Source organism: Magnolia sinica, chromosome 12 (assembly GCF_029962835.1).
Source record: "Magnolia sinica isolate HGM2019 chromosome 12, MsV1, whole genome shotgun sequence".
NCBI classification, from domain to species: domain Eukaryota; kingdom Viridiplantae; phylum Streptophyta; class Magnoliopsida; order Magnoliales; family Magnoliaceae; genus Magnolia; species Magnolia sinica.
This window is the reverse complement of record NC_080584.1, coordinates 73311798-73383886: the sequence shown is the minus strand read 5'-3', so window position 1 is coordinate 73383886 and position 72089 is coordinate 73311798. Positions and strand designations below refer to the sequence as shown.

At 38.7% G+C, this 72089-nt stretch overlaps 2 long non-coding RNA genes and 1 other non-coding gene across 4 annotated transcripts; all 3 read left to right on the top strand.

Moving 5' to 3' along the window:
* Positions 1 to 19055: 19055 nt before the first annotated feature.
* LOC131221698 (uncharacterized) lies at positions 19056 to 36986 on the top strand. 2 transcript variants are annotated; one of them, XR_009159534.1, is made up of 2 exons: positions 19056 to 19306; positions 36764 to 36986. It is a non-coding gene; the product is annotated as an uncharacterized LOC131221698 (long non-coding RNA). The 2 variants fall into 2 exon arrangements; XR_009159533.1 differs by lacking the exon at positions 19056 to 19306 and adding an exon at positions 35082 to 35217.
* Positions 36987 to 38301: 1315 nt separating this feature from the next.
* On the top strand, positions 38302 to 54423 carry LOC131221696 (uncharacterized). Its single transcript, XR_009159532.1, has 2 exons — positions 38302 to 38492; positions 54287 to 54423. It is a non-coding gene; the product is annotated as an uncharacterized LOC131221696 (long non-coding RNA).
* On the top strand, positions 49699 to 49805 carry LOC131222242 (small nucleolar RNA R71). Its single transcript, XR_009159949.1, has one exon. It is a non-coding gene; the product is annotated as a small nucleolar RNA R71 (small nucleolar RNA).
* Positions 54424 to 72089: the final 17666 nt, after the last annotated feature.

The following is a 72089-nucleotide window of genomic DNA, read 5'->3' as shown; positions in this document are numbered from 1 at the left end:
CACTAGCCCAACTTTGAGAAACTGCCTCATTAAATCATGACGCACAAGCATGACATGCAATGTGATGTCTGGGGAAAAGCTGAGGCAATTTATGTATCTTGCCGAACGTGTGGAACCTACAATGCAGGAACATTTGATTAGATGGTATGTTGTTGTTGCGGATGTGTACTAGACAAAATAACTTTCAATCATGCTTTACATAAGCCCTGTCTTTGACAGCAGTTTATAGTTGACTGAATAACTCGCAAGCAAAGCATGGCCCAATCTTGAAAATCCGGTCACGTTGTACTAGCTAGGGTACTGCCCAATCCACATCCAGGGTACTTTCCAATCCGCGTCCGATCATGTCGGAACCCAAGTTGTAACATTCAAAAATCTCCTTCTAAAATCATTGACATGGGAACCTTTCTTCTTATAAAGGTTTTTTTTTTTTTTTTTTTTTTTTTAAGTATTAGGAAAAAATATTAGTAAGTGAAAAGTTTTAAAATAGTTATTATAAGCTAATAAATCAATTAAGATTTTTAAAATATATAATTTATATAATGAATTTTTTTAAGGTAATATTCTTTCCTTAATTGTGGAATAATTTCATGATAAAATTGTAAAACCCACCACAATATTTTAAAGCTAAATTGCCATAACATATCAAGCTTTCGATTGAGTGACAAAAGGGGTGAGTCACAACACATGTGCCAACATAGCTTGCTTATGTAATATGTGTAAGAACTCTGTGGTGAGCCTCATTGATCAACAGTCTAGATTATCCTATCAGTTGGACTATAGGATTGAGTATACCAGTGGGCCCCACTTTAGGTGATATGCTGCGCAAATAGGCTGCGCAACAATGCGTATTAGGGCTGAAATGTTATAGCTGTCTAACACAGATAACAATTTGAGTTGAACTAAGATGCACCGATGTGGAGCGTGGGAGAGAGAGTTATGATGGGTTTCAAACTCTCATCTCCACAGACTCTATATAAGAGACTGTTGGGTCCCCGATCCTACACAACGACGGAAGAGGAATTCCCATCTAATATTTTGTATAAGGGTGTGAAGGAAAGGAAGACTACAACATTGGTATTCTGGTATTGTAATATGGCAGCAATGGCGTCTCAGTTAGGTAGGCCATACGAACCCTAGATCTCTATGTCCTATGTACAGCAGATCTCTGGGATTTCCACATCCATAAATTCTTACAATATGTACCACTCATTTGACGGGAATTCGTTGGTTGTACGGTTGGCTTTTCTCTTTTCACCATCATGACCCCTTACCTTTTTTTTTCGCTATCAATCAATGCTGCCCATCATTCAATGGTCCAAACTGTCAATATTCCAAGTGTTATAAAACAAAAATCTTTCATTCATCAGGCGGGTTAGAGAGCGCAAGTCCTCATGTAACAGAACAAAATTCCTCCTAATAATAATACAATCAAACCATTCCTAGTGCCCTATTGATAATAGCATTAGGTTTAATTTCCAAACCTTATACCCTAACAAAGTTATATATGCAACCATACATTATAGGTTTCAATCATAACATCCTAATCCAAGTACTTATGCATGAAATCTCGGGCCAAAAGATCAACCCCATCAAGAGCTTCTTCATCTCTTTTGCTACTATGCCTGAGTCGAGAAGCAGGGCTGCTGCCTCTATCCTTGGCTTCGCTAAAGCGATTGCGCCTTTTACTTACCTGGTGGTGCCCATCTTTCAGGGTAGGCCAAAACATGCTTTCTTTCACCACTTAGTGGAGAAAACTCAATCCAGAATTGCAAACTAGAAGATTAGAATCCTATCTCAAGTAGGGAGGCTCACTCTCATCAACCACATTCTGAACAACATTCCCATTCATGCACTAGCAGCCATGGAGGTCCCGATCAGTATTCTAGCAGAATTAGAGAGAGCCTTTGCAGATTTCTTTTGGGGATGAGAATGGCTGAAGAAAAACGCCACTAGCGGAACTGGCATAGCCTACCTCTACCCAAATCAGAAGATGGTCTAGGGCTGAGGAACCCAAAATCTATCATGCAAGCTTGCATGCTAAAACTTGCATGGACAACCCTATTTAGAGGAAATAGCAGTAGCTGGTGCAGCTTTGTGAGGGCCAAATACTTACTAGAGTTTGCCACTCCCAACACGCTTAGAATCGGCCCTGTAGCCTCTCCAATATGGAAAAAAAAAAAATCAGAGAAACATTCCCTATGCTTCATGATAGGTCCCGATGGCTGATTGGAAGAGACAATATATATCGACTTCTAGGAAGAAGAATGGTCTAGGCTCAGGCCCCTACGGAATTGGAAGTTGCAGCATCAGGATTTTGCACCAGCCAACATCTACGACTGGATTGGTCCGAAGGGCTGGATCGAGAGGGTGAAGGCCCTTCGCGTCCTCCCTTAAATTGTCGATTGAGCATATCACGGATGAAGGCATCTGCACGTTGGCAGCTGAGGACAGACAAATTTGACTGGCTGCGATGAATGGCGAGCTTTCAACGGCCTTGGCTTGGCAGAGCATCAGGCCTTCTGCGCCGAGAAAAAGCTGGGCCAAATAGGTGTGGCACCCCAAAATCCCCTCGAAACTCTCCCTGCTTGCCTGGAGAATTCTCCACAATTCAGTCCTGGTGGATTCAAGAATTAAGAGCAAGGGCGTGAGCATGGCGTGCAGCTGCTGCCTCCCTCCTTCCACTCCAGATTTAGAATCTATTGACCATGTCTTCGCCGCCGACGATTATGCCAGCAAAGTGTGGGAGTTCTTCCGTGGCTGCTGTGTTATTCAAGAGCACTTGCATGTCACTGCAACCGGCCGCGCCATCCAATGGTGGAATGCATCCCAGGCCTCCTCGACCCCGCTTAAAGGCCTGATTCTCATCTTCATTTTCTGGGAATTGTGGAAGGCAGGAATATAAACCGCTTAGATAACAGAGCCCTGAAAACCTCAGAGGTTATTCGTAGCATCTTCTTCTAGATTTGTAGCGTCAAAGCCACCTTACCCTCCCCCAACATCCTAAGAAAATCAGCTACTACTATGTGCAAAGCCTGGCGTATTCCTATCTCTCAACCCAACACTCCAAAAATTTCGATAGTGAAATGGATTAGACCTTCTACGGGCTGGACTAAACTGAACGTGGATGGTTCAGCCAGAGGGAACCCGAGTCTCTCAGGGGGTGGTGGTATAGGGAGAGACGACAACAACAATTTCTTGTTCGGATTTTTGCGTGGCTACAACCTTGGCTCGAATACTAGGGCCGAGATTAAAGTCATCCTAGATGGGTTCATTTTGGCATACCAACTGGGATTTTCTAAAGTACAGGTAGCGAGCGACTCGAACGCGATGGTGAGGAACCTATCCAATCCCTCTAACTCATGTTGGTCCATCTGGTACTGGAAGGCGAGAATTAAACTCATCTCCCGCGACTTAGATGTACGCATTGCAAACACGCCAAGAGAGGCGAACTTGGTTGCCGACGACTTGGCTAGGCTAGGGAGAGAAACCCAGGTTAACTCCATATTCCACTCCTGGGATTCCCTTCCAGCCTCCATTAGAGGGCTTCTGTTCCTCGATAAAGTGGGCCTAGGTAACCTGTGGGTTGACTAATCCGTTCCCGGCTCTAATACTGCTAGCAGCTTTCCATCCATATGATAGGGGGGCCATTCCCTTTTTGCTATTGGCCCACCCGGAATGTAGTCCTATAAGCCGTGCTCGGCTCATTTTCTTGGAATATATAATCTATAATAATAATAAAAAAAAGAGTACTTGTGCATGAAATCAAGGCGTTCCATTGAGGGAGTCGGTGGATGATAAGTTGCCTAAAAAAGTCACATAGATAGTATTATCCAAGGCTAAAAATAAATTAAATTTTGTCAATAAGAAACAGCGAGCATTTGTTAGAATGTATGTTGTATTATTAGTCTAACGAATTTTACCTTTTCGATTATCAATTCTTTGTTATTGTGCATATGGATGCCGTTGTGAGACTTTTCCAAGGTTTCCGTATCCTTGAGTTGGAAAGTTTCACGTGAAATACATTGTGGGGCTTAATATTTTATGATCTTTACAGAATTAAAATATTTTCATGACTAATGGATTAGTTGAGATAAGTTATCCATTGATCACTATCTAATAGATAGGTTTGTTGGGCATATGTTGAGTCTCCATCATGAGATATTGTCGCTATATATGTCTATATATGTGTAGATATGTGTATACAAATATATGTGTAGATATGTGAATGTATACACATTAGCTAGATATCAGAAGTTAAGCATGATTTTGCAGTATGCTATTAGCTTGCATGTCTTACGTTTGTTAAGCTTATCCTTAGACACAGGAAGACTTAGACATGGGAGGACATAACGGCTTAGGTGGACTAGACTATTTACTTTGATTCACTAATACGTGCGCCTTTTAGGTGGATCATAGTGAGTTATGTGCTTAATCTGTTTTTTTATGGGGATTAATATTCTTAACAAGGGATTTACAGCCTTTATATATTTAACCTTATATCAAGAATTATATAAAATGATTGATCAACGTGATCGACTAAACTTGCTCTTTTAAATTGTTTTGATTAAACAACTGATGGCGAAATCATTGTCCACATTATTTTATAAATTAATGATTTTGATTCTCTCTCTCTCTCTCTCTCTCTCTCTCTCTCTCTCTCTCTCTCTCTCTCTCTCTCTCTGGATTGATCAATCAAAACCATGACATAGGGCACATGAAGAATTTTTCAAGTTTAGTTAAATGTCCATAAAAGTTTGATTTAGTCAAACATTTTAAATGGTTGACAAGTATATTATGTGTTAGGATACGATAGGTCGGACAGGGGCTTCGCCCTTGTTTCTCACCCGGGACAGGGGCTTCGCCCTTGTTTCTCACCTGAAATGCCGTGAATTGTATATTTTGAGTTTTAATGAAATGCTTATTTTGAAAAAAAAAAAAAGAAAAAGAAGAAGTATATTATGTGTTAATTGTCGATAAAGTAGCCTACTAAGACTATCCTAAAAATATCCATGTATAACAAAGCAAGCTATAGGCTGGGAATCTGTAAATATAGATGAGTAGTCTAATAAGACCAAGTTCAACATCTTACAAAAGCTTTCTTGGAGTAAAAAGTGCTGCACAGATCATTTTCAAGGTATGATTTTTCGTTTATGATAAATCAAGCATACATAGCACCAATTTCTGGGCTAAAAAAGAAAAGGAAAAATAAAAATCAAGCGTACCTAGAAGTTGATCCTGTGTAATTTTGCTCACTTTCTCCATGCGAAATCTCTTTTAGCAATCACATCTAATGGAACACACAATCACAACCAATTTCATTAGGTTGTGAACCATAGTGCTTTCTTGTTTTCCAAACCCTAAACCCTAAATGCTAAACTGTAAAAAAGCATTGCAACAATACATAGCCAAGTTCTGATCTTATCATTACCTAATTATTTCAGCCTAGATCCAGGCCAGTACCCCTAGGCAAAAGTGCGCACTAAGAGGATAATCCAAATCATTTGAATAGTGGGCTTCCAAATGTATTGTTAATGGTAATAGCGAGTGTCAGCGTCCAAAAAATAAAAGTTCTCTAATCAGCACCATTTTCTTTCCCTGAGGCCAATCTGGATGTCAATGCAAAGGAAGAGATAGGCATTTCTTTCATCAGAAACGTATGTGCACATAGTTGCATTTGGGCTTGTTAGCATTTATGTCATCTATTTGGACCTTCCATTTGGTCAGTCCACTTGCCTTTTGCTGCTTTCCAAAAATCAAAGCAATTGGATTCAACCCATCTTCTACTGGTGATCTTGTCCATCCCTTTTTTTTTTTTTTTCAGAATCAAGAATTTATTGAATTCAATAAGCAGTATCAGACATTCCAGGGCCGGCCATCTAAATGATAACCCAGGGCCACAATAAGGACTATAGTAGACAACACAATTAATCCCAGCAACATGCAGACCGCCCGCTCCATTTTGGATGCAACCTATTAGAGATTTGAATCATCTGATGAGTATTGGCTTTCAGGGTATCCTGGAACAATGAATTGGATCTCACAAGTCTAGATGCAACTGTGCGCATGGGAAGGTTCCAATGAACTTAGCCCACTGTATCATTACTCTTCTAACAAAACTTCCACCTTTAGAAGTTTTCTAATTCCAATATTGCTTGTAGGGTTATGCCTATCCAGGAAGACCGTGTAGGCATAAACTCCGTGGAGCCAACCGCAATGTTGATATTCAATCTGTCCCTCAGTAATTGAGGTAGATCCAAAACTCTAAGTAGGGACGCCATGAAAAACAATGGGGATTGAACGCTCGTAACTGATACTTTGTTGGGGCCATGGGAGTTTTGGATTGTGCTAATATTTGTGTTTTTAGATCATTCAAGTGAAAATAACTTTACGAACATTTTGGATGACAAATAAACATCATGGTGGGCCTTAGGAAGGTTTCAATGAAAGTGCTTTCATCGGCACTGTCTTTTGTGTGGCTGACTAGAGTTTTCGATGTGCCTTATTTTTTTACCCATGCCCTATTTTGAGGGGATAAAATGTCCGTGTCCAAAACTTCCCATATCATGTTGTCCTTTGGATATTTGTGTCAGGTTGATTTTTACATTTTCACACCATGATTAATAGATTTGATAAAAGATACACACCATGATACCCTTGCTGTTGGCATCCCCTGCCCTTCAGTATTGCCCAACCAAGTTTTGGATATGACTGATTTTTGGACTCAAGTCCTAGAATTGATGATAAAACCTGATGGATAGTAGACTTACATATACAGTATGGTGGCCCAACATAGAAACCTATGGTTGACATCCCATCTCCGCTATTCCCTATGGTGTGACCCACCTGCGATCTGGATATTGTTGATTTTTTGCCTTAAGTGCTACGATGAGGGTAGTGAAAAAAAAAAATTAATAATAATCAAAAAAAGAGGGTAGAATGCAATGGACGGGGTGGATTTTATATATTCAACATGGTAGGCCCCACAAGTTAGTTGTTTACAAGAAAACTGACCTTTCCCGGCGGTCAAAACTGCCAGTAAAAGCATAGAAAACCGGTGGTAAAGGATTTGCGGCGGTCAGGTAAGCGCCGGTAAAGATTATGTCAGTAAAGGCTTTACCGGCGGTCAAGGACCTTTATTGGCGGTTGTGATAAATCGTCAGTTTTTTCTGCACTACCAAAAAAATGGTCAAACACTTCGGATAATATCTGTAGTTAAAGATATATGGCTTACGGTTATAGCCATTGATATTGTAGCATAATTTTAAAGATATAGCTACGGATTAAATTCGTAGCTATAGAGCTTATGGCTTCCGAGAATCCGCAGACAGAGAAAAGCTTTCTCATCAAAAAAAAAAAAAATCCTATTTTTTTTTAAAGAAAAGAAAGAAAGAAAGGAAATCTTAGTGATTATACAAGTGAAGCACTCAGCTGCTGCAAGGGAGTGGAAACGAACCCGTTGTTTGGGAGATTCTTCAACGGAAGCACTTAGCTTAACTAGTCAGTTCTAACCTACAAAACAAATCTTAGCCATTAGCCACTGTTCTAAGTTATTCCATAGAAACATATGCTCCAAATATCAATCTTATGGTAAGAGATGATTACGAACTTGTAAAAAAAAGTTCCCCATGAATTTATATCCGAAAGAAAGAAAGACAATTTTTAGTTATCATGAAACACAATGGAACCACATGTTACCACTTCCAGCATTCTGAAAACTTCCACATGATTTCATTAAGAAAATTTTAGATTTAACCAAGACTTGAAAAAAGGAAGGAAAAAAAATAAAAATCAATTTAGTCACAATTTAGCCAATAGACCACATGTCAATAGCAGGGCTGTAATGAGAAACCTCCTAGGTTTCAAACAGCAATTCTAGAAGCCTACGCACAACATGTTAATGTTCTTAGTATGAAAGAAATGAAGATTAACTATGAAGGTGATCAAGGCATAGCAATACCCTATGCCACAAAGAAGTAACCTGAAATTTAGCTTCATTGATGTCATCACTGGGGCGCCAGCATGAAAGGCTAAAATTTGCAAGCTTTAAACGTCCCTCATTATTGATGAGAATGTCATGTGCTGCACAAATACATGCAAAATGGATATCATTAAAGCTGCAAAAAATAAAATCCTGACTAAGAAAAAGATCCAACTAAGTATTTGATGACAAACCTTTGATGTAACGTTGAAGCACTTGACACTACAACAAATAACATCAACAGCGGCACTTTAGGTGCCTCTTGCATCGGCGCTGTGTAAAACAGGGCCCCAGGCCCATGGATGTTTTACGGTATATATATATTAAAAAAAAACCTACAGTACATTTCGCTCCTGGACCCCTCGCTTCTCTCTCCATCTGCCTCTCTCCCTCTCCCGATCTCTTTCTCTCTCTCCATCTGCCTCTCTCCCTCCATCTGCCTCTCTCTCTCTCTCTCCATCTACCTCTCTCCCTCTCCTGATCTCTCTCTCTCTCTCTCTCTCTCTCTCTCTCTCTCTCTCTCTCTCTCTCTCTCTCTCTCCGTCACTTGCATCATCTCCAGATCTCGCACCTCTCCCTCCATCTGTCGATCTCGCACTCTCTCTCCCTCTCCCAATCTCTCTCTCTCTCTCTCTCTCTCTCTCTCTCTCTCTCTCTCTCTCTCTCTCTCTCTCTCTCTCTCCCTCACTTGCATCATCTCCAGATCTCGCACCTCTCCCTCCATCTGTCGATCTCGCTCTCTCTCTCTCTCTCTCTCTCTCTCTCTCTCTCTCACTCACTAGCATCATCTCCAGATCTCGCACCTCTCTCTCCATCTGCATATCTCGCTCTCTCTCTCTCTCTCTCTCTCTCTCTCTCTCTCTCTCTCTCTCTCTCTTCCTCACTTGCATCATCTCTAGATCTGGTGCGGCCAGCAGCCCCTGCCCTTCATCTCATCCCCGGCCAGGTACTCATTTCTCTCAAATAGATATTTAGGTTTTTTATTTTTAGATCTGTAAATCCGCAGATTATCAGAGGATACAATATTGGAATTAGGGATTTCCTAAACTCTGTAATGGGAAAAGGATTAGGGCTTTCCTAAAAAATCACTTTTATGGTTTATTGGTTTGATTTTCTTGTGTACTTCTCATTATCCATATGTCCATGGCTCAAATCGCTAACAGATGATGTTAATCATCTGTTAGTGGTTCAAATTCCGATCAATGGTTTGATTTTCATAAATCTGTTAGGCCCTTGTTATCTACGACAAAGAAACTCCCGACCGATGGCAGAATGTGGCAACCATGGTTGGAGGAAGAAGCATTGACGAGATCAAGAGGCACTATGATATTCTTGTGGAGGATCTCATCTGGATTGAATCTGATAAAGTCTCGCTCCCCAACTATGTAATGTCGGCAGATCGGAGACATGAACCAGTTCAGGATAGCGGCTGGTGGACTGAGAAGGAACAAAGGTAATTTTTTAATTTTATTTACAATTACGAACAATTAGTTCTCTATTTCTACAAGGGGTTCTGCTCTATTTAGTAGATTTGATAATCTGTCATACATATCTACCAACTAATATTGGGAGTTTTTAACTTGGTGTTGGTTTCTTTGGTACTTTGGTTGAATTAGGCATATGATAGATAGGGAGCCATTATACTATCCTCAGATTTTTAGGTTGAATGAGTAGCCCCCATGGTTTGTAAATAAACTTCACAGCTTTTGAAGATAATCCCAAGTAGAGGCCAATCAGCTAGATCAATGCTGCAAAGGGTTCTAGCAAGTCCCATCTTCCCCAACATGGGTTAAATCAACACTAAGGGTTCTGGAAAGTTCAGTTATGATGCTAAATGACCCCCTAACATGGGTTAAACCGATACTGTGAAGGGTTCCAACAAGTTCACTAATAGATGGTAAATGACACTAACCAATACTAAATCGACACTTCAAAGCAAGTGACACCTCCAGGATGATTTAGCCCTAATTTAGAGTGTTTTTGAGCATTTGTTGCAACATCCATAAACAGCACCCGAACACCTTTATAAGCATCCCAAGAAATAGAATGAATAGAGAATATTTGATAGTGAAATTGAGAAAGAAAAATACAGGCTTAGAGAGTTTATGGATTGTTACAAAATGGCAACTCTTTGAGTCTTTGACATATTCAACCAAATGACTGCAGTATTTCCAAATGCTACTAAACTTCGAACTAGTTGCCCAATAAGGGGGCCTCATTTTGCATCTTGCCTTAAGTTGGTACACCATTCTTCCTACTTTTGGTAATACAATACAAAGTTCTACCATCATTTTTTGAAGATCAATGAACATTTTACTAATGGAAAACAAGAAAGGCCGACAGAGGCAAGATCACAAACAAAATATGGTGAAGAAACATCTTTTGGAACAAAGCCAAGCCCACTCCCCAGCTCTTTTCAATTTTTATTTTTTTTGGAAGAATTCTGAAATGTATTCAAAAGGAAAGAACTATAGAAGAGCAATACAAGAAATCATCCAAGAAACAATGGGGAGGACACTCTGCATGGTCCCCTTAATAGATCTCCAGGATTGTCCGTACAACTTTTGATGCTCAGGCCCATTCAATTGCTCATTTTTTGGCTTTGAGGAACTCCACTTCATGCGGGCGTGGATTTTCTAGAGTTCAAACCAAATTGCCCTCAACATGACGAGCAGCGGTAATCTTCGCATTGAAGTCCTCTTCTTTCAACCATTTCCCCGTGTGTTTAAGAATTCCATCATGGAGTGCAGGTGTAGCATAACCTGTTCCACTACAAGAAAGAGGGTTTTTAGCGACGAAACTTTTAGCGATGAAATTTTTTTTCGTCGCTAAAAGTGACTTTTAGCAACGAAATAAATTTTCGTCGCTAAAAGACTACCTTTAGAGACGAGACTTTTAGCGACGAAAGTTTTCGTAGCTAAAAATCGTGGACAAGACTTTTAGCGACGAAAATATTCGTCGCTATAGGCTTAAAACATTTTTTGGACGTTTACTTTTAGCTACGAAACTTTTCGTAGCTAAAAATCGTGTATGGGACTTTTAGCGACGAAACAGTTCGTCGCTAAAAGTAATTTCCCGCTTTTTAAAAAAATTCAGCTAAGAGTTTTACCGACGAATATTTTCGTCGCTAAAAATCAGAAATTTGCTTTTGGCAACGAAAACTTTCGTTGCTAAAAGTATTCTGTATTGCAAGTAAAGTATAGAAGAGTTTTAGCGACGAATATTTTCGTCGCTAAAAATGAAGAGTCTGCTTTTAGCAACGAAAACTTTCGTCGTTAAAAGTGTCCAGAATGAAAATTTTGACCCTGACTTTTAGCAACGAACCAAGACCGTCGCTAATAATTTTCCCACTTTATTAAAAATTTTCCCGCTAAAAGTTTTAGCAACGAATATTTTCGTCGCTAAAAGAGTTGTGTATTCCGGTTTGAAAATGGAGGCCCTGACTTTTAGCAACGAAAAGTTGCGTCGCTAAAAGTAATTTCCCGCTTTTAAAAAAATTTTCCCTTTAAAAGTGTCCAGTTTGAAAATTTTGGCCCTAACTTTTAGCAACGAACCAAGACCGTCGCTAATAATTTTCCTGCTTTATTAAAAATTTTCCCGCTAAAAGTTTTAGCAACGAATATTTTCGTAGCTAAAAGAGTTGTGTATTTCGGTTTGAAAATGTAGGCCCTGACTTGTAGCAACGAAAAGTTGCGTCGCTAAAAGTAATTTCCCGCTTTTAAAAAAATTTTCCCTCTTAAGAGTTTTAGGAGCGAAGAAAAAAAAAAAATACTTTTAGCGACGAAAATTTTCGTCGCTAAAAGTGTTATGTATTTCGGTTAGTTTACTTTTGGCCCTGACTTTTAACGACAAACCAAAACCATTGCTGATAATATTTTTAGCGGTAAAAATGTTCGTCGCTAAAAGTAATGTTGCTTTTGAATAAAAATAGGAAATTTGAAATTTTTGAGAAAAAAATTATGATATGAGAAATTTTTTGAGATTTTTAAAATAAAAATTCTAAATTTGTATTTTAATTTTTTTGAAATATTTTATAATAAAAATGATATTTTATTAAAAGAGTAAAAAAATCTACATTTTGGAAAAAATGTTATTTTTAAATGCAAATTGAAATTTATCTGTAAAAAATAAAATTACTAAATTATTAGGGAGATCCACTAATTGAACCTTTAATCAACTCTTTTTGGACAATTTAATCAGTTTAGATTGTACAGTAAATAACTTCAGATGTTTAAATCAAATTCACCAATTTCTCTCAAATTGGATCACTTGCCCTCAAATTTTGAAATCGAACGTTCAAATCCTTAATTTTGTTGGAAAAACATGAAGAATCAAGCATTTCTCACCTATTGGCACTAATTTGGTACGATTTGAACAAAAAAAAATGGAGCAAAATGCAAAAATATGACAATGTTTGAGAAAAACTTTGACAATGTTTGAGAAAAACTTTTTAAAAAAAATGATGCTTTTGGAAAAAGAAAAAAATCAACATTTTGAAATTTTTGAGGAAAAAATTATAATATGAGAAATTTTTTGAGATTTTTAAAATAAAAATTCTAAATTTGTATTTTAATTTTTTTTGAAATATTTTATAATAAAATTGATATTTTATTAAAAGAGTAAAAAAATATACATTTTGGAAAAAATGTTATTTTTAAATGCAAATTGAAATTTATCTGTGAAAAATAAAATTACTATATTATTAGGGAGATCCACTAATTGAACCTTTAATCAACTCTTTTTGGACAATTTAATCGGTTCAGATTGAAGAGTAACTTCAGATGTTTAAATCAAATTCACCAAATTCTCCCAAATTGAATCACTTGCCCTCAAATTTTGAAATCGAACGTTCAAATCCTTGATTTTGTTAGAAAAACATAAAGAATCAAGCATTTCTCACCTATTGGCACTAATTTGGTACGATTTGAACAAAAAAAAATGGAGCAAAATGCAAAAATATCACAATGTTTGAGAAAAACTTTGACAATGTTTGAGAAAAACTTTAAAAACAAAATGATGCTTTTAGAAAAAAAAAAAATCAACATTTTGAAATTTTTGAGGAAAAAAAATAAAATATGAGAAAATTTTTTAGATTTTGAAAATAAAAATTCAGAATTTGTATTTTTAAATTTTTTTTTTGAAATATATTATAATAAAACATCATGGTGATCCATGGGTTTGCCATATCCCGGGACAAATTCATCAGGTTTGTTTGGCTCGTTTGGCATATCATGGGATTTTACCATCCCATCCCTCCTAATCCCTCTTAATCTGCTTGGCCAAACAGGCCCTGAATGTATTTGGTCTATCCATATCATCCATTCATTTTTCTGTCTAATTTAAGGAGTTGAGCCCAAAAGAACGAGTGGATCATATCACTGGAAACAATGGGGATAATAATTTCCACCGTAAAAACCTTTCTAGGCCCCACAGTGATGTTTATTTGTCATCCAACCTAGTTCATAAGATCATACAGACATAGATGAAGTTAAAACACAAATATAAGCTTAATCCAAAACTTCTAGGGCTCCCAAGAATTTTTCAAATGTAGATGTTCAATTCAATTGTATCCTGTTGTGTGGTCTTTATGAACATTGGATATGCCTCATTTTTAGTCTCAATCTGAAAATTTATCCGTTAAAATTAACGGATGGAGAGGATAAAATACATAAATTATGGTGGACCTCACAGAGTTTACTCGTAGTGAGTTACTCACTATGCAATCCACTTCAATGGTAATAAGCTATATAGGCCCATAGAAGAGTTCAAAAATCAGGTAGATCTAAAATTCAAGTGGGCCACACGTCAGACAAAACAGCCGGGATGGAACATCCACCATTGGAAACTTGGTAGGACATCGGGATGATATTTGTGCCCATGGTTTTATTCGTGTGGTGAAAACCTTATTAACGGTTGAGATGGTGTATAAATATCATAATGGGTTCTAGGAAGTCTCAATGGTGGACGTTTCCATTCTCAGTATTTCACTCGGAGTGGCCTAGCTTAGTTTTGAATCTGCCTGATTTTTAAACCCCGTCCCATTACGAGCTTGAGAAAATCATGAACAAAGTGGTTTTGTTACTGCATTTCTGTGGGCCCACATAGCTTCTGGTCACAAGAACTTCTCATGATGCATTTCGTCATCCATCCCTTGGCATGCATTTTGCAGTGAGGATTTTGACAACTCACGGTGCCCCTTATCAGCATACATTGTTGGGGTGGGTTTTCAATCCGTTTTGCTTCCTAAACTATGATCTCCCTGTTTTTGTTATAATCATGCCATAGATGCTATGGTAACAATGCTTCATTATTGATCCTAACCTATCATGCTTGGATTCGAATACGAGCCATTTGATCTTTAGTTCTCAATGTTCTAAATTTTCTATCCTAGACAATCATTAGTTCAGTGAATGCTTCTTAGTATAGACTAGAATATGAATGGTTTTTTTCATCATCTAAAATGTATTTCAAGTTCTAAACCCATCCTCGATGGCTATGGTATGGTGGGCACCATTCTCTATCAAAACCTTTATAGCGACTGACGCAGGTATGGACGTGATGAGGTCGATCACTATCTTCCTCAAAGTGGATAATTATTCCAATTCCACGGAGCTTTTCTATATTCTTCATAAAGATTCCTCGAATCCACGAGAAAAAATAGAAATAAATTCTAGTAAATTCAAAAATAGCTTAATTGATGATTAAAAAAAATGGAATTATATGCGTTTTTAATTGTCACTTGCACAAATGTGATTCTTTACAATTATAAGCAAACCATGATAATCCTAACAAATGGATGAATCGAAATGTTGATTGGACCTATTTTTGCGTAAATGATCTTGACCGTCCATTTTTAATTCCATTTACCGAATGGTCAAATTTACTAAATCAGTGTGATATTTTCATGGTAGTTCTTGAAATATGGATTAGACCTGATGAACCGTATTGATCAATGGTTTGGACCGTCTAGGTTCTGTATAAAAATGGGAGCACTATAACTAATTGTGTTCGTAGGCACCAGAGCATTTCTAAATAAATAAATAAAAGAGTCCTTGTGGAGCAACAACATTCATGGGAGATGTGCTGGTGTTCCCTCACATAAAATTTTTAAAATTAAAAAAATTAAAAAAATTAGGTGTTGATACCAAAAATGAGAGGGATATAAATCTCAAGTGGACCACACCACATGATAACAATAGTGATTGGATATCCACCATTAAAACCCTCCTAAGGTCCATTGTACTTTTTATTTGACATTAAATCTATTGATTAGGTCATACATGCCCAGATGAATGGAAAAAAAATATCAGATTGATCCAAAATTGTATATGGCCCCCAAAAGTAACTTAATGGTCCACGCTCATTCAACACTGTTTCCTATAATGTGGTCCAGTTGAGATTGGGATATACCTCATTTTTTGTCTCATACCATAAAATGATATGGAAAAAAAGATGGACGGCAGGGATGAAACACATAAAACATCGTGGGGCCCACACAACACCGACCACCAGCCAAGAGCGTTGGTGTCAGCGCGAGTAGAGAGAGGGAGATATACTCTCCTCTCTCGGTCTCTCACTCTCTCTGTCTCCTGTCTGCCGCGCCCTCTCTCGGTCTCTCACTCTCTCTGTCTCCTGTCTCGCGCGCCCTCTCTCTCTCTCTCTCTCTCTCTCTCGCTCGGTCCCTCTCTCAACCGCGCCCTCTCTCTCTCTGTCTCTCTGTCGCTCTCTCTGTCTCTCTCGGTACTCTCTCTCTCGCGCATCCTCTCTCTCTCTCTGTCTCTCTCGGTGGATCGGTGGACCGTGATCAGGTATCTCTCTCTCTCTCTCTCTCTCTCTCTCTCTCTCTCTCTCTCTCTCTCTCTCTCTCTCTCTCTCTGACCGTTCTCACGGTTGACGGAAATCCCTAATTCTAGATTCGGGATTCGAAATCCCTAATTTCTGGATTTGGGATTCGGAATCCCTAATTTGCCTGTATGGGATTCAGATTTGAGGATTCAGAATCGAAAATCCCTGATTTTTTGATTTTTTGGGGATTCATATCTGAAAATCCTTAATTAACAGATTTGGGAATTTTTTGGGGATTCATATCTGATTTTTTGTTGAATGCAATGGGGAATGTTCTGTTATAACTCAGAGTACAAGTAATGTTGTTGTTTTATTTTGATTTAAAATCTGGTTTCAATTTTAGATTTATATGTAATAGTGTATTACATTGTGTTTTTGGATTTTCGGTAATTGGCTTTTTTTTTTTTATACAAGGTTTGCCATCTCGTGCATAATATGAAAGGCGGATGTTGATGCAGCAGCAGTTAAAATAGCCATGGCTGGAGCTGGGTGTGAAAATGGTAGTAAAGTGGAACAGTAAGAAATGGCCTTCATATTGATATATTTAACATTTTTGCTTTGTGGAATAAAACTGCAAATCCTATATAAAAGAGAGGATATGTGGCTATTAGAGTCTTTTTTCCTCACTTTGAAACTGGACTTTATGGAGGATGCGTTTTGTAAGGTTTCATTAGATTGGTCTTGGTCTAATCTTTCAATCATTCTCTAACTGTTAAAAGGAAATAAATTTCCATCTAGAGTTGGTTACGAGTGTAGTTTTCTATGTAACTGTTAAAAGGAAATCAATTTCCCCCTCTCTTTTGGTGACTCAAACAGAAGAAGCCATCTCATAATTGAGGTTTTGTTATAACCTGTGTTGTTTTCTAAGTGCACATGTTTTCATTAGTATATTTATATTTTTACCAATCTATATTTTCTTTTAGGCTTTAATTTCTCGGTATCTTATGCAGGTTGCTTCAGATCATTATGGTTATTCTGTTATTGTATTTGGTGAACTCATGGAATTCCATGAAACTGATTGAATGGAAGGATCTTCTGTTGTTCATACAAGTCATGTTTCTGATTTTTTGGATGAATTGGGTGTGTGAAATTGCATGGAACTGATCAAATGAACATGGAACAATGAATGGCCTAGATGTTTAAACCACATCTCGTTGGGTCCACTGTACAAAAAAAAGAAAGAAAAAAAGGTTTCAATGGATGTGCATCCACCCTTAACCATTGTTTATGTTGTTGCTCACTTAAGTTGTGGATTGGCCTCATTTTCAAGCCCATGGCTCACCATGAAAGGGTATATCTAATTCATGGGATAGGTGTCTTCAAATTTTGAGGATGTGTTGCAAGAAGAAAACCTTTACTTGATTACTGAGGTAAGTTGCTGATTTTTTATTTTTATTTTTCTGTTGATGAAGTATATTAAACAGCATGATTTAGGTCTTCATCAAGTTGCTGATAAAGTTACATTTGTTGCCAGGCTATTATCATTTTGCAAAAATATTTTAGACCAATGAAATTTTAATATGACTGAAATGGACGGACAGCTGAAGGAAGCTGGTTGTCTTCATTTTCATTTTCTAAAATTTTGTTTGTCTTTTGCTTTTTAAACATGCATAGAATCCTACAAGGAATTGGGAAAATACAGACCAATCTTAGACTTCTTATTGACATTCTATTTGGTTGTAAACAGGGGCACCTTCTGTGATTTGAAGCTTCATCTCATCATCAATAATGCCAGGTTTTCTCTTTTAAGTCACTAGATAAAACCCAAGATTTCTGCACCCATATTCACTCTACAACAGTCATTACTGTCTGACTGTTGCACCCTTCATGTATTCCAGATCATATAAATGATGGGCCACATTCAAATATTGCATCAATATAGCCTATCTAATGAGTATATTGTTGTAATTTTCTCCCCAAGTGATCTTTGAAATATGAATCACGTTTTTCACAGCTCATATGTTTAGACTGAGATGATAAATTGTAGGAAAATAAAGATGGTGTATGCAAACATTTCTTGTATATCAGTCCCTCGGGAGGACATGTTGCGAGGGAAGGTGGATTGTCTGTTGACACCCTTGTGAGCTGACTTGGCATGATTTGATTGAGTCGCGTGTTGATGATAGAAATGGAAGAGTGGATTAGATGTGCCTTGGCCTCATCTAAGATGGTGCAACCCTTACCTTGAGGCCCACTTTGATGAATGTATTCATGATGCCCATCTATTTTGCTAGGTCATTTTAGCTCATGAGCTCATAAATGAAAATAAATGTGAGCTGTTGCTATGTTTTCTTTGTAAAACATCTGCTTCTTAGCTACCTATTGAAGGTTTAGGGCTTCTCCAATCTGGGAGATTTCTGGTTCATGACCTGTTAACAGTGAAGGCCATCATATCATTGGATTGAATCACAGTACTGTGGGCTCACATGTACAAACTTAAATCCTAATCAAACATATGACCGGAGCATTGCATAATACCTCTTTTTAGAATTAAAGAAAAAACAACCCCTCTTTGACTAGCCACCATTAAAATTTAAATCCTGCCCATATTTACATAGCTCAATCCATCCAAAGGTATAACAATAAAAAAGATACCATCCCACACATCAATACCAAAGTACACAACATACAATATAAGATACCCATGATTTCAAAAAGTAACCTACATAATTTTCTAGTTGAGGGAATGTGCATTTTCTAGTTGAGGGAATGACCAAAATGCAGAAATTGTGAGTTGAATGGATATACCCCTGATGGCATAAATATATCATTGTTTGTTACTTCTTTTGTTCATGAAGTGTCTGTCTTGCTCATATACTGCAGGGTACTAAGAAATTGCTTGATTTCTGACATAATCCCACAATATATTGGGACAATGACAAATCTGAAATCCTTGTAAGTTACTTTGGACAAATCTTTTATACATGGCCTTTATATATTTCTTTTCCCATGCCATTGAGTGCTGACTAGGCATTGTTAGATGCACAATATTCTTAAGTTTGGATGGTCAACTCTAAATTAAGTGATGAAAACATAAAATGAAAGTTGAAGATTCAGCTCCATGAGTTGACATGCAAATCACGACCACTGTCCAGACAACTGTTTCATGGTTTGAAAGAAGTTAAATTAGGAAGGGAAGTGCAAAACTGAAGTGATTCGACGACAAATTCATGGTGATTTGGCCTTTCACTTTCATTTCTATGTTTATTTTTCTTTGTACTGGCTAATCCATCATGCTACTGGACAAGGAAAATCCTTTTGTGCATTCCATGTTCTTTACAATATACTACAGTCTTCAATCTCATGGCCTGCTATGGATGAGAACACGCATTGAATACATGTAACTTACAAATTCATTTCAGAGAGAATCTTCCCCAGTTTTTTTCTAATGATAATTTTCTCTTGTAGATAACTTACCTTTAGCAATTTGACAGGAGAAATTCCAAGCAGCTTTTCAAGACTCTCAGCGCTAGATTATATGTAAGAAAATAGACATTCATTACCAAAATTTCACTGATTCTCTTGCTTGTAGATTATCTTTGCATTAAGTTGATGAAACTCAATCAGGCCTTGAAAGATTTGAATTTTATTTTGTATTGTGACTTGAATAAAAGATATGATGTCATTGAGAAAACCCAAAAGCCACAACTCAGTTTTTCATTTTTTTTCTTTTTGCAGTGGCTATAAGTACATGCCTTATCAACTTTTGGCTTGCCACGTCATGATGGAGGTGAGTTTCTTGGCTGTTAACTGGTAGCTCTTTGTTGGAAAGTATTCTTCTTCATCATGGTTATCAAACAATTCCTGTTACAACAAAAGTGGCTGATGTGCCAGTCCATGTTGGCATTGAGTTGTAGTTTGACCACCAAGTGTGTCAGGTTTTTGGGTATCACTCTGTGATTAGAGTTCATAGAGAACCCACAGACATGTTATGGAGTCACAAATCATATGCCTGTTTTCAGTGACTAGTAGAAATGATGTCACATGATTTTCAGTTCAATTAGCAGGTGTATTACAGTGCAGAAACACTCAGTGTGCCAGTGGAGATGATAGAAGGGAAGTGTGAAGCCAGAAAGAAGCATGATCTTCCATCTCTGGATGACCCTGCAATCTTTGAGCATATCTTCTTCAGTGAATACATGTATGATCCTTCCAAATGTTGGGTGGTGTAGATAAAAGAGAAAGATGGCGATGATGTTAAGATGCAAGGACAAGGAAACAAGTGTGCATGGCTATGGAACTTGACTAGAAAGTAGGTGGTAAGGAAGTTGTCGAAATAGGAAGAAGACGATGATTTTTTGTATATTTGTTTATCATGTTAAACTTGTATGTATTTATGCGTGAATAAGTGTGATGCGGATAAGATTGTTTGTGTTTGGATGAATGTACTTTTATGTTTGGATGGATTTTCTTGTTTGGGTTTAGATGGATGTGAATGTGAATATGATGAAATATATTATATAACAGGTGTATATCAGGATGAATATGATGAAATATATTGTTAACAGGTGTATATCAGGAATTTTGAGCTAGAATAATTTTTTAAAAAGAGACTTTTAGCGACGAAAATTTTTGTAGCTAAAAGTTTTGTAATTTATTTTTAGCTGCGAAAATTTTTGCTGCTAAAAGTCTTGTACAATTTTTTAGTGACGAAAAGTTTCGTCGCTAAAAGTAGAATAATTTTTTTAGTAGCGAAAATTTTCGCTGCTAAAAGTCTTGTACAGTTTTTTTAGCGACGAAAATTTTCGCCGATAAAAGTGGAACGATTTTTTAGGAGCGAAAAGGTTCGCTGCTAAAAGATTGTATAGTTTTGTCGCGACGAAAATTTTCGTCGCTAGAAAAACTGTACAAGACTTTTAGCAGCGAAAATTTTCGCTGCTAAAAGTCTTATACAGGTTTTTAGCGGCGACAATTTTCGTCGCTAAAAGTTTTGTAATTTATTTTTAGCAGCGAAAATTTTTGTAGTTAAAAGTTTTGTAATTTATTTTTAGCAGCGAAAATTTTCGCTGCTAAAAGTTTTGTACAGCTTTTTTAGCGACGAAAATTTTCGTCGCTAAAAAGCTTGCATTTAGCGACGATTCGAATTCTTCGCTGATAAAACGCTTCGACGTCGGTCTTTTAGCGACGAATTTAGCGACGAAAACTTTCGTCACTAAAACTTTTTAGGTACGAAAATTTGACTTTTAGCGACGAATATTTTCGTCGCTAAAAGTGAGATTTCTTGTAGTGATCCACCTGAAAAAGGTGAAAGAGCTTCCACCAAATCTCTTGTGCAAAGGGGCAGTGAATCGACAAATGATCTCCTGTTTCTGCATCCTGATGGCACATGATGCACCCATTCAAAAATGATCAGCCCCCTTTACCTTAAGTTTGCTCGGTAAAAAGATTTATATAGACAAAATACCTTGTAGGCAGATCTACAACAAAATTCACAAATGTATATTCCACCCTCAACCATTCTCTCAAATTGGAGTGTCACTGAAGATGACTGAGTTTCTTTTGTCTGGATTTTTTTTTCTTTTCTCGGGAAAAAATCTGTGATCTAATTGAAAGATGAAATGTCAGCTTTTTGTTTTCACAGATTTCTAAATAGCTTTTCTACATTATTAACTTGGAACTGGAAAAGTGGAGTTTATTTCTCACTTGGAAAAATTAAAAAGATATAAAAGCATATTTTGAAGACTGAAAATTTCAATTCTTCAAAAAAAAGAAGTAATAATAATAAAAAAATGAAAGAAAGAAAGAAAAATGAAAATAAAAAAATGAACATCTCAATGAGCCTTGATGAAGAAAAAAAGGTTGAGAGAAGAAAAAAGAAACCCTTTGTAGTTTACACAAATATATAAATAATTCCCAATACATGAGCGCTTTCTCAATGGCGACATGGAAATTTAAAACTCTCCACCTTTCTCCATTCACTACCAGAAAAAGGGGCAAAGAATACAGACCGTGTTAATTTTCTGCTACAGATATAATCCTTAGCTATAGTTGCTACGGTTTTAATCCGTAGCTAAAAAGTTGAGACACCATTAATAATTAACGGTGTTGTAAGGGGTTCAATGAGGCCTAAAAAAAACTATATGTTATATCTAAGCCGTCTATATATTTTTAAATATTACGTTAGAGGATTTAAAAAGATCAAGTAGATCGAAGGCTCAAGTGGACCACACGGTAGGAAACATGGATATTAAATTACAGTTGCTTCTTATGGTGTAGTCCACTTGGGCCTTCAATATACCTGAAATTTTGTGTCATAAACTAAAATTATTTATTGGAATGGATTAATCAAATACATCATGGTGGGCCCCATGGAGCCCCTGTCCGGACTGTCGCGTCCATCCGACCCAAATTTGGGCGCGGGCTCAAAACAGAGCCGCGCCCAAAAGAGGGTATTTCACTCTCTCTCTCTCTCTCTCTCTCTCTCTCTCTCTCTCTCTCTCTCTCTCTCTCTCTCTCCCCATTCCCTAATCCCCTCTCTCCCGATATCTACTCCATCTCTCTCGATCTCCCTCCCTCCCTCTCCCTCCCTCTCTCGATCTCCCTGATTTCCCTCCCTCTCTATCGACTTCTCTCTCCCAGCTCATTCTCTTTGAAGCAGTCTTTTCGTTGATCTCTCTCCAAAAGTTGAAGTGAATAGAAGAAATGAGATGAGGAAGTCGAAGGTACTTTCTCTTTCTCTCTCATTTCCTCTTTTGATGGCTAGAAATTGGGCAGTAGCCATGGCAACGGTAGCCATATCCGCCATTGTCCATGGTCGCCTACATGTTTGAAGAAATGCTTCAACAAAGAATCTGGATTGTGTTACTCTTGTAGAATATGGATTAATTCCATAGTTGGAACCACTAGGTAGATCGTGGATGATACTCGTGGACGGATGAGGAGGTCCCTTTGAATATAATATTCCCTTTGAATACAATATTTATGAAATTTATGTTGTTGAAATTTATACGCTTTCTATTTTTCCTACAAGTGTTTTCATTTTCTTATTAGAATTGACTCTTACTGAATCAATGCCTGAGCGGTTAATGGGGATGGATTACAAATTCATTGGCAATATGTCTACATTGCCTCGAATCTAGCTAAGTGCCATTGTTGTGAAGAGAAAACTTTGATACTCAGGAAGAATGTGATGTTTCATACACATGCACGGTCAAGAGGTAACTTGAACTGAACTGTGCAAATCAGGGCCCACTTTACATGGGTCGTGAACAAAAATTTGATGGAACTGATATGTTACCTGGCCAATTGGTTTCTTCTAAATAGAAGGTTAAAATCCAAGTAGTCAACTTTCCAAATTTGGTAAACAAATGTGTATCAATACAAGGATGTAGTCTCTCCTTTTAAGGTCATATTCAACTTTGTCATGGCACTGTGTTTTTATAGTTTTTTCAGTTTTTTGTGTTGTATAGCGGTTCTATATGATGATAAGTGTGGCCTGTTCCTTTTTGAGGAGCCCAATTATACAACATGCTTTTTTTTTTGAATAAAAAAGTAAAAAAGAAGAAGGTGAGACTCATCTGAAAATCAGGGTGGGAGATGTTCTTCCAGTGGTCCGGCATCATCTGAAGGTTAGGCTGCAAGTTTCAGTTGTGTTCCTACAAAGTGTTAGGCAACTAGTTGTTGCCACTTTCAGAACCTGTCTTCTTTCAGCAAATCGGCATGCCCATAACCATGATGTGAATGTTCTTTTGTTCATACTGTCATTCTGTTTTGTACCCTTGTGTAGCAGTATAGATGGTTGCAAATAGGGGTGGGCTGCTGTGGACTGATGCGCTGCTCTGATCTGCTGATGTTCATAGGGATGGCTATGCTATGGTAATTGAATTATATATATATATATATATATATATATATATATATATATATATATATATATATATGTGTGTGTGTGTGTGTGTGTGTGTGTGTGTGTGTGTGTGTGTGCGCCTTTGCTGAATTTTATATATAGATCTATCAACCAATTCTCATCAAGAGAAGATACAATTTGACTTGATGGTGGCTGTAGTTTGAGTCGCCTATAACTTACTCAAGTACTCATGTAAGTTACCAAGGTTTAAAGGGCTTAGATTGTGTCAGTTTTCACGATTCTTGCAGATACCCAATCAATCTCTCTTTCCTTTTTTTTTTTTCTTTTTTTTATTTTATTTGAACCTAGACTAGATTATTGTTGTACTTCTTCAGGTGCTTATATTTTTCAACCACCACTTCTCTAAATTCTCACCTTATGAAATTAATGTGTTTGACTCGGCAGGAAAGACAGGAACTGAAGATTCAATAAGTTCGATATATTCCTTTGTTTAGTTTTTTGTGGAATTTTGGAGAACTTGGTCTTTTTCTAATTCTTTGTTTCTGAGTTGTCTTGCTTGGGAAGATTTGCTAACCAAAATAACTTTTTAATAGATATGAGGATTTCTCCCTAACATTATGTAAAATGTATAGACCATCATCGTTATTCTCATGCATGTCATAAGAGCATTTCTCTTTCAACATTGTCCATGATAATGACATTGTGCTCTGTGTACAGGAACTTGGTGGCTAATCATTTCGTATTCGATAGTTCTAACAATAAAAGGGTGTTAGATGAGATATAACATTGGTTCACATTCAATCAAATTCAAATGTTTTTTGTTAGATGAGAGATTGATGTGAAGACCATTGCATCAATGGTTTCAACTACTAAATTATGAATTGATGACCATTGCATCAATAAGCGGATCAACCCTGTTCAATCCCCAAGTATAGGGTTGTGATGTAGTAATAAACTCGGTGAGACTGAGGTCGAATCCCAAGGGATTGATATATGTACGTCGTTTAAAACTAACTAGAACTAAAATGAGATGAAATCTAAACGAGTGTGATTTGAGGAATAATGATGAAATAATTATTTAAAACTTAACGAATTCAGGAATAAGAAACTAGGGATTCAGAGGATCCACTTATAGAGATCAGGGAGATCTTATGCCTGCTTTATAAATCATGAAAATTAAACTGAACTTCCTCTGATATAATTTTAAAGAGATGAAAGTTATATGAATTAGAATGGATTCCATCACCAAACCATGCCCAGGAGACAAAGTCAACAAAAGAATTAAACTAATTACCAACCAATCAGATGATTATGAAGGTTAGGAAGGGTACCATCATCCGACCATGCCTTAGAGACGATGGTGAACAACAGGGCTTCCTGACGTCATACACATCAAAAGGAAAAAAATAGAAATATTCAAAGCCATTACAGACCCATTGTAATTTCAGTCACAACAAACCATTAAAGACTAAAAGAAAACATTCATTTAATAATCAACCAAAATCAAATTCAGTTCATGAATTTAAATTAAAAGCATAAAATAAAGTCTCCCATCTCGCTATAGGCTTCTCCTCTTTAGCCCTAGCTAAGAGGTTTAGCCGATCACGGGCATGATTAGGCTAAACTCCAAATAAACAAAAGAAGAAGAAGAAAAGAAAAGAAAAACCAGGTCGGCCTCTGCTCACGTCCAGCCCTACGTCCACGTTCCAACCGAGATGCCATTCTCTCATCTCTCTTGTCTCTTTATAGAAGGGGAGTTGGTAGGCTAGAGAACTTGCTGGATTCGGAGAACCGACTCACCTTACGCAGCAACGTGTGCAAGAAACGCAGAAACGCAAGAGGAGTTGCGTTTTGATGCTTGTTCGGCTCATGGATGTTCCTCATATAAGATCTGAGCCATTCAGTCATCTTGACTTTGGCTGGTCCCACCGTGGGAACAATTTTGACCGTTCAGATGGACGGACCGATCAACGGTGGCGGGCTACAGCGTTCCGGAACGTCGGGAACTCGCGGACGCGCAATCCCTGCGTAAAGCAGGTTGCAGTGAATACTGTGGGACCAGATTTCTTTGATGTTTGAGAAATCCACGCCGTTCATAAGATTCTTCACAAAATTTCGGTCGGGAAGGGACGGTTTTGGATCAGATTCAACGTGACCAACAGAAGAGATCAGCTGTAACAGTTATAGGGTAGTCCGTTTGTGACCATTGAAACCAGCACCTGCACATGTATGAGTGCATAAAGACAACATGGGTTTGGCTAAAACGAGCCCCTCTGCATGATGGGCGGTTAAGATCAGACATTTGATCATCGCGAGTGGGCCAGGACGATTCGGAATGTCCGGTTGTTCCGGACTGCGAAACAGAGTAGCGTCATTGACGTTGTGACGATAGTGGGGCCCACTTCACTGTTGTTTTGAGAAATCCAAGATGTCCATTGGATTCAGGACGAAGAACCATTCGGGAAGGGACAGTTTCAGTTTGATTTTGGTGTGGCCCACAAACTGGTTCAGTCCACCGTCCATCTTCCGTTTGAACTACCAGGAACCCATCCGTACTGTTTCTTGGAATTTTATCACCTAGGGCTTGGTAATATGGACCATGGAGTTTGAGTGTATGGTCAGGATTAGCGTTCTGGGGAGCGAGTGGGGCCCACTGCACGAGATCAGCGTCCGCAGAGGAGGACGTTGTTTGCGCCGCAGCGGTCGAGTCAGCGCCTGTTGACCGGATTCTCCGGTCCGGTGCAGCTCGCGAGTGCGTGCACTAAATGCACACACACCCTCATGTGGGGTTCACTGTGATGTTTGTAAGGAATCCGTACCGTCCATACTTTTCCTCAACCAATTTAAGGCGATGACAATGAAATTGAAGCGTATCCCGATTTCAGGCGAACCCCAAATCATGATTTTAGGGGCTGATCTAGCCGTTGGGCCACTTCCACATGGATCCAAGGGTTCACATTTTATGTGTACGGTTAATTTATATTCTTCGGGCCTTATGTGAAGTTTCGAGCTGACCAGATGGTGGGAACTCTGTGATCTTGTATTCTGGCTGATTTTTGGGCTACTTGAGCTTCAGTTTCTCAGTTTTCTTGGATATCTAGCATGTAAATCCATTGATCTTGGTCCCCTGGGGTCCATCCCTTGCCTTGGTGCATTCTGAGCGTTAATTCCATGCTTTCAGCATCCTTTTTTAGCCTAAGCTCCTAAAGTCACCTTGCAACACAAAAACGATTAAAATAGCTTGTTAAATAGTATCATGTTCATAAATGCAGGCAATAACTAGGTCTAATATGCAATATTTGACCTTCAACACAACCCCCAACCGGCATTTTGCTAGTCCCAAGCAAAGCATGCGAAAAATAAGTTGAGAGTTATAGGACAATCTCTAAAAACTTAACTGATTTTTTATTTTTATTTTTATTTATTTTTAATTTTTTTTAACAATCAAGATACTAGAAGTCTAAGATTCATGAATGTTGGGTTTTACATTCCTTATACTCAAGCACTCTGTAGATTTCATAACCAAGATCAAAGAATTAATCCAACAATCAGAAAAATTCTAAACATTGAGTTCCATGGGTGTATCGTGTAATCACGGCTTACCATCATTAAGGGATCCAATTGTCAAATTTCTATGATACATTGATGATCGAATGAGTATTCAAGACAACCAAACCTAAACTAGAAATTGCCGTACAATTCTTTTTTTCTTTTTTCTCTTTTTTTTTTCTTTTTTTCATTCTTCCAGCTTTTGATTTTTCCATCGAGGGGACAGGGCATCGCATCCACACCTATAAGGACCAAACCTATGTTGAAGATCGTACACCCTACCCTTTCCTTATTACAACTGTTTTTTAGCTGGGTATTCTTTTTCCTTCTTTCATTCATTCATTCATTCTTCTTCTTCTTCTTCTTCTTCTTCTTCTTTTTTGTATTGAACAAGATGGACAATTCCCCAGGTTGGTTCCTTCTATGCTTAATGATCACCAATGTTATAATTCAATATCGGACTGAAACCTTAATGTGCAAGCGAGATGTGTCCTGTGAATTCATGACTCAATCAATGTTAACAACTTCTAATAATGGATTAACAATTCAAACTTAGTTGTAAAATCTAACAGATAACTGAATCCAAGGGTCATAAATTACCAATATCATGTATATTGTAATTCCAAGTGTCCCAGATGGCCACAAAATCACTTTGGATTCATACAAAATTTCAGAAAAATTTAAAATTTTCACAATTATTCACTCAAGACTAAGAAAACCTGATTAGGGAACCTAATCTCCCACCCCCAACCTAAAATCCACATTGTCTTCAATGTAAAAGAAGTAAGCATGCTGTGCACATAGGACAGTAAAAATATAAGAGGAGTGATGGAAAGATAGTGCCTGGACGAAAGAATCAAAAGGCTTTCCAAAAATATCTACGTAAGCGCGGGTCAGCACAAGGGAGAAACCAACAGAAGAAAAATAAAAATAACAAAAATAAAATCCTACTTACACCACTTTCGCAGGTGTTCTCGATTGCATTTAACGTATGCAATAAGCCTTTAAACCCCTAGGTTGCCCCTAATGGACGAGTTGTAGTCTCGTGAGGGTTTGCAGCAATGTTACCCACAAACATTGACCTAACTAACTAGAAAAATGGAACAGAATAAAAAGCTGGGTTGACTCCCAGGAGCATAAAGGAAACTATCCTAGTCCTATGAAAACAGGAAACCTGCCTATACCTCCATCAGACTAGGAGATCAATCCTGGTAAACAGGATCAGTCAGAGGTATGGACATGCCCTCTGAATCAAATTTCTCGACAAATGGCTTTAAGCGATGTCCATTTACTTTAAACTCCTTGCCATTGTCAGGATCTCTTATCTCAACGGCCCCATGAGGATACGCAGTGACCACAATGTAAGGGCCAGTCCAACGAGATCGAAGCTTACCTGGAAAGAGATGTAATCGAGAATTATATAAAAGGACTTTCTGACCAGGTATGAATGATTTTCGCAAAATGTGTTGGTTATGAAATACTTTCATCCTGTCCTTGTAAATTCTTGAATTATCGTACGCATCATTCCGGATTTTCTCAAGTTCATTCAATTGAAGTTTGCGTAGCGAGCCAGCGTTGTCCAGATTGAAATTAAGATTTTTGATCGCCCAGTACGCTTTATGTTCCAGCTCTACAGGCAAGTGACAAGCTTTCCCATAGACAAGTCTAAAGGGAGACATTCCAATAGGGGTTTTAAAGGCAGTACGGTATGCCCATAAGGCATCGGTCAATCGGATTGACCAATCCTTACGATCAGAGTTAACTGTTTTCTCCAAAATGTGTTTAATTTTCCTATTAGAAATCTCAGCTTGCCCACTTGTCTGTGGATGGTACGGGGTGCTCACCTTATGAGAGATACCGTATTTCTTCATTAAGCTCTCAAATGGTTTATTACAAAAGTGTGAGCCCCCATCACTAATGATGGCTCGAGGAATTCCGAATCGAGAAAGGATGTTTTCTTTTAGGAATTTAATGACCGTGCGATGGTCATTAGTTCGACACGGAATCGCTTCGACCCATTTAGTGACATAATCCACGGCGAGCAAAATATACAGATTTTCAAACGATTAGGGAAATGGTCCCATGAAATCGATACCCCAGCAATCAAATGCTTCAATGATAAGGATAGGATTCAAAGGCATCATATTACGATGAGACAATGCTCCCAATTTCTGACAACGCTCACAAGCTTTGCAAAACTCATGAGTGTCTCTAAACATAGTGGGCCAGAAAAAGCAACACTGCAGAATCTTGGTCATGGTCTTTTTAGCAGAAAAGTGAACACCACAGGCTTGTGAGTGACAGAAGGAGATAACGCTCTGATGCTCATCGTCTGGTACACATCTCCTTAGAATTTTCTCTGGACAATATTTAAATAAATAAGGATCATCCCAGAAAAAGTTGCGCACCTCGGTGAAGAATTTCTTCTTATCTTGCGCAGTCCACTGTGTCGGTATGGCACTTGTAGCAAGATAATTAGCAATATCAGCGAACCAAGGTGAATGGGAGACTCTGAACAGTTGTTCGTCAGGGAACATGTCGTTGATATGGGTCGTCTCAAGGGAATCAGAGGTATTAAGGCGAGAAATGTGATCGGCCACAACGTTTTCTACTCCCTTTTTATCTTTAATTTCTAAATCAAATTCTTGGAGTAGAAGAATCCATCGTATCAGGCGGGGCTTAGAATCATTCTTAGAAAGAAGATACTTCAGTGCCACATGATCTGTATAGATAATGATCTTGGATCCGATCAGGTAGGACCTAAATTTGTCCAAGGTGAACACTACGGCTAAGAGTTCTTTTTTCGTAGTTGAGTAGTTCACTTGGGCCGGATTTAAAGTCCTACTCACGTAATGGATGACGTAGGGTCTCTTATCTTTTCTCTGGCCTAGAACCGCTCCAAGAGCATAATCAGAAGCGTCGCACATAAGCTCAAAAGGAAGGCTCCAGTCAGGTGGCTGCATGATAGGTGCAGTGGTTAACGTGCCCTTAAGCTTGGAGAAAGCTTCCTGGCATTTCTCAGTCCACTCGTACGGAACATCCTTTTAAAGAAGATTACATAAAGGACGAGAGAGGAGACTAAAGTCCTTTATGAATCGCCTGTAAAATCCTGCGTGTCCTAAGAAGGATCGCACGTCTCTGATGTTCTTGGGTGGAGGTAGGTTAGAAATAAGATCGATTTTTGCCTTATCTACCTCGATTCCCTTGGACGAGATGATATGCCTAAGGACAATTCTCTTCTGAACCATGAAATGACACTTCTCCCAATTAAGTACCAAGTTCTTTTCTTCACATCTTTTCAACACACATTTAAGACTTTCCAAGCACTTGCTAAAAGATGGACCGTAAACAGAGAAATCGTCCATGAAGACCTCTAGATATTGTCCCACAATATCAGAAAAGATACTAAGCATACATCGCTGAAAGGTGGCAGGGGCATTACATAGTCCGAATGGCATCCTTCGGTAGGCAAAGGTGCCGTAGGGACATGTAAATGTGGTCTTTTCCTGGTCTTCAGGGGCTATCTCTATCTGGTTGTAGGCCGAATACCCGTCAAGGAAACTGTAATAGGAATGACTAGCTAACCTTTTCAGGATCTGATCAATGAATGGTAAAGAAAAGTGGTCTTTCCTCGTGACAGTATTCAACTTCCTGTAGTCATTGCACATTCTCCAACCAGTAGTAACTCTAGTTGGCATGAGTTCATTATTAGCATTGGCTACAATAGTGATTCCGAACTTCTTAGGGATCACTTGAGTTGGACTCACCCATTGACTATCAGATATAGGATATATGATACCCACGTCCAATAGTTTAAGAACCTCGGCCTTAACCACTTCCTTCATGTTTGGATTTAGTCTACGTTGTGGTTGCCGAGCGATTTTTACATTATCCTCAAGATATATGCGGTGAGTACAAATCGAGGGATCGATTCCCTTGAGGTCCGCTATCGTCCATCCCAGGGCTCCTTTATGCTCAATGAGAGTAGATATGAGCATACTCTCCTGTTCTTTCTTCAGGTGGGCAGAGATCACCATGGGGTATGTCTCATCTTGACCTAAATAGGTATATTTCAAATCAGAGGGCAAAGGTTTTAAGTCAAGCTTCGGCGGCTTGAGGTTAGACGGTAAAGGCACTACATCGGTTTGTGGCAATTCTTCAAATTGTGGCCTCCACCGGTTAACTTCAAGTACCGGTGCAATATCAAGCAGGGCACACGTCTCCCTAATCATGTCATCATCAAAATCATGGGAGTGGGCCAGGCACATCTCTAGATGGTCGGAGGATAAGGTCAGAGGTGTTGTATCTTCCACGAAAGAGTCAATCATGTTAATGTCGTGGAAATCGTCATCATCCTCTGAGTTGCTGCCGTTATTGAAACAGATTCCTTCATATGCCAAATTTCTAAAAGACTTATGCACGACCAAAAGACGGCAAAGTCTTCAAAAGAAAATCTTCTTCACTGAGAAAGTGAGTGCTATCCTGAAGCAAGACGTGCCGCAGAAATTCAAGGATCCCGGTAGCCCAACTATATCATGTGTAATCGGGAACCATCGAATTAATCACGCACTTCTTGACTTAGGAGCAAGCGTAAATCTGATTCCCTACTCGGTATACAAACAGTTAGATTTGGGTGAGATAAAACCCACCCTGACCACACTACAACTTTCTGATCACTTTGTTCGTGTACCAAGAGGGATAATTGAGGATGTGTTAGTCCAGGTCGATAGATTTTACTACCCTGTAGATTTTATCATCCTGGACGCCGAACCCATCAATAACATGAGCACATAGATTCCCGTCATTCTTGGTCGCCCATTCCTTGCCACAACGGCGCCAAAAACTTGTTCAAACCCCAAGTATAGGGTTGTGATGTAGTAATAAACTCGGTGAGACCGAGGTCGAATCCCAAAGGACTGATATTTGTACGTTGTCTAAAACTAACTAGAACTAGAACTAAAATGAGATGAAATCTAAATCGAGTGTGATTTGAGGAATAATGATGAAATAATTATTTAAAACTTAACGAATTCAGGAATAAGAAACTAGGGATTTAGAGGATCCACTTGCAGAGATCAGGGAGATCTTATGCCTGCTTCATAAATCATGAAAATTAAACTGAACTTCCTCTGATATAATTTTAAAGAGATGAAAGGTATATGAATTAGAATGGATTCCATCACCAAACCATGCCCAGGAGACAAAGTGAACAAAAGAATTAAACTAATTACCAACCAATCAGATGATAATGAAGGTTAGGAAGGGTACATCATCCGACCATGCCTTGGAGACGATGGTGAACAACAGGGCTTCCTGACGTCATACACATCAAAAGGGAAAAAAAAGAAATATTCAAAGTCATTGCAGACCCATTGTAATTTCAGTCACAACAGACCATTAAAGACTAAAAGAAAACATTCCTTTAATAATCAACCAAAATCAAATTCAGTTCATGAATTTAAATTAAAAGCATAAAATAAAGTCTCTCATCTCGCTACAGGCTTTTCCTCTTAGCCCTAGCTAAGAGGTTTAGCCGATCACGGGCATGATTAGGCTAAACTCCAAATAAACAAAAGAAGAAGAAGAAAAGAAAAGAAAAACCAGGTCGGCCTCTGCTCACGTCCAGCCCTACGTCCACGTTCCAACCGAGAAGCCATTCTCTCATCTCTCTTGTCTCTTTATAGAAGGGGAGTTGGTAGGCTAGAGAACTTACTGGATTCGGAGAACCGACTCACCTTGTGCAGCAACGTGCGCAGGAAACATAGAAACGCAAGAGGAGTTGCGTTTTGATGCTTGTTCGGCCCATGGATGTTCCTCATATAAGATCTAAGCCATTCAGTCATCTTAACTTTGGCTGGTCCCACCGTGGGAACAATTTTGACCGTTCAGATGGACGGACTGATCAACGGTGGCAGGCCACAGCGTTCCGGAACGTCCAGAACTAGCGGACGCGCAATCCTTGCATAAAGCAGGTTGCAGTGAATACTGTGGGACCAGATTTCTTTGATGTTTGAGAAATCCACGCCGTTCATAAGATTCTTCACAAAATTTCAGTCGGGAAGGGACGGTTTTGGATCAGATTCAGCGTGACCCACGGAAGAGATCAGCTACAACAGTTGTAGGGCAGTCTATTTGTGACCATTGAAACCAGCATCTGAGCATGTATGAGTGCATAAAGACAACATGGGTTTGGCTAAAACGAGCCCCTCTGCATGATGGGCGGTTAAGATCGGACATCTGATCATCGCCAGTGGGCCAGGACGATTCAGAACGTCCGGTTCTTCCGGACCGCGAAACAGAGTAGCGTCATTGACGCTGTGATGATGGTGGGGCCCACTTCACTGTTGTTTTGAGAAATCCAAGCCGTCCATTGGATTCAGGATGAAGAACCGTTCGGGAATGGACAGTTTCAGTTTGATTTTGGTGTGGCTCACAAGCCGGTTCAATCCACTGTCCATCTTCCGTTTGAACTGCCAGGAACCCATCCGTACTGTTTCTTGGAATTTTGTCACCTAGGGCTTGGTAATATGGACCATGGAGTTCGAGTGTATGGTCAGGATCAACGTTCTAGGGAGCGAGTGGGGCCCACTGCACGAGATTAGCGTCCGCAGAGGAGGACGTTGTTTGCGCCGCAGCGGTCGGGTCAGCGCCTGTTGACCGGATTCTCCGGTCCGGTGCAACTCGCGAGTGCGTGCACTGAATGCACGCACACCCTCATGTGGGGTTCACTGTGATGTTCGTAAGGAATTCGTACCGTCCATACTTTTCCTCAACCAATTTAAGGCGATGACAATGAAATTGAAGTGTATCCAGATTTCAGGCGGGCCTCAAATCATGATTTTAGGGGTTGATCTAGCCGTTGGGCCACTTCCACATGGATCCAAGGGTTCACATTTTATGTGTACGGTTAATTTATATTCTTCGGGCCCTGTGTGAAGTTTTGAGCCGACCAGATGGTGGGAACTCTGTGATCTTGTATTCTGACTGATTTTTGGGCTACTTGAGCTTCAGTTTCTTAGTTTTCTCGGATCTCTGGCATGTAAATCAATTGATCTTGGTCCCCTGGGGTCCATCCCTTGCCTTGGTGCATTCTGAGCGTTAATTCCATGCTTTCAGCATCCTTTTTCAGCCCAAGCTCCTAAAGTCACCTTGCAACACAAAAACGATTAAAATAGTTTGTTAGATAGTATCATGTTCATAAATGCAGGTAATAACTGGGTCTAATATGCAATATTTGACCCTCAACAAACCGCTGAAGACCATTTTTTTTTTTGTAGTTGAAATGCTGAATTGATGAAGTTTTTACATGTGCCAATTAGGCCGTAGACTACAAATGCTAGTTGATGTCTCCTTGTGTTTGATGGATGAACTAACTTGAAGGCTTCATCTTCTTCTGTGCTATTTCCACTATTTATCACTAGAGCATACTGTTCCCAGCCTCATCATGAGATCAGGAAGCAAGCTTACTCAGATCAGCAACATAACATTGCATGCAGAGTAATTTTTTTAATTAAATTATTTTATTTTAACAATTACAGAATTGAAATATTAGAATCCTTAAGAATGGATGGAGTCCGAATATTTTCCTACTTGATTTTGTAACCTGGTTGCTGAAGTTATGGTATTGATATTTAATGTAAACAGATGTCAGGGGCTACTGTCAGCCTCATGGAAGATAGACCTGAGCTAACTGAAAAGGTGGTCCAAATATCCGGTAGTTCCGAGCAGGCTGCAGAGAGAGCCCAGAGCCTTCTCCATGGATTTATTCTGAGCAGTTAGTTTCTATTTTCCCTTGCAATTTCCAGTTATTAGACCATTCATTTTTTAGTGCTATTTTCTTTTCCAATCTTAGTTCAGATTTGTAATTTGAGCTGTACTGCTCATCTTTAACAGCACAAGGTGCCACACCAAGCTAAATCTGAGCTATGGGTGTTGTAAAGCCGAGATCTTGTAAGGTAGCAATGGATGCTTTCAGTTTTCACCAGTAATCTGTTTTCCTAGAATCTGGCAGTTATCAACAATCTTTGTATAAAAGGTAAGAATGGTTTATTTTTCTTTCTTTTTTCTTTTTCATTTTAATGTCAATTTGTAGTTCTAAGAATAGGAATGCATTCCATTGTCAATCTTTTCTTTTTTTTTTGGGTGCTGGTTATCTTATGCTGCATCCATCTGCTTTCCTGCACCTATTTATAATTTTTTATATGATTGACGCGGATTTCCTGCCCATGCCTAGCAGGAAGTTCCTTCACTGGGATGCTAAGTGGGGCCCACCATGATGTTTATGAGAAATTCACATGGTGCGTCCGTTTTGAGAGATCATTTTAGGTTATGAGACTAAAAATGAGGTGAATCCAAAACTCAAGTGGGCCGCATGGGAGGAAACAGTAGGGATTCAGTGACCACTGCTTGAAACATTCGTGTGGCTAAAAAGTTTCATAATTTTTTAGTATTTTCACTTCATCACAGTGGGAATGACCTTATAAACCGTTTGGATGCCATATAAACATCAAGGTAGATTTGGATTGCATTGATGGTACTGGTTAGTGGTCGATGTTCTATAAGCATACCGTAATGTATATTTTTTATACACTTGGGTGGACCATACTATAGGAAACAAGGGTGATTGACTGCCCAACATACTTTGTGGTTGGTTAAAACATTTCCGGATTAGGTGCGCCCGGGTCTCACCCAACGCAGTGTGGTCCTGCGGTGGAGCCCACGTTGATGCATGTATTGTATATTCAAGCTATCCATCCATATTTCTGCTCCTTTTGATGGGGAAAAAAAAGTATGTCCAAATCTCAAGTGGACCACAGTGCTGATTGAATTCCCACCATTAAAAATTTCGTAAGGCTCAATGTAATACCCGCCGTGAGTTTATTTGCCATCAAACCTGTTGATCAAGACACAAGGACCTGGATGAAGGGAAAAACAAATATCAGCTTCATCAAAAACTTTTGTAGCCGACAAAAATTTTGAAGCAGTTGAGATTCAACTACTGTTCCTCCAATATGGTTCACCAGATATTTGGATCTGCTTCATTTTTTTTGGATTGGTGAACGAGATATTTGGATCTGCTTCATTTTTTTGGATCATGCTCTAAAATGATCCGAAAAAATGATGGAAGATGTTGATATACAATATATACATCATGGCAGGGCTGATTCAATACCACTGATAAAGCTGCTGTGATTGGATCTGCTCATTTCTGGTTTTTCCTATGTAACAGGGGACTTCACTTCTTTAAATTTTACTGCATTGATGCTTGTCCATTTCTGTGCACCCAACAATCCTGTATGCGGCTCATATAAAGATGTTTTTTTTTTTCTTTCTAATTGTTTAGCACATTTCATTTTGGTTTTACCTTGTCATCTGAAGCTTACAGTTCAAGTTTTGTGATATTCTTACATTTGCAACTTCTTTTGCTTTGACTTCTTTTTTACTTACAGATGCAATTTCTTATTTTCATTTTTTTGATAAGTATTATTGTTTAACACATTTCTTTGAATCATCTTCTCCACTAAACTTTCCTTTAATTGAGTACTACTCCCCACCAAACTTTCTTTATGTTCCTATCTCAGGCTAAAAGAAAAGAATGGCTGATTGAGAAGCTGAGGAAGTTTGAGGTCCCCAAAGCTCCAAAATATATTTTCCTATCATTTGTCTAATGGGACATGCACCAATACACTCTGCCAACACTCTTATGTAACCTGTCTTGCTGCAGCAGAAAAAAAATGTAATTTCTGTCTCAAAATCTTCAAGCAAATTTCATTTATTTTTTTATATTAGTTTCATTTGATAGCATACGAAAGACACGTCTCTTCAATTTATACATTTTCTTGTGGATGGTCTTTTCTTGTTTGACAGGGCGCTTTATTAGCACTAGGATCTCTAAAAACTATTTTTAATGGTGGATGCCATGCTCTTGGGTATATATGTTTTTCATTGATCTACTTTTTTGTAGAAAAATAATGCCGCTTAGATGCCTAGTAGTGTTGATAGCAATCAGGTTGTAGACCTTTATCCTATATATGCATTGACAGATGCAGGTGAAAAGTTTGGAGCTCTATTATGAGCATCGTTTCTTTAATTTCTATTTTCTCTTTCTCGGGCACATAGCATGGTTGTAAGGCAATCTAGTCTGTCCAAATCCCCGACCCAACTACTGATGGATCATCCCTGAAATTTTGCACTGAGAAGATAATATTAATCATCTGATTTTTCCCTTTAAATTTGGGCCACTCACTATTCTACTTTAATAATCCATTTGATAGCCGTTGATTTGAAATGGTTTTGATTGATTTATTAGTGTCATTTTAGAGATATCTATATAATAAGTCCAACTTTATATACAGCTGAGATGTCCTAACGCAGGTCATGTAGATCACATGTGAAGCTCATGTTTGAATGCTGAGGCTGAATGGTTGTATGCATGTCTAGCTACCCTAGTCATCTGCATCAGAGCTCTTTCTAGGTTTAATGGCATCGAGGATTGGGTTTCTAGGTCTGTTGAATTTGAGTTGTAACAGATATTGCCTTAACCTTCAAAGGGGAAAATAGAGAATTTTTTAGTCTTAATATTACCTTCTGTTTTGCTTTACCATTCTTCCTCATTTTAACTAAAAGCAACTATTTGAAGTATTGCTCTGATTGACATGTTTATACATTTGATCTTTGGTTTGGCTACACAGTTACATCTTATTCTGTTAATTGGATTTTATTGGGGATAGGAGAACACATTTCAATTAAATGTGGTTCATTTTTTGTTCTTTAATAGTAGCATGTCTCTTGTTTTATGAGAAACAAGATCTACATAAATGGTCCCAAATGTCACTGACTTCACGAACCATAGTTTAAAAAAAGGATCTTTATCCATTGTGTATCTTTGCTATCTAGATATCTCTCATGTTACAAGAGCTGAGGCTGTGTGTGTCGGTTTGTGTAAGGGCCAATACTACAAAGCATGCCTTTATGCTGGATTTAACATTAGTTGGATCAATGGTGAAGTTATGTCTGGCCAGGTAGTAATCTCTTGCTTGTATTTTCTCTTTTGGTTTAGCTTAAATTCTGATACAGTCCATGTGAGCCCCACTTATCTTAAGGACCAAGATTGGGAAGAAGTGCCAAGCATTGTCATCTCTATTCTGGTTTAGCTTAAAATTTTTATTTGTAAATCTGTGCCCATATGCATTGTCGGAGAAACTAAAAAACTTACTCATTCTCAGATTGCATTGTGGAATATGCATCCATTATTCAAAGAAAGGGCAACATTTCAAGCACTCACACTTTCTCTCCTTGCTAGCTAAATTGGTGAGTCTTCCTTCCTTTATACTATATGATACATTGATGAAGTAGATCCGGATGTGCGTCAGAGCTATCCGGATGTTGAGCAAGGGTCCCTGGAAGGTCGGAACCGCTGTTATGACCATGATGAAGTTGTCAATTTCCTATGGACAGCAATATGGGTGGCCTGACCATTTGGACAGGCCTATGTTTATATATTATCTTGAAATTGATGAAGCAGATCCGGATGTGCGTCGGAGCAATCTGGATATTGAGCGAGGGTCCCTGGAATGTGGGAACTGTTGTTATGACTATGATGAAACTGTCCATTTCTTATGGACAACATTGGAGAGGCCTGGCCATTTGAACAGGCCGTGTTTATAACTGTATTTACAGGGACCACACCCTTAACCTAAACCACACCCGAAACCTATAACCTAAACCTAAACCTTAACCTATAACCTATAACCTATAACCTAAACCTAAACCTAAACCTATAACCTATAACCTAAACCTAAATCTAAACCTGTAACCTAAACCTATAACCTATAACTTATAACCTATAACCTAAACCCGATCCTAAACCTGATCTCGAACCCGAACCCGATTTCCTAAACCTATAACTTATTCTTAATTCCCTAAAGCTATAAGCTATAACCTATAACCTAAACCTAAACCCAACCTAAACCTATACCTAAAACCTAAACCTATAACCTTAACCTAAACCAAAACCTATAACCTAAACCTTAAGCTATAACCTATAACCTATAACCTAAACTTATAACTTATAACCTAACCTTAACCTAAGCCTAAAACCTAAACCGAAACCTATAACCTAAACCTATAAACTAAAACCTAAACCTAAACCTTAAACCTAAATGTATTCTTAAATCCCTAAACCTAAACCTACACCTAATCCTAATCTCAACTCCCTAACCTAAACCTAAACCTAAACTTGAAAACCTAAACCTAAACCTGATCCCGAACTCGAACCCGATTTCCTAAATCTAAACCTTAACCTATTCTCAATTCCTTAAAGCTATAACCTATAACCTATAACATATAACCTAAACCTAAACCTTAACTTAAACCTAAACCTAAACCTAAACCTTAACCGAAACCTAAACCTAAACCTATAACCTAAACCTAAACCTTAACCTAAACCTAAACCTAAAACCTTAACCTAAACCTAAACCAAAACCTATAAGCTAAACCTTAACCTATAACCTATAACCTATAACCTAAACTTATAACCGATAACCTAACCTAAACCTATAACCTAAAACCTAAACCTAAACCTAAACCTAAAACTTAAATGTATTCTCAAATCTCTAAACCTAAACCTACACCTAATCATAATCTCAACTTCCTAACCTAAACTTAAACCTAAACTTGAAAACCCAAACCTAAACCCGATCTCGAGCCCGAACCTGATTCCTAAACCTAAACCTTAACCTATTCTCAATTCCCTAAAGCTATAACCTATAACCTACACCTAAACATAACCTAAACCTATAACCTAAACCTAAACCTAAACCTAAAACCTAAATGTATTTTCAAATCCTTAAACCTAAACCTACACCTAATCCTAATCTTAACTCCTTAACCTAAACCTAAACTTGAAAACACAAACTAAACCCGATCTCAAATCCGAACCCGATTTCCTAAACCTAAACCTTAACTTATTCTCAATTCCCTAAAGCTTTAACCTATAACCTATCACTTATAACCTAAACCTAAACTTATAACTTTAATCTAAACCAAAACCAAAACCAAAACCTGTAACCTAAACCTTGACCTATAACCTATAACCTAAACTTATAATATATAACCTAACCTTAACATAAACCTAAAACCTAAACCTATAACCCAAAACCTAAACCTAAAACATAAATGTATTCTCAAATCCCTAAACCTAAACTTACACCTAACCTAATCTCAACTCCCTAACCTAAACCTAAACCTACACCTAATCCTAATCCCAACTCCCTAACCTGAACCTAAACCTAAACTTGAAAACCCAAACCTAAACCCGATCCAGAACCTGAACCCGATTTTCTAAACCTAAACCTTAACCTATTCTCAATTCCTTAAAGCTATAACCTATAACATATAACCTAAACTTAAACCTTAACCTAAACCTAAACTTAAACCAAAGCCTATAAACTAAACCTTAACCTATAACCTATAACCTATAACCCAAACTTATAACTAATAACCTAACCTTAACCTAAACCTAAAACCTAAACCTAAACCTATAATCTAAAACTTAAACCTAAATATATTCTCAAATCCCTAAACCTACACCTACACCTAATCCTAATCTCAACTCCCTAACATAAACGTAAACCTAAACTTGAAAAGCCAAACCTAAACCCGATCCCGAACCCGAACCTGATTTCCTAAACCTAAACCTTAACCTATTCTCAATTCCATAAAGCTATAACCTATAATATCCACCTAAACCTAACCTAAACCTATAACCTTAACCTAAACCTAAACCTAAAACCTAAATATATTCTCAAATCCTTAAACCTAAACCTATACCTAATCCTAATCTCAACTCCTTAACCTAAACCTAAACTTGAAAACCCAAACTAAACCTGATCTCAAACCCGAACCCAATTTCCTAAACCTAAACCTTAACCTATTCTCAATTCCCTAAAGTTTCAACCTATAACCTATAACAAATAGCCTAAACCTAAATCTTAACCTTAACCTAAACCTAAACCTATAACCTTAACCTAAACCAAAACCTATAACCTATAAACTAAACTTATAACCTAACCTTAACATAAACCTAAAACCTAAACCTAAACCTAAACCTAAAACATAAATGTATTCTCAAATCCTTAAATCTAAACCTACACCTAATCCTAATCTCAACTCCCTAACCTAAACCTAAACCTACACCTAATCCTAATCTCAACTCCCTAACCTAAACCTAAACCTAAACGTGAAAACCCAAACCTAAACCCGATCCCGAACCCAAACCCGATTTCCTAAACCTATACCTTAACCTATTCTCAATTCCTTAAAGCTATAACCTATAACCTATAACCTATAACATATAACTGTTCACTCCCCAAGTATAGGGTTGTGATGTAGTAATAAACTCGGTAAGACCGAGGTCGAATCCACAGGGACTGAAACTTGTACGTGATCTGAAACTAACTAGATATAGAACTAGCAAAAAGATGTGATCTAAATCCAATGTAAATTGATGAATAATGGTGAGAGATTAATCTAAATTTAAGGAATTCAGAGGAAGGGGAACTAGGGATTCAGAGGATCCACTTGTAGAGATCAGGGAGATCTTATGCCTGCATCAGGAATCATGGAAATCAAACTGAACTTACTTGATTTAGTCTTTACGAGATGAATGGTATATGAATTAGAATGGATTCCATCACCAAACCATACCCAGGAGACAAAGTTAACAACAGAATTAAACTAATCACCAACCAATCAACATGCTATGAAGGTTAGGAAGGGTACCATCATCCTACCATGCCCAGGAGACGATGGTGAACAATAGGGCTCCCTGACGTCATAAAAAAGGGAAAAGAAAATATTCAAAGCCATTGCAAGCCCATTGTAATTTCAGTCACAATAGACCATTAAAGACTAAACACATTCCTTCCATAATCAACTAAAAACAAATTCAGTTCATGAGTTTACATTAAAAGCATAGAATAGAATCTCCCATCTCGCTACAGGCTTCACCTCTTAGCCCTAGCTAAGAGGTTTAGCCACACATGAATGGGCTGAACAAAGCAACAAAATAAAAATAAAAAGAGAAAGAAAAGAATAGGAAGGAAAGAGAGTACCAGATCTCAATCCTCTTCCAGCCTCACGTTCCACTGACTGTTCGTCCTCCAAGGCTGCCCTTCCGATCCCAAACCTCCTTCTTGAATCCCCCCCCCTTCTCTCTCTCTCTCTGTTTTATCTCTACCAGGGGTCCGGAACAGCTGTTGCGATATACGTAGTCCATAAGGGTGCGTGTCAACGTGCGCAGCAGACGAAACGCAGGAAAGCACTTGCGTTTGGCTTGAGATTTTGGACGACTGATCGTCCAAAATCAGAATCGGACTTCTTGGTGGTGGTCACGGCTCCATGTTGATGAGAATGAACGGTTTAGATTGCTGATCCGATCACCATCTTGATCAAGGAACGGCCCGGAAGTCCCGGTTGCGCGCAACAGAGCTTGCGCGCTTCTTGCGCTGGGATGTTGGTGGATGCCATGATTGAATTCAGTTGAGAAATCCACACCATCCATTGAAATCCTTGTGAAAAACCATTCGGGAATGGTGATTTTTGGAGTGAAATCGATGGGGTACACAAGATCTTCAACTCCGCCGTTCATCCTGCATTTAACGGCTGGGATCATGAAAACGCTTGTATAGTGGCAAAAAGACACTTAGGCGTTGGTCTTGGCCATCTTATAAGGCATGTGAACGGGTCGGATCATCGAAATTAACAGCGAGTGGGGCCCACAGAGATCGCCCGTCGAAACAGCGTCGGACGCTGTTTCTTTTAAAAACGGACTTCGGGTCGGTCCGTGGTTTGACCGGACTCTCCGTCAGGTGCACTTCTCGTGCACATGTACCCTATGTACATGCGATGTACATGGTTCATCATGATGTTCGAGAGAAATCTGTGTCGTCCATCCATTTTTTCAACTCATTTAACGCGTTGATACCAATTTTGAAGCATATCCAGATAGCAGGTGGGCCCTAAATCAAGGGTTTATGAGGCTGATCTGTCCGTTGGGCCACTTCCAGAGGGATTCATTGGCTGAAATTTGACGTGTACGGTTAGTTTTTGGTCCTCGAGCCATGTATAAAGTTTCGAGCTAAACGGATGGTGGGAACCCTGTGATCTTGCATTCTGGACCAATTTCGGGCCACTTGAGCTTCAGTTTCTCGATTTTCGTGAATCCCTACGCGTAATTCCGTCAATCTTGGTCACCTGGGGTTTGTCTCATGCTTTGGTGAATTCAGAGTGTCAATCCATACATTTAGTGCCTTTTCCAGTCCAGGCTCGTGAATACGCCCTGCAACACAAACACGATTTAAATCGGGCCGTTAAACAGTATCATGTTTGAAAATTCAAGCAATAACAAGGTCTGATATGCAATATTTGACCCTCAACACAACCCCCAACCAGCATTTTGCTAGTCCCGAGCAAAATATGCGAAAAGTAAGTTGAGAATTACAGAACAATTTATAAACTCGAGTGATTTTTGTAGAATAATCCAGATATGAGAATTCTCAGATTCATGAATGTTGGGTATTACTTTCTCCTAAACTCAGGTGCACGGCAAACTTCATAATCAAGTTCAAAGTATTATTCTATCAATTAGAACAGTTCTAAACATTGAATTCCATGGATGTATAGTCTAATCTTGACTTGTCAACATTAAGATTCACTTCTCTATTTAAGGATATCATTGGTAACCAATAAGAGAATTCATGATAACTCAAACTTGCCTCACACATTATCTTTTTATTCTTTTAATTTTTAATTTTTTCATTAAAAGTAATGCCAAAAAGGGGAATCAAATCCTCACCTATAGGGAGCAAACCTATGATGAAGACCGTACACCCAAAATTTTTTCACATATCATTCATAGGGAATTAAATCTGCACCTATAGGGAGCAAACCTATGGTGTAGACCATTCGCCCAATCCTTTCAATTTCTCAGGTTGGTTCCTTTCAAGCTTAGTGATCACCAAATTAATCCTTCAATATCAAATGAAACCTTAATGTGTAAGCGAGATGTGACATATAAGATCATAACTCAATTAATGTTTACAACTTCTAATTCTGGATTAACAATTCAAACTTAACCATGAAATCCAACAGATACTGACTCCAAGCGCCTTAAATTACCAACATCACATATCTTGAAATTCCAAGTGCCCTAGATGGCTGTCAAAATTCCTTCGAATTCACAAGAAAGTCCAAAAAAAATAAAATTAAAAATTAAAAATTTTCACAATTTTTACTCAAGACCAAGAAAACGCTAATTAGGAAACCTAATTTCCCACCCCCAACCTAAAATCTACATTGTCCTCAATGTAAAAGAAATAAGCATGCAATGCACATGGGACAACGAAAACATGAGAGGAGTGATGGAAAGATAGTACCTTGATGAAAGAATCAAGAGGCTTTCCAAAGATATCTACGTAAGAGCGGGTCAGCACAAGAGAGAAACCAATAGAAGTAAAATAAAAATAACAAAAAATGAAATCCTACCTACACCACTTTCGTAGGTGCTCTCGATTGCATTTAGCGTATGCAACAAGCCTTTAAACCCCTAGGTTGCCCCTAGTGGACGAGTTGTAGTCTCGTGAGGGTTTGCAGTAATGTTACCCACAAACATTGAACTAATTAATGATAGAAATAAAATGAAATGAAGAGCTGGGTTGCCTCCCAGGAGTGCTAAGTTTACCATCCTCAGCCAGACAAATAAAGTAACTACCCTAGTCCTAAGAAAACAGGAAACCTACCTATACCTCCATCAGACTAGGAGATCAACCTTGGTAAACAGGATCAGTCAGAGGCATGGATATGTCCTCTGAATCAAATTTCTCGACAAATAGTTTCAATTGATGTCCATTGACTTTAAACTCCTTGCCATTGTCGAGATCTCTAATCTCAACGGCCCCATGAGGAAAAACAGTAATAACAATATAAGTGTCGGTCCAACGAGATCGAAGCTTACCCAGAAAGAGATGTAATCGAGAATTGTACAAAAGGACCTTTTGACCTGGTGTGAATGATTTTTACAAAATGTATTGGTCATGAAATGCTTTCATCTTGTCCTTGTAAATTCTCGAATTATCGTACGCATCATTCCGGATTTCCTCCAGTTCATTCAATTGAAGTTTGCGTAGCGAGCCAGCGTTGTCCAGATTGAAATTAAGATTTTTGATCGTCCAGTACGCTTTATGTTCCAGCTCTACAGGTAAGTGACAAGCCTTCCCATAGACAAGTCTAAAGGGAGACATTCCAATAGGGGTTTTAAAGGCAGTACGGTATGCCCATAAGGCATCGGTCAATCGAATTGACCAATCCTTACGATCAGGGTTAACCGTTTTCTCCAAAATGTGTTTGATTTTCCTATTAAAAATCTCGGCTTACCCACTTGTCTATGGGTGGTACGGGGTGCTCACTTTGTGAGAGATACCATATTTCTTCATTAAGCTCTCAAATGGTTTATTACAAAAGTGTGAGCCCCCATCACTAATAATGGCTCGAGGTGTTCCGAATCGAGAAAGGATGTTTTCTTTTAGGAATTTAATGACCGTGCGATGGTCATTAGTTCGACCCGAAATCGCTTCGACCCATTTAGTCACATAATCCACAGCGAGCAAAATATACAGATTTCCAAATGATTGGGGGAATGGTCCCATGAAATCGATGCCCCAGCAATCAAATACTTTAATGATAAGGATGGGATTCAAAGGCATCATATTTCGACGGGACAATGCTCCCAATTTCTGACAACGCTCACAAGCTTTGCAAAACTCATGAGTGTCCCTAAACATAGTGGGTCAGTAAAAACTACACTGCAGAATCTTGGTCGTGGTCTTTTTAGCAGAAAAGTGACCACCACAGGCCTGTGAGTGACAGAAGGAGATGATGCTCTGATGCTCATCGTCTGGTACACATCTCCTTAGGATTTGGTCTGGGCAATATTTAAATAAATAAGGATCATCCCAGAAAAAGTTGCGCACCTCGGTGAAGAATTTCTTCTTATCTTGCGCAGTCCACTGTGTCGGTATGGCACTTGTAGCAAGATAATTAGCAATATCAGCGAACCAAGGTGAATGGGAGACTTTGAACAGTTGTTCGTCAGGGAACATGTCGTTGATATGGGTCGTCTCAAGGGAATCAGAGGTATTAAGACGAGAAAGGTGATCGGCCACTACGTTCTCTACTCCCTTTTTATCTTTAATTTTCAAATCAAATTCTTGGAGTAGAAGGATCCATCGTATCAAACGGGGCTTAGAATCATTCTTAGAAAGAAGATACTTAAGTGCCGCATGATCTGTGTAGATAATGATCTTGGATTCGATCAAGTAGGACCTAAATTTGTCCAAGGCGAACACTACAGCTAAGAGTTCCTTTTCCGTAGTCGAGTAGTTCACCTGGGCAAAATTTAAAGTTCTACTTGCGTAATGAATGACGTAGGGTGGCCTAACACCGCCCCAAGAGCATAATCAGAAGCGTCACACATAAGCTCAAAAGGAAGGCTTCAGTCGGGTAGCTGCACGATGCAGTGGTTAACGTGCCCTTAAGCTTGGTGAAAGCTTCCTAGCATTGCTCAGTCCACTCGTACAGAGCATCCTTTTGAAGAAGATTACATAAAGGACGAGAGAGGAGACTAAAGTCCTTTATGAATCGCCTATAAAATCCTGCGTGTCCTAAGAAGGATCGCACGTCTCTGATGTTCTTGGGTGGAGGTAGGTTAGAGATAAGATCGATTTTTGCCTTATCTACCTCGATTCCCTTGGACGAGATGAAATGCCCAAGGACAATTTCCTTCTGAACCATGAAATGACACTTCTCCCAATTAAGTACGAAGTTCTTTTCTTCACATCTTTTCAGCACACATTTAAGACTTTCCAAGCACTTGCTGAAAGATGGACCATAAATAGAGAAATCATCCATGAAGACCTCTAGATATTGCCCCACCATATCAGAAAAGATACTAAGCATACATCGCTGAAAGGTGGCAGGGGTATTACATAGTCCGAATGACATCCTTCGATAGGCAAAGGTGCCGTAGGGACATGTAAATGTGGTCTTTTCCTGGTCTTCAGGGGCTATCTCTATCTGGTTGTAGCCCGAATACCCGTCAAGGAAATTGTAATAGGAATGACCAGCTAACCTTTCAAGGATTTGATCAATGAATGGTAAAGGAAAGTTGTCTTTCCTTGTAACGGTATTCAACTTCCTGTAGTCAATGCACATTCTCTAACCAGTAGTGACTCTAGTTGGCACGAGTTCATTATTAGCATTGGCTATGATGGTGATTCCGGACTTCTTAGGGACCACTTGAGTTGGGCTCACCCATTGACTATCAGATATAGGGTATATGATACCCACGTCCAATAGTTTAAGAATCTCGGCCTTAACCACTTCCTTCATGTTTGGATTTAGTCTACGTTGTGGTTGCCGAGCGGTTTTTACATTATCCTCAAGATATATGCGGTGAGTACAAATCGAGGGATCGATTCCCTTGAGGTCCGCTATCGTCCATCTTAGGGCTCCTTTATGCTCAATGAGAGTGGATATGAGCATACTCTCCTGTTCTTTCTCCAGGTGGGCAGAGATCACCACCGGGTATGTCTCATCTTGACCTAAATAGGCATATTTCAAATCAAAGGGCAAACGTTTTAGGTCAAGCTTCGGCGGCTTGAGGTTAGACGGTAGAGGCACTACATCGGTTTGTGGCAATTCTTCAAATTGTAGCCTCCACCGGTTAACTTCAAGTACCGGTGCAGTATCAAGGAAGGCGCACGTCTCCCTAATCATGTCATCATCAAAATCATGGGAGTGGGCCAGGCACGTCTCTAGATGGTCGGAGGATAAGGTTAGAGGTGTCGTATCTTCCACGAAAGAGTCAATCATGTTAATGTCGTGGAAATCGTCATCCTCCTCTAAGTTTTTGCCGTTATTGAAAAAGATGTTTGACTCCAATGTCATATTCCCAAAAGACATAGTCATGACACCATTCCTGCAATTGATAATTGCATTTGAAGTGGCAAGGAATGGGCGGCCAAGAATAACGGGGATCTGAGTGCTTATGTTATTGATGGGTTCGGTGTCCAGGATGGTAAAATCTACAAGGTAGTAAAATCTATCAACTTGGACCAACACATCCTTGATTATCCCTCTTGGTACACGAACAGAGCGATTAGCAAGTTATAGTGTGGTTAGGGTGGGTTTTAATTCACCCAAACCTAACTGTTTGTATACCGAGTAGGGAATCAGATTAACGCTCGCTCCTAAGTCAAGAAGTGCGTGATCAATTTGATGGTTCCCGATTACACATGATATAGTTGGGCTACCGGGATCCTTGAATTTCTGCGTCACGTCTTGCTTCAGGATAGCACTCACTTTCTCAGTCAAGAAAATTTTCTTTTGAATACTTTGCCGTCTTTTGGTCATGCATAAGTCTTTCAGAAATTTGGCATATGAAGGAATCTGTTTCACGACATCAAGTAGAGGAATGTTGACTTTCACTTGTTTCAACACCTCTAGGATATCCTAAGAGTTAGAGAGAGGTTTTGGTGAAACCAACCATTGGGGGAACGGAGCAACTGGCTTCTCTAGAAGTTCCGGTTCTAATTTTTGTGGGGCATCACTAGATCCATCATTGTTGTCCTTTCCTGGTTCTTGAGGCTTTTCGGGCCTAACTGGAAGAGTTTTATCAATGATCTTTCCACTCCTAAGAGTGGTGATGGATTTAGCGTGCCCCATCTGATTTGAAGAGCTGGGATCATTAATCTCGTACTGCGGTTTAGGATTGGGGAGAGGTTGTGCAGGAAGCATCCCCTTTTCTATAATCGTCATACGAGAATCTATCTTTTGTATAAAATCTGTAATTCCCCGCATTGCCTGAGCCAGCTCTTGTATAGAATTTTGAACCGGTTCCTCTTGAGGTTTCACTTGATTTGGATTTTGATTGAAGAAACCTTGAGGGGTAGCCATTTGTCCATTCCTCCAACTAAAGTTTGGATGATTTTTCCAACCAGAATTGTACGTATTGGAGTTAGGTCCAGTAAAAGGTCTTTGATAGTTGTTTACGGCATTAGCTTGTTCATTCAACACTCCTCGAAAGGTGGGTATTGTAGGATAATTTTTAGTCGTATGAATGTTGCAATCACAGATGCCGCAAACAATTTCATTAACCTTATCCTTCTTTCCTTCCATGGCCACAACTTTCCTTATGAGCGTAGTCACTTTACACTTGAGATCATCCTCTTCTTTCAAGAGATATAATCCACCTTTCTCCTTTAATTGAGTCGGCCTAGACGTGGTGTTCGCCATTGGGTAATAGTCCCATGATTGTGTTTTTTCAGCAAGACTATCGAGGTAATCCCATACCTCGTCAACATCTTTATTAATGAACTCTCCATTACACATTGTCTCGACCATTTGGTGCATGGAAGATGTCAGTCCATCATAGAAAAAATTTGTAATGCGCCACGTTTCAAATCCGTGTTGTGGGCATGAACTGACCAAATCTTTGAATCTTTCCCAACATTGGAAGAATATTTCATCTTCCTTTTGGGCAAAGTTCATGATTGCTTTTCTGAGGGTAGTCGTTTTATGATGTGGGAAGAATTTTTTTATGAATTCCCTCTGCATGTCGTTTCATGTGCCAATGGATCTAGGACGCAGTGAATGTAACCACGTCTTAGCTTTCTCTTTTAAGGAAAAAGGAAAGAGTTTCAGCCTGATTGTATCCTCAGATACATTAGGAAAACATAATGTAGCTATAATCTCATCGAACTCTTTCAAATGTAAATATGGATTTTCTGATTCAAGTCCATGGAATTTGGGAAGGAGTTGGATAACTCCTGGCTTGATGTCCATTATTTGTCCTGTGTTTTCAGGGAAAATCATGCATGAGGGCATACTCACCCCCGCCAGTTGTAGATAATCTCGTAAAGTACGAGGCGGGGGTGCCTGATGCACCTCATTCTCATCTTGGGTATCCTCCACCCTGGGTGGGAGTAGAGGAGGTTGGTCTTCAGTCATAACTTCAGTTAACTTAGGGAATTTCGAGCGGTGTCTAATCCTGCAATGGATAGTCAACCCCTCAACCAATCCTCCTTCAGTCAAGAGACGTCGAGTGTTGTCACGGGCCCACTTGGGCATGAAACACTCGCAGCCCTCAATCAAATTCAAAGTCTAATCTTAAGAAAGGAAAAGAAAATCTAAAAAGAAAGAGAGGGAGAGTTGGAAAGAAATTACCAAATTGAAGCCCCTAAGTTAAAAACCTGCAAAATAAAACAAAATAAGTTAGATTCTAAAAGAAGAAAAGTCTAAACTAGAAAGTAAATTACTAAAAGAGAACTGAAAAATAGAAAATAGAGAGAAAGTTTACCGAATTAGAAATTTCTACCTTAAAAGCCTACACAGTAAGAAAGTTAGTTTCTAAAAAGGAAAGAATCTCTAAAGAGGAAAATAACTAACCTAGTTTCTAGAAACAAAAGAGGAGATACTAAAAGAATAGAAAATTTTTAAAATTAAAAGAAAGCTTAGAATAAGAAAATTTCTAAAACTCAAATAATAATTCTAAAAAGAGAAAAAGTAGAGGATTTAGAAAGGAATTACCAATTTTGAGACTTATGTCAGAATCCTACAAAACAGGAAAACACGTTAGTTTCTAAAAATAAAATAAAATAAAAGCATTTAACCTAAAGTTAGTGAAATCCTAATCTTAACCTAATTCTAAAACTAATTAATTTCAGAAAAACGTAACTGTCAGTCCCCGGCAACGGCGCCAAAAACTTGTTCACTCCCCAAGTATAGGGTCGTGATGTAATAATAAACTCGGTAAGACCGAGGTCGAATCCACAGGGACTGAAACTTGTACGTGATCTGAAACTAACTAGATATAGAACTAGCAAAAGATGTAATCTAAATCCAATGTAAATTAATGAATAATGGTGAGAGATTAATCTAAACTTAAGGAATTCAGAGGAAGGAGAACTATGGATTAAGAGGATTCACTTGTAGAGATCAGGGAGATCTTATGCCTGCATCAAGAATCATGGAAATCAAACTGAACTTACTTGATTTAGTCTTTACGAGATGAATGGTATATGAATTAGAATGGATTCCATCACCAAACCATACCCAGGAAACAAAGTTAACAACAGAATTAAACTAATCACCAACCAATCAACATGCTATGAAGGTTAGGAAGGGTACCATCATCCTACCATGCCCAGGAGACGATGGTGAACAATAGGGCTCCCTGACGTCATAAAAAAGGGAAAAGAAAATATTCAAAGCCATTGCAAGCCCATTGTAATTTCAGTCACAATAGACCATTAAAGACTAAACACATTCCTTCCATAATCAACTAAAAACAAATTCAGTTCATGAGTTTACATTAAAAGCATAGAATAGAATCTCCCATCTCGCTACAGGCTTCACCTCTTAGCCCTAGCTAAGAGGTTTAGCCACACATGAATGGGCTGAACAAAGCAACAAAATAAAAATAAAAAGAGAAAGAAAAGAACAAGAAGGAAAGAGAGAACCAGATCTCAATCCTCCTCTAGCCTCACGTTCCACTGACCGTTCGTCCTCCAAGGCTGCCCTTCTGATCCCAAAACTCCTGCTTGCATCCCCCTCCATCTCTCCTTTTTCTTGTATTTTATACCTGCCAGGGGTCCGGAACAGCTGCTGCGATATACGCAGTCCATAAGCGTGCGCGTCAACGTGCGCAGCAGACGAAACGCAGAAAAGCACTTGCGTTTGGCTTGAGATTTTGGACGACTGATCGTCCAAAATCAGAATCGGACTTCTTGGTGGTGGTCACGGCTCCATGTTGATGAGAATGAACGGTTTGGATTGCTGATCCGATCACCATCTTGATCAAGGAACGGCCCGGAAGTCCCGGTTGCGCGCAACAGAGCTTGCGCGCTTCTTGCGCTGGGATGTTGGTGGAGGCCATGATTGAATTCGGTTGAGAAATCCACACCGTCCATTGAAATCCTTGTGAAAAACCATTCGGGAATGGTGATTTTTGGAGTGAAATCGATGGGGTACACAAGATCTTCAACTCCGCCGTTCATCCTGCATTTAACGGCTGGGATCATGAAAACGCTTGTATAGTGGCAAAAAGACACTTAGGCGTTGGTCTTGGCCATCTTATAAGGCATGTGAACGGGTCGGATCATCGAAATTAACAGCGAGTGGGGCCCACAGAGATCGCCCGTCGAAACAGCGTCGGACGCTGTTTCTTTTAAAAACGGACTTCGGGTCAGTCCGTGGTTTGACCGGACTCTCCGTCAGGTGCACTTCTCGTGCACATGTACCCTATGTACATGCGATGTACATATGGGTTCATCGTGATATTTGAGAGATATCTGTGCCGTCCATCCATTTTTTCAACTCATTTAACGCGTTGATACCAATTTTGAAGCATATCCAGATAGCAGGTGGGCCCCAAATCAAGGGTTTATGAGGCTGATCTATCCGTTGGGCCACTTCCAGAGGGATCCACTGGCTGAAATTTGACGTGTACGGTTAGTTTTTGGTCCTTGAGCCATGTATAAAGTTTCGAGCTAAACAGATGGTGGGAACCCTGTGATCTTGCATTCTGGACCAATTTCGGGCCACTTGAGCTTCAGTTTCTCGATTTTTGCGGATCCCTAGCGCGTAATTCCATCGATCTTGGTCCCCTGGGGTTTGTCTCATGCTTTGGTGAATTCAGAGCGTCAATCTATACATTTAGTACCTTTTCCAGTCCAGACTCGTGAATACGCCCTGCAACACAAACACGATTTAAATCGGGCTGTTAAACAGTATCATGTTTGAAAATCCAGGCAATAACAGGGTCTGATATGCAATATTTGACCCTCAACAATAACCTAAACCTAAACCTAAAAAAAAACCTATAAACGAAACCTTAACCTATAACCTATAACCTATAACCTATAACCTAACTTATAACCGATAACCTAACCTTAACCTATAACCTATAACCTAAACCTAAACCTATAACCTAAAACCTAAACCTAAACCTATAACCTAAATGTATTCTCAAATTCCTAAACCTAAACCTATACCTAATCCTAATCTCAATTCCCTAACCTAAATGTAAACCTAAACTTGAAAACCCAAACCTAAACCCGATCCCGAACTCGAACCTGATTTCCTAAACCTAAACCTTAACCTATTCTCAATTCCCTAAAACTATAACTTATAACCTACACCTAAACCTAACGTAAACCTATAACCTTAACCTAAACCTAAACTTAAAACCTAAATGTATTCTTAAATCCTTAAACCTGAACCTACACCTAATCTTAATTTCAACTCCTTAACCTAAACCTAAACTTGAAAACCCAAACTAAACCTGATCTCAAATCCAAACCCGATTTCCTAAACCTAAACCTTAATCTATTCTCAATTCCCTAAAGCTTTAACTTATAACCTATCACCTATAACCTAAACCTAAACCTATAACCTTAACCTAAACTAAAACCAAAACCAAAACCTATAACCTAAACCTTGACCTATAACCTATAACCTAAACTTATAACCTATTACCCAACCTTAACATAAACCTAAAAGCTGAACCTATAACCTATAACCTAAACCTAAACCTAAAACCTAAATGTATTCTCAAATCTCTAAACCTAAACCTACACCTAATCCTAATCTCAACTCCCTAACCTAAGCCTAAACCTACACCTAATCCTAATCTCAACTCCCTAACCTAAACCTAAACCTAAATTTGAAAACCCAAACCTAAACCTAATCCCGAACCCGAACCCGATTTCCTAGACCTAAACCTTAACCTATTCTCAATTCCCTAAAGCTATAACCTATAACATAAACCTAACCTAAACCTAAAACCTTAACTTAAACCTAGGTTTTGAGTTTAAAAGTCCATCATAGGTTTGAACACATTACTCATGTTGGATTTTGCCATAGTTTAGAAGATTTATAGTACATTTTTGATTTCTTCATATATAAGTTTTTTTTTTGTCTTTCTTCCTTTTGAGATGTGTACAAAGGCATGCTTGTTTGATTGTGTTTACAAATGCTGTTTTATACAGGCTGACAAGCTAAAGAAGTTAGTGGAGGATGAAATTCATTTTCTCAAGGGAAGGGTTTCAAAACTTGAAAGTGATCTTGTGTCGAAGTCCACAAAAGTTACATCTGCAGTTTCAAGGAAAGAAGAAGCTTTATCTTCTGCATTTGCTGAAATTGACCGTCTGAAGGAAGAAAATTCTGTAAAAACGTGAGCATTATTGAATGCATATGGAGGTTGTTTACTGTGTTGGAGTGTATTTGTTTCTTGCACATGAGGGCATACCTTAATTGTAATTCCTATGATAGGTTGAGCAAAGTGAAGTATTGTTTATTTAGAAATGTGAATGTAGGATGCATTGTATGATTTGATTGCTATTTGTAATAAATGCATTGTTTTTTTCTGATTGCATTTTATGTACTATTTCTATCAGCATTAAGTTTAGATAAGTTATCAATCACAGCAGGTTCTTATAATGGAAATAGGTCGTATTATTATAATTTTTAAAAAAATAGCTACAAATATAATCCGTAGCTATAGCTACGGCTTTTGTCCGTAGCTATTGGTATCTTTTGCTACGGATATTATTAGTGTTATTGGTATCTATTGCTACGGATAAAATCCCTTTTGCTACGGATATGATCCGTAGCACGGCTGTCGCTATTGGTGGGGAAGCTAAAGGTTTTGCTACGGATATAAGCCGTATCTATTGGTATCTATTGCTATGGATTATATTCGTAGCTATTGGTATCTATTGCTACGCATATAATTCGTAGCTATACCTTTAGCTATCCCACCAATAGCGATGGACATTCTACGGATCATATCCGTAGCAAAATCCCTTTTGCTACGGTTTTTGGCCGTAGCCTTTGACTGTTTTTCTTATAGTGATTGCTGCCCTCAAATGACCTTACCCAGTTTATAACTTTTTCCTCCTTTTCATTCTCCCATGCATTGAGGTCTTTTGTAATGCTATTAAGAACAGGACCTTAATAGTAACTCATTACAGTTTCTTTTCATTATTCACCACCACCACCACCATCATGGCCTTTTTCCAGCTATTTGTGGTTGACTACATGATTTGATTGGGAAATATTTGATAATCAGCTGCCACCTGACATAAACTCTCTTCCTTTTCCTTGGCTTGGGACCAGCTGGCATGTTGCTATCTGGCAAAGTTCTGGATAATGTTCACCCTTGTTAAGTTAAAAAAAAAAAAGCTAATGCTCACTTTTGTTATGACTCCGTAATGTTTCTTTCCATTAATCACCATCATCACTATCATCACAGCCTTTCCAAGCTATTCAGGGTTGGCATCAGGGTTTGCTCGGGAAAAATTTGATGACTAGCTGCGCACCTGATATCAGCCCTCCTTTACCTTGGCTTTGTACCAGCTGGCATGTTGCTACTGGGTGAAATTCTAGATTATGTTTACTTTTGTTACATTAAAAACATGAACTGCATAAAGTAAGGAAAAAAAAGAAAAGAAAATACAACTATAGCCTTTTAGATACTTTTTTTTTTTTTTTTGGTTTCTATTTTTCCTACTTGTTGAAAGAAATATTTAAATCATGAATAAGAAAAGGAAAATTAATTTATCGATAAGAAAGAAATATTAAATTTTTTTCTAGTTGCTAATTAGATAAATTTTGCGTGATATCTCCAGATAAGTTGATCAGATCTAAGCATATTTCACTGTTAAAAATATAAAAAAAGGAAAAGAAAAAAGGAAGCATATTATTATTTGGTATCTCTCTTCACAAGTTTCAGGTTGATCTTTGTATCTATGATTTTTCCCATTCATGTTGTTTCTGCTATTTATAGTAGTGGCTGCTATTTGTTTGGTGGCTTTATTAATTTCTGTTTTGTTCTTTATTCTACAGCGGATGCAGAGCTGTATTGCAAAATTGGTGTGCCCTTTGTCATGGGCACTACTGGTGGGGATAGGCAGAAGTTGTATAAGACGGTTGAAGATGCAAAAGTGCTTATCGCTCTCCTACTTTTTATTATTCCAAGAATTTATTTCTTCTGATTTCGAGAAACAATACATCCTTATTTTGAATTATCACCTCTATGATGACGACGAAGACAACGTGAAATATCACATCAATGCAGGTTCAATCCAAGGAGGAGAAACGAATATATAATATGATTGATGTCTTGCATAAGGTAACATGTGATGATTTTTATTTTTTTATCTTCTACAAATATTTCCCAGTTGTTGGAAATTATGTGGGATGTTTGGAGCTTAGTTTTGGGAGAAGTACAGTGAGATCATACGGCTGATTTTTGGGATATCCCATAATTTAGAGGGGACCCATCAAATGCACGGTGTTGATGGTCGACATGCATCACGGTGGGGCCCAAACAGCTCGACCTCACAGGAGCTTATCGTGAGGTCGAGCGCATGGTACCTTTTCCCTATATATATATTTTGAAAGATAATATAAGACAGTACTTTTGCTCCCTCGTGCATGTGCAGACCTGTCCATCTATACCCAATTGCACATGCCAATGTTGGACAGTGGACCGCAAGCGCTTCGAGCACCGCATCATTATTTCGGACGTGGGTTTGTTGCAGCAGCGTCAGTGGAGCGATCTGAAGCCGTCGGATCTTTTATTCCTACGGTCGGAGATGATCCTGACAGACAGCGGGTGGTACTCGCTATCCTGCGCCAGGGCGTCGTGTTCCTCAGTCACGTCATCGAAGCACCGTCTGCAGCTACAGTCGCAGAGGCGGGAAGACGTGCGGCTGAGCGTGGCAGATGACATTGATGGAACCAGTGGCAGGAGCGTAATATATTCGAGATGCGTGTCCGAAATCACGGGCTTGAGCAGGGTCCGCCGCGAAGAGGAGAAGAAGCCCGTGAAGAGATGGTCGGGGTTGGAACCACGTCGTACGGCAACAGCTAGTGTGTCAGGAAAAAAGAACTGTTGGGGATTTTATTTTTTTTACTCGAATGCCCTTCGCTATTCGTGGGAATTACGATCGTGGGCCTGCGAAGCGTGATAGAAAGGTCTACCGACAGAAGCCCGGGTCGAGAGTGAGTGAAGCTTCAACTCAAACGGTTCGAATCACGTGACGGACCGGCACGAGCGTCTCGGAAATCGCAGTGCGTGCACTTTTGGCAGCGAGAGAGACGCGATTCATACTCGCGAGAGTTGAATCTGGATACCTTTCTTCCGACACGTTCATGCCTGATCGGAACCGTTCATCGCAGTCTTCAACTGGCCTTAACTTGTATGGGAGTAACCGACGGCTGGTAATAATTGGCAGGAAGTCCACATCATCCATCGTACGTGATCGACCAACCTGATTACTGGGTACTCCTAATTTCAAGCCAGGAAAACTGCCAAGTGGGCCCCACACGAACTGCATGGAGCCTACAATCAGAATGGAGACTTGAATAGTTACTCGCGCGAGTAGAGCAGAAAAACCCCTACTTTCGAGGTGAATTAGCGACTGCGAACTGATTACTTTAACCTCCAAACCGGGCGTATCGTAACATGCCGTGTCGGCATGGGGAGGCCTTCGTATCGGATCGGGTTCGAAGTAAAAGACAAAAAGAGCGTCTGTTGAGATTTATAAAGTTGAGATTTCTTTTATAAAAAACCGTGACACATGGGGTGTGTGTACATTGCATGGGGAGCTTTGGAGGCGATTTTCTATTTTTTTTTATTTTAATAATTTTTTTTTATGGGGGGGCCATGGAAGGGACGTAACATGTCGGGTGGTATCTTGTCAGACATGGAAGGGATGCACCAAAAATATCCCAGCCCAGAACCTGACAAAGGCGCTCCGAGGCTGCCAAAAATATCCCAGCTTCACTCGACCGGTCGAGGGCTGGTGCACGACCAGTCGTGGACTGGCTCGATTCGTTTTCCAGTGAGTTGTGGTTTTGAATTTCTGAGGTGCTCGACTAGTCGTGGGATGTGCTTGACTGGTTGAGGACTCTGCACGACCAGTCAAGCTTACGTAAATTTGAGTCCGAATCTTGTACAGACTGTGAAAATTTGAGGCAGTTTCGCAAGGGGTACGAAAGGGAGTTTCCTAAACTATAAATAGGGGTTCCTAGGACTTTCTAGGGCATACAAGAGGTATTGCAACAGGGTTTCTTAAAGCTTTCAAAGGGTTTGCCAAAGGATTTAGGGCTATCAGAGGTGAGAAAAAGAGAGAGAGAGAGAGAGAGAGAGAGAGAGAGAGGGAGCTTGTGGAAGGGAGTCAATGTCTCAGCGCTTCTACGTCCTCGTGTTCGGTGAGATCTTTCCATTTTCTTTTTTATTTTCTTATTGTTTATCCACTCCTACGTGAGTGAAGAAGGTTATAATATTCTACTTCATAGTGGATTGTTGATTTGGACGAGGTCCCGTGGTTTTTACCTCTTTAAAGGTTTTCCACGTAAAATTCTCTTGTGTGGTGTGGTTTATGCTTTGATTTATTTCATTGTTTTATTATCTCATAATTCTGATTTGATTTGGAAGGCTACATCCTAAAGTTTTGTGAAAGGCTCCCAACAATAAAAAACTATCCTTAAAAGGAAAGGCAAACTGCCTAAGAAATCTCTGAGAAATCCACCCCCGCCCCCCATGGATAGACCATCGCCAAGAAATCTCTGAGAATGGAAGATCCAAGCCATCCATATATTGTGATCTTCTATCTGCAGGATATTGACAGTTGCTGTATTTTTTTATTTTTTATTTTTCCTTAACCATGTATCTGCAGCCCAATTGATGGGTTACATTTTCCTATCTAGGAGATTCTGGGGGCATGCAAACCATGTTGGAAAAATCACAATATACAGGTTCAAGCATGGGCCCATATGTACAAACAGGACCCAAGGATATATCCTTGGCTAGAGGATCATATGATTCCTACATACATTATAAAGTCACTCTAGAACATAAGTCAATGCGTATAAATGGTGGTATAGGCCATTGATCTTGTGGCACTTTGTATGAATATGAATGTAAGATAATGACATAAATGTCAACAGCAAACAAGAATTAAGTTTACCCTAATAAACTATAAACGTAAACCAGTATCTAATTCATGTTGGTATAATTCATAGGAAAGAGGTATGCAAGGAAAACCATGGCATGTGAAAAATGTAACTGGTGCACATCTTTAAGGAAATATAATATGATCTTCTGAAACAGAGTTTTTCTTTTCTTTTCTTTTTTCTTTTTTTGGTTGAAGGTGAAACAGAATGGAGAAGCCCAAATGGGTGTACCGATGGATCAGATCTTGACTAGTGTCCTAGTGCTCCAATTTCTACATGTATGAGCATGCTTCTAGGTCCCAACCTTTGATGTAAAGAAACCGACAATGAAAGAGTAATGTCTAAATATCTTCTTAAACTAGAGGATTCTAATCATTAGATCAAAGGCATACGAATAAAGTGTTAGAGAAACAGAACAATGGCCCATAACAACGATAATAGACAGGATGGGTAGAATTGTCCAATCTCAAAAATAATCAAGCATGCTCATCCATGGTGGATGATATCTTATCAATAGTCCAGAACAGCTCCACTTGTACAATAATGATGCGTCGGGACACCATTCACTAATTAGGGATTTTCAATTTGGAGTTTCTCACCTTCGGACACAGTAAATAATAATCAACCATACAAAATCCCAATCTGGGATTGAGCTCCTCCAGAAATAAGGGATTACAAAATCAGAAATACCAATTAGAGATTGAAATTTCAAAAAGCCCCAGTTAGGGATTTGGAATTTGAAAACTGGCTGCCAGCAAAGGGTAACCCTAACTGACGTCTCTGCGTCTTTTTCTTGTAGTGAGGGGTTGTTCAAATGTTGTCCAAAAAATTGAATGGTTACAACAGATCATGGATTGTTTTGTCATTCTAAAAAAAATGATCATGAATTTCAGCGCAAATTAATGAAAGCCCTTAACATAAGTCAAACTCATGAATGTAGTTGCCGATTTTTTTTTAATTTCATTATTTCAAGTGATTCTATCAAATTAAGCCAAAAGGCTGATGGCTTTTCATAAAAATCCCTTTCGTTCTCTTTATTTATTTATTTATTTATTTATTTTATTTATTTTTATTTTTAATTTTCGGATATTTTTACCAGTTTTTTGTAATGAGAGAATGGGAAAAAAATCAGAAACTAATAGTGATTTTGTTTAAAAAAATAATTTTTTTGAATTTTATTTCTTACCATTGTTTTTATGATTCTTCTCAGTTTCATCTTAGGAGAAGGAGAAAGAGAATGTTCTCCTCTTATTTGTTTTTTTTGTTTTTTTGCTTTTTTTTTCTAAGGGAGAAGGATCCTTTTTCTTTTATTATTATTATTATTATTATTATTATTATTATTATTATTATTATTATTAAGGAAGAAGAAGAAGAAACCAACCTTAATTAACAGAAAATATTATTTAACCCGCCTAGTCAACCCACCGAGTCCCATGTCAAGCCAGACTCGGTAATCAAACTTAAAGCGAGTCTGATTGGCAACAATGCCTTACATCCAAGCACCATACCACAACAAAATATCAAATGAGTTCCAAAGGAAGAGATTCACACAAAGGTGTCATGTTTGCATGTTGGCTTGCGTGCGGATGAGCTGGGCTCCACACGCTTGAAACATAAGCGAGAGAGACGGGGAAAAATCAATGAGAGAAATAATACAGTGAACATCTGTCACCCAAGGACCATGATTTCAGGCATGTTTATTTCTCTTCCTGTGGAAAAATTGATATCATACAACACGAAATTTAAGCCACACCTTCATCAGATATTTAGTTGCCTGAGTAAACTTCTCTCAACATCTCATGTTAAATCCAGGTAGTCGTGCTTTTAGGCTTGCGCATGTGGGGCCATGCTTCCCTGATATTGGCCCTGAGCTTAGAAGACCCAACAGTTAAAATGATGGTGCCTGATGATCCACAGATTGGAAGATGGTAACCATCTTACTGCAAGATTGCTTTTAGCTGATTGTGGACTGTTGCTGTAGTATAGGAATGTACTATAGAGGCTATTTTTATACATGGTCCACCTAGCAATATGAGATAATCACATCAATGGTCTTGATTTCAGAAACATGGGTGCATGTGCACAAATTGAAGAACCCAAGTGCATGTCCTTGGGTCAAGGACACGATCGGACATTTACTAGCATTAGTTGTTCAAACCATAATGCTCTACAACGCCTAGTATGGCGTGGAGGAAAAATGTATTCCTGGATTGGGAAAATCATTCCTGGAGAACGCTAGAAATTTATAAATTGATAGTCTTTCAATCCTTCTCTCTGCGCCTCTCTCACACAACACTCGTATGCGTAGTGTCGTGCCCCTGCTTGGACGATAATACATTTAGGCAGGCTCTGTAGGGACTAGCCTAATTAATGTTTGGGATTTATCCACGCTGTCCATCCATTTTTCCAGATAATTTTAGGGTATGAAGACAAAATTGAGGCACATCCCAGGCTCAAGTGGATCCATGGTGGGGATTCAGATGGCCACTACTAGAAATTTCTGAGGAGCAGCAGAAGTTTTGGATGAAACTGATAGTTGTGTTTTCCCTTCTTCCTCCAGGTCTATATGACATTGCCAACAGGTTGGATGGAAAATAAACATCACGGTGGCCCCCTTAGGAAGGTTTCAATTGTGGGTGTCATTATCCCAGCTTCCTGTGGTATGGTCCACTTGAATTTTGGATCCGCTCCTTTATATATATATATATATATATATATATATATATATATATAGAATTATTCCCTAAATTTATCTGGAAAAATCAATGGACAGGATGGATAGAATACATGCATCAAGGTGGGCCCTACATCTCACTGCCTGGACAGATTATTGTTTGGCAGAGGCAGGATGCAATCCCCTTCCAACTCCAGCACAGTTTCCTTAACTGCTTCTTATGTTTAAAGCTGGGATCACATGATAAACAGCATAAATCACTAACGAGACCTTCTTCTTTTTTCTTTTTTTGTTTTTGTTTTTTTTTTTTTTACTAAAGAACAGAAAAGAAAAGAATTTCATATCACCCAAGCTTCTTCAGCATTTACATGCATGCATGTGAGTGAACAGTGTGTCTCTCTCACAACTCATGTTAATTCTTTGATAATTGCATTTGGCCTACCCCAACAGGTGGGCCGTCCTGATTTTTCGTACAGTAGCATTTCTGCTGCCTCCACCTCGTGAATTCTCTGCCAGGACACTTCCACTTCATATGAAAATCGTTGGATATGCTTTGGCTTAGTGTGATAAATGGCACTGTAAGGGCACAGGTAGCTTAAACGTCAAATCGTAGGTCCCACTTAAAAATGGACACCACTATCTTTTCCGGAAGTGGATTGGCTGGTGTACCACACATAATTGATCTGGCTGGTGTGTTTTGGACACGAAGTTTCGTGGTTCCCATTATAAGGTATATTTTATATTCAAACCGTCAGTCCATTAGGCAAGCTATAATAAGGATTGTGCCAAAAAATAAGACAGATCAAAAGATCAACTGGACCACACTGCCAAAAGCAGTGGGACATTGAACGCCTACCATTTAAACCCTCTCATGTCATGGAAGTTTTGGATTAATATGATATTTATTTTTCCTCTTCATGGAGGTCTGTGCAATCTTATGAACATATTAGATGGAAAATAAACATTATGTGAGACTACAAATGTTTTAACGATGAGAATCATTGTCCCACCTTTATTTGTGGTGTGGTTCACTTGAGCTTTGGATATGACTCATTTTTTATTTTATGCTCTAAAATAATCTCACCAAATAGATGATCAACGGTGTGGATATAATAAATACATCATTCTAGTACAGCTTGGAGCTCAAGTAGTGTCAGCACTCATGTTCGCACGACACATACCTACACCGGCTAACGCGGCAGCGTGTGATATACCAGCCAATCCGTTTCCTTCTTTCCCTAAATGGCTGAGTACGGACATTTAATGCTCTTTCAAAATGAGCAATATCAACTGTCAACAAACAGAAAAGCCCATTAACCAGAGGTTTGGATCAGTTAAACCATTAAAATTTGATTGGTCTATCTTGAGCTAAAGTAAAATAAATGTACAAAGTTATAATCGCCTGTGTTTCAACCATGGGGCGAGTTTCCATCTAACCCTAAGCTACGTAGGTCCAGCATACTCTATCTTATATCCACTGCATCGCCTGTCCATTGCACAATCCCATGCTAGGAAGTGATAGAAAAAATCAGCCAGGTCGAAGATTCAAGTGAACCATGAGACAAGCAACGAAGGAGATTGGACACTTTCTTAGGGCTGCGGAGGTTTTGATTAGGCTGATACTTGTGTTTACCTTTATTCCAGTGGAATCACCTTATGAATTGTTTGGAATGCATATAAACATTACGGATGGGCCATGGTATGGTTTCAACAATGGGAAGTTTCCACCACTGTTTCTGTGGTGGAACCGACTTAAGCTTTGGATCCCCTAAATGCATTGGTGACACTCACAAGTGGAGTATAGTACATACAACGCAGAGACTGGCGCCACTACTCTTGAATGACTCCCGATGACTCTAGATGTAACATCCAGAGAAAAGGCTGAGCAATTTCTGTCTTCTTGTAGACAGACATAACCCTGTAGCAGGGACGTTGATTGGGCACCACACATCATGTCGCTGTTTAGCTATGACACCTGCCTGCAGTAACAACGACTGATATCGATTATGATGTGCTGAGTACTTTCACCTTCAGTAGTTTTCTATTTTCACACAATGGTGAGATTATGGCCGTTCCCTATAGGCATAAGCTATCCCGGGCTCACCAGGATGTTGGTGTGACATCTGATCTGTCCATCAGTAAATGAGTTAAACTAAACTACGGCACGCCGAGGAAAACAATGGGAATTGAATGCCTGCTTCTAAAATCTTTGACCGGGAAAACTTTCTTCTCTTGCAGGATTTTTAAGTATTATGAAGAAAATATTAGTAATTAAAAAGTTTTAAAAATAGTTATTAAAGGCTAATGAATGGATTTAGATTTTTAAGTATAAAATTAAATAATGAATCTATTTAGATAATTTTTTCCCTTAATTTTGAAATAATTTGCTACTAAAATTGTAAAAAGTATGAACTTCCAATATTTGGAAAACCTCGCAACATTACCAACCACAATATATTTAAGTTGATTTTCTGTAACATATCAAAATCACGATTGAGTGATAGTTTAATATGAAGCATGCATATATAAGAGGCGAATGCCTTGGTTGCCCACCGGTCTCTCTCTCTCTCAATCAATGTTACCCATTATTCAACGGTCCAAACTGTCATTGCTTGTCCAGGAAATCCCCTGTAGGCATAAGCTACAAGGAGTTCACCGCAATGCTTTTTTATGACATCCAATCCATCCATGCATCAGTAATTGAGGTAGATCCAAAACACTAAGTGTGACACACTATGGGGAAACAATGGAGATTGAATGCCCACTATCGAAACTTTTGTGGGGCTATGAAAGTTTTGTATCAGGCTAATATTTGTGGTTTTAGTTCATCCCCGTGAGTATTATTTTATGATAGAGTAGACTTTACCGATGCAATATGGCTTTACATATAAATATATGGCTAACATCCTATCCCCATTGTTTCCTATAATGTGGCCCACCCAGGGTGTGGATAGTGCTGATTTTGGCTAGAGTGAGGGTAGAGCATGATGTACAGGGTGGATTTTATATATACAACATAGTGGGGCCCACATGCGAGGTTGATTTAGAGGGTCATATGCTGGAAAAAATGAATGGTTACAATAGAATATGGGTTTGTTGGTGCAAATAAATGAAAGCCGGCAAAATAGGGCAAACCCATGAAACCAGTAGTTGATTTCTAAATTTTATTATTTCAGGGGGTTATATCTAATTAGGCAAACGGCTTCATAAAAATCCCTTCTTCTTTTTCAAAGAAGATAGAGATTTTTATTTTTTTTTTTCCTTGTAATTTTCCTATGTTTTTATGATTATTTTTTTATTATTATTGAAAGAATATATTTTTTTTTCCTTCCATAATAGAGTAGAGATTTTTCTAATAGTTTTTATTTTTATTTTTCTATTTCTTTTTTTTATTATTTTATTTTATTTAAAATAAATAAATCCATCTCCTATTTTCCTAGATTGTTTTACGAAAACATGTTCGGGTATAAGAGATTATTTCTCAACTTTAGTAGTATTGGGTTGGTTCTCCATTCCCATAGGGACGAGGCCAATCTTTCTACCATCTTTAGTAAATATAAATACATTATCCCGACCTCTATGCGTAGTAATAGCATCAATATTATTTTGTCATGCTCAACCAAATAACAAATGATAAACTTTCATATCGACTGCGTCACAAAGTATTTGATCCCTATAATTTTTACCAATTGAAAATGAGACAGTGCATTGTTCAGTTACCTCTATTTTGTTGACCTCCTTAATCCATCCATTCCTGTATAGAGATTAATGTTTTTTTTGTTTTCAATTGCAACTTTTCCACAATTATTTTCGACACAAGATTCGTACTACTCCTGACATTGATGATTGCATTACAAACTTTTTACCTTACAGTGCATCTCGTTTGAAAGATGTTGTATCGTTGTAAATCTATTTCTACCTTTAGCATGTATAACGGCTTCCTCATGATCAAAGTGGCAGCCTGCGATTTACCATCATTTGATGGTGCTTTGCAGAAATCGGGATTATGTCGTACAGTGAACACGGGCAGTTGTTGAGGGTCAAATATTGCATATTAGACCCCAGTTAATATTTGATTTTATGAACATGATAATGTTTAACGTCCTATTTTAATCATGTTTTTGTTGTAAGGTGAATTTAAGAGCTGAAATTGAAAAAGCGTACTAAAAGCATTGATTTAACACTTAGAAATCATCAAGGCAAGAGACGGATCTTAGGAGACAGAGATCGACGAAATTACACATCAAAGATCTGAGAAAATTAAACAATTGAAGTCTAGGATGCCTGAAAGTTGTCCTGAGTGCAAGATCACAGGGTTCTCACCATCCGTTTGGCTCGAAACTTTATATCTAACCTAAGGACCCTAAATTAATTGTACATGTCAAATTTTAGTCATTTGATCTTTGTGGAAGTGGCCCAATGGACAGATCAACCCAAAAACACTGATCTGGGGCCCACCTAATATTTGGATATGCTTCAATTTTGGTCTCAACCCCTTAAATGAGGTGGCAAAATGGATGGCCGGAGTGGATTTCTCATAAACATCACAGCGGACCCCACATGTGAGGTGTGTGTACACAACACGTCCGCAAACGAGCCACATTAGACCCATCCTCAGTCAAAGATCGGTTTGACCCGATCTGTCTTCGACGCAAAGACAACGTGCGAACGCTATCTCACCAGGGAAGCATAGTGGGCCACCATCACAGTCCAATTGGACGATCGGGACCATCTATTCGCCCCTGGGTGGCCACGACCCTCACCGAGGTTTCCTTTCGGCCCCATGCACATGTACACACATGGATCGCCAGAAAACACAGGATGAACAGCGAGGTGATTTGATACAATGGACCACACCAAAACTTGACCAAAACCACTTCTTTCCAACTGAAATTTCACCAGAAATCCAATGAACGGGGTGGATTTCACCAAAACATCACTGTGGGGCCCACCGAGCATCTCATCATAAGTTCTTTTGCACCATACGCAAGTCCAGTTTTCCCGAACGTTGTGGGTGTTGTGGGCCACTATTTGTGTTCGGATCTTCGATCTGAACCATCTAAAAGATCGGGCAGGTGGTCTTTACCCCGGTCATGGAGACAAAAAGTGATTCTTGGACATCTTTTGTCCGAAACAAGAATCCAAATGCAGCTCTCTTGCATTTTTCTACAACTGGGCACATGAAACTCCATCGACCGACTCTAACCACCGTCTTTGTTGCCTATAAAAAGGAGAAGAGAAGAGAGGGAAAAAAACCATTCTTGGACGTGGGAGAGAAGGAGAGAAAGAGAGAGAGAGAGAGAGAGAGAGAGAGAGAGAGAGAGAGAGAGAGAGAGAAAGGAGGACATGTGGCCGGCCATTAGAGGAGTTTTCTTCTCCTTCTTTCTTCAGTTCCTTTCCTAACTTTGTTTACATCTTTCCATTGAGATTTAGATTGATCATGACTAGGTTAGGCTAAACCTCTTAGCTATGGCTAAGAGGTGAAGCTTGTAGCGTGATGGGTAGTTTTCTACGGCTTTGATTCATATTATGTTGAACTCTCTTTGATTATAGTTTGATTATATAGAATAGTCATAGTTTTTTAATAGTTTGTTGTGACTTAAATTACAATGGATCTACGATATCTTTAAGTATTTTCCATGCATGTAAAGAGGTTATGGTCATAGGAACCCTATCGTTCACCATCGTCTCCTAAGCATATTTGGATGATGGAACCCTTCCTAACGTTCATAACTCTCTCAAATTGGTTGTAGATTGGTTAAATTTTGTTGTTTGCTTTGTCTCATGGGCATAGTTTTGTGATGGAATCACTTCTAGTTCATCTACCTATCTTCCATTGAAAACTAGATCAGAGGAATTTCAGATTTGATTTTTAATGTTATATCCTCCAACTGGAAGAAGATGTGACTTTAAATCCAGTTGTGTTTATGAATCAAGCATATATACCCCTGATCTCTACAAGTGAATCCTTGGAAACCCTAGTTTCCCACCTTTGAATTTCATAAGTTTTAGTTTAATATTTCATCATTATTCTCTTATATTTTCCTGGTTTAGATTACATCTTCTTCTAGTTCTAGTTCTAGTTACTTTCAAGTTCAGTCCCTGTGGATTCGACGTCGGTCGTACCGAGATTATTATTACATCGCAACCCTATACTTGAAGTGGTGAACAAGTTTTTGGCACCGTTACCGGGGATTGACAGTTACATTTTTCTGAGATTAACTAGTTTTAAAATTAGGTTAAGATTAGGATTTTTCAAATTCTTAATTCTACGTTTAGGTTTTTCTATTTGATTTCTAGAAATTAACCTAACTTTCCTGTTTTATAGGACCCTGATATAGGCTTTCTAAATTGGTAATCTCTTTTTAATTTTTCTATTTTTCTATTTTTAGATTATGTTTTATTTTCTATTTTTAGAAACTTTCTAATTCTAGGATTTCTTTCAATTTTAGAAACTAACTTTCTTTCTATTTTTTAGGTTTAGAACTTTTCTTTTTAGAAACTTTCTATTTTTCGACACTTTCTTTTTTAAGAAACTTGTTTACTTTTTATTTTTAGAAACTGACTTGTTTTGTTTTGTTTTGCAGGTTTTTAACTTAGGTACTTTTGATTTGGTAACTTCTTTTCAACTCTTCTCTCTTTTTATTTCTAGATTTCTATTTTCCTTTCTTTCTTTTTACGTTTAGGTTTAGAATCTGAATTGAGGGTTGTGAGTGTTTCATACCCAAGTGGGTCCATGACAACACTTGATGTCTCTTGACTGAAGGAGGATTGGTTGAGGGGTTAACTATCTATCGCAGGATTAGACACCGCTCGAGATCCCTAGAGTTAATTGAAGTGATAGCTACAAACCAACCTCTTCTATCCCAACCTACGATGAAGGACATCCAGGATGAGAATGAGGTACATCAAGCACCCCCGCCTCGTACTTTACGAGATTATTTACAACCGGCGAGGGTGAGCACGCTCTCATGCATGGTTTTTCTTAAAAATACGGTACATATGGCTATCAAGCTAGGGGTGATCCAACTCCTTCCTAAATTTCATGGGCTTGAGTTAGAAAATCCATACTTACACCTGAAAGTGTTTGTTGAGATCATAACCACTTTATACTTTCCTAACATGTCTGATGACACAGTCAGGCTGAAACTCTTTCCCTCTTCTTTGAAAGAGAAAGCTAATACGTGGTTCCATTCACTACGTCTTAGATCTATTGGCACATGGAATGATATGACAAGGGAGTTCATAAAGAAAAAATTTTCACATCATAAAACGAACACCCTTAGAAAGTCAATCATGAACTTCGCTCAAAAGGAGGATGAAACATTCTTCCATTGTTGAGAGCAGTTCAAGGATCTTGTTAGTTCATGCCTACAACACGGTTTTGAAACGTGTCACATTACACACTTCATTTATGATGGTTTGACATCTTCCATGTGTCAATTGGTCGAGACAATGTATAATGGGGAATTCATAAATAAAAATGTAGATGATGTGTGGAACTATTTAAATAGACTTGCTGAAAACGTACAATCATGGGACACATACCAAAAATCAAGAACCATGTTTAGGCTGACTCAATCTAAGGAGAGAGGTGGAATATATCTCCTGAGAGAGGACGATGATATCAATTCTAAAGTAACTAATCTCATAAGGAAATTCGAGGCCATGGAATTAAAGAAGGATAATGTTAATGAAACTATTTTTAGTATTTGTGATGGCAACATTCACTCAATTGAAAATTATCCAACAATACCTACCTTTAATGGGTTGCTGAATGAGGAATCCAATGCCGTGAACAATTATTAAAGACCTTTCAATGGACCTACTTCCAATACATACAATCCTAGTTGGAGAAATCATTCAAACTTCAATTGAAGGAATGGACAAACGACTACCCCTCAAGGTTTCTTCAATCAAATTCCAAATCAAGTGAAACCTCAAGAGGATCTAGTTCAAAAACATATTTGAGACCAAGAGCTACTCAACCAGAAAATTAGATCGGCTTTGGGATCACTTACGTCATTTATTCAAATAATAGAGTCACACTTAACAATTGGGGGAAAGGGGATGCTTCTTGCTCAACCTCTCTCCAATCATAAATTACAATATGAGATAAGTGATCCAAGCTCTTCAAATCAGATGGAGCACGTTAAATCTATCACCACTCTTAAGAGTGGGAAGACTATTGACAAAACCATTCCGGTTAGGGCTGAAAAGCCTAAGGAACCGGAAGAGGACAACAATGATGGATCTAGCCATAACCCACAAGAATTAGAACCAGAACCTCAAGAGAAGCCGATTGTTCCATTTGCCCAACGGTTGGTTCCACCAAAACCTCTTTCTAATTCTCTGGATATTCTAGAGGTATTGAAACAAGTGAAGGTCAATATTCCTCTACTTGATACCGTAAAACAAATACCTTCATACACCAAATTCCTGAAAGATTTGTGTATGACCAAAAGACAGCAAAATATTCCAAAGAAAATTTTCTTAACTGAGAAAGTGAGTGTCATCCTAAAGCAAGTTGTGCCACAGAAATTCAAAGATCCCAGTAGCCCAACCATCCCTTGTGTAATTGGAAATTACCGTACTGAGCACACACTTCTTGACTTAGGAGCAAGCATAAATCTGATTCCCTACTCAATGTACAAACAGTTAAGTTTGAGTGAATTAAAATCCAACTAAACCACATTACAACTTGCTGATCGCTCTATTCGTGTACCGAGAGGGATAATTGAGGATGTGTTGGTCCAGGTTGACAGATTCTACTACCATTTACATTTTATCGTCCTGGATACTCAACCCATCAGTAATATGAGCACTCAGATTTCCGTAATTCTTGGTCGCCTATTCCTTGCCACTTCAAACGCAATCATTAATTGCAGGAATGGTGTCATGAGCATATCCTTCAGAAATATGACATTGGAGTTAAACATCTTTTTCAACACAGGCAGACGGTTAAAGGATGATGGCGATTTTCATGACATTTATATGATTGACACTTTCGTGGAAGATAAAACGCCTCTGATCCTCCAGAGAAGTGTCTGGCCCACTCCCATGATTTTGATGATGATATGATTAGGGAGACGGGTGTCATGCTTGATACTGCGCTGGTACTTAAAGTTAACCGGTGAAGGCCACAATTTAAAAAATTACCCCAAACAAATGTAGTGCCTCTACCATCTAATCTTAAGGCACCGAAGCTTGACGTAAAAACTTTGCCCTTTAATTTGAAATATGTTTATTTAGGTCAAGATGAGACATACCCAGTGGTGATTTCTTTCTACCTTGATCAAGAGACGTGGGTGTCTTTCAAATATAATGATACTAACATACTTCAGTCACATGACACCCTTGATTCCAATGACGAGGAAGAGGTTAGTTTATTTGAACTTCAACCCAATTTAGAAACAGAATGTGAGGAAAGCGATCTCATTCCACGTGTGTATTGCACTGAATTGGATGATGATGATAAGTATTGAGATGAGATTTATGAGAGCACGGCCCAAGATTCATTGGAATCAACTAAAATTATGGTTTAGGAAGGTGATCACGAGGCACAGGAAGCTCTACTCCACCCATATGACGTGTTTGATTTAAATGTAAATGAAGAGTCTCTTCCAAGGCAAGAGCAAGAGAGCATGTGTCCATCTACTTTCAGAGATGATGGAATCCTTGGATAGATTATTATAAGTTTCAATGGAGAAAATGAGTCACTCTCAACTGAATTTCCCAACTCTTTAAAAGATTGCTAGGCACACTTTACAAATTCAAATTATCCCATGATAAGAGACATAGTGAATGCCTCGCAAGCCAATATCTTAATAGTTATCATGGACGAAGAGAACCCTTATTCTGAAGCCTCTCCTTCCTTAAACCCTAAATGTTTACCATTAAATTAGGAGGAGCTGAAAATTTAACCGAAGTCTGAAGCTTCGGAATGTGTTGAGACCACATCACTTTTTGAGAATTTTTCTGAATGCTATCTACTTGTAGTCTCTGATTCACCATAGGATACTAACTTTGAAATTTTTTCTGTCACAAGTGAATCATATATACTTTGGATACCTCAAGCAATTCAACGATAATTTTTTGCTTAGGTCCATCAATTTCTCCGAAAATTCATACTCCAAGGCATCCAAGCCTATTGC